Source organism: Ammospiza nelsoni, chromosome 4 (genome assembly GCF_027579445.1).
Source record: "Ammospiza nelsoni isolate bAmmNel1 chromosome 4, bAmmNel1.pri, whole genome shotgun sequence".
In the NCBI taxonomy this organism is placed as follows: Eukaryota; Metazoa; Chordata; class Aves; order Passeriformes; family Passerellidae; genus Ammospiza; species Ammospiza nelsoni.
In genome coordinates this window covers 25,281,847-25,353,935 of record NC_080636.1, presented here as the reverse complement: position 1 = coordinate 25,353,935, position 72,089 = coordinate 25,281,847, and positions in this window count along the sequence as shown.

Genomic DNA, 72,089 nt, shown 5'->3' with positions numbered 1-72,089 from the left:
AGACTCTGAGTTTCCCTTATTTTCAAACATGCCTAGCATTTTTATGCTTAACATGTTGCATTCAAGGCATTTATGTGAAACTAACTGTTATTGAAATATCTGAACACTGTGACACATCTTACTGATGTCTTTAAATATAAATGGATCAGGAAGTACTTTGCTTTTATGTTGCATCATTAGCCGAAGATAGAAAGCTTCATTTAATTTGCATGGTACTTAACATTTCTTACCAAATGCAATGTCATCATCACAGAAGCATTAAATATTTCACAGCAAATTTTAGTGAAGCAGCTTGGATTACACTAAAAAGTAAAAGTCACTTCAATATAAACAAACCCACACAATATAAATTACCTATAATTCCATTATTTGGAATACCTTGTTTGTTGAGTTTTGCAGAAAGCAGCATCACAGGAAATAATTAAAATGCTTAAATACATTAAAAAGTCCATTGCAAAGGATTGATCTCCTGGTGCTTGGCCTTGTGCAATTGATTATTCCCCTGGGAAATCTGTGGAAGGCATCATGTTTGAGGAGTTAGTAGTCTTGAGCAAGCCACCCTTGTACTGAGGGTGTGAGGAGTCCATAGATAAGGGCACTGAAAGGGAACCTGGTGCCATTTCCCATGCCAGCCCCTAGCACCACTGGTGTTCTCTCAGAGAGCATCCAGCCCATCAGGAGACAATACATGGGTTGGATTTTTACACAAGATAAAAGGCACCACAGCATGGGAGGTGGGAGGACCCCTTCTATGGCTGGCACCTGTGCAGAATAGCATGGGAAAATCTATCCAGGACCTGTTTGGTGCTGCATGAAAACCAGGTTTCTAGCATCCAAAAGGATAGAAGACTTACTCTCTATCAGTATTCCTCCTTTTTTTCTCTTTTATTAAGATGTTGCCAAACTTTTCTCATAGAGATCCTGAAAGAATCTTCTCACCACTATCAATACCTGTGCAGAACAGTTTTCTTTCTATTTGAGACATATCACAATTATGCAATAATGTAATGGCTTATGATATATCACCCTAAGCTAAAAACTTACAAAAAAACATATCTCATCACAGCAGGTTGAGAGGCATAAGGTAACTATGTGGAGTTATTGTGGCAGAGAATGCTTACAGAAAGTCCACATGGATATCTAAAATGCAGTACAAGCACATCTTGCCTCTATAAAAGCCTTTGCAAGTGAGGGCGCAAAGTGTTGTAAGAGCCAGTACATCCTAGGAATAGTCTGGCTTTACCAGAACCCCACCTCTAAATTTTCCTCAAATACCTTGCTTTTGTTGATGGCTTTCTCTCCAGAGAGGTGTCCACCTTAGGCCTGCTGCATTGCTTGATCCTATGTCTCCTGGCCTAAAGTCATCATCCTCCTGCAGCTTTCCTTCTGCCCTCTAACCTAGCCACAGTGGCCATTTCCAAGTCAAACACCCTTCTTTTAGGGTTATTGATCCTGAAGAGCTTCTGATTTCATTGCAAACAACACGGGTATTACTCTTACACCTTTTTAGCAGACTTTAGTACCTTGGTTTCTTAGGTGGTTGCACGCAGTAATGGTTCTTTAACACAAAAAAGCCTACAGTAAGTATCCCAAAAGGAAACATTTTTCAGGTTTAGCTCAGCACTATTACATTAGTGTCCAATGAACACAAATGCAGGCTTCCTCAAGTACGAATTAACACTCTAATATTTTATTTAAACACATACTAGTATATTTAAATCTTCAAATAAATTAAAGAAATGCATACCTACTCTAGCAAATGAAGGTTACTTCATATTTGAAAAGCCTTGGCAAATTAATCATAGCAAGAGCATAAAAGATGAGGAAATACTTATATTCAGATGTAAATTTCAAAAGTCGTTTAAGTCATTGACCAGAAATGGTCAAATAACAGCAGTCACATCTGATATTAGTCAGAATAAAAGTGTTAATGAGAAAGATACAAGCTTGGAATGACATTTTACTGCACTTATATACCCATAAAACATAATTGTATTTGACTGATTTGAAAATATTCCTTCATAGCAAGAGAGCCATAACTGATAGATGTCATGACCATCTCCAGTACTTGATTATCTTGTGGCTAGGTCAAGGCTCATTGAAAGTCTGATATAATTTTCCACTCTTTTGCACTAATCATGCAGATTTTTTTTTTCTTGGCATTCACATAGTTATGTTCTGTCACATTTGCACCAGATGCGTCATCATTTGATGAGAAGCTCCAATGAAAATAGGTTACTACCCAATAGAATACTACTCAAAAGGAAACAGGATTTCCTGTTTCCACAGCTTAGTCCATGGAAAAAAATTTCTTTCGACTATGGTTATTATGAAACATTTTATTAAATTAATTGTTTACCAAGAATCCACCAAGGAATAAACTATTTTGTAAATCACAGCCCCATTCACAGAAATAGAAAGTAAAGTATTTACAAAGTATCTATAAAGCCAAAGTATTTTGGCTTTATAATGCATGCCAGGCCTACAGGATTTCCAAAGTACAAATATCCTTCCTCATATCTGTTGTATTGTTGTCAAACCTGAATTTTAATCTTAGAATCCAGGACATATGAGTTCTTAAACAGATTTTCTACTTTACTTGCTCGCTGCATATTGCTTTGAAATAGTGAGGCATCACATATCCATGCCACAATAGGACCACACATTTCAATAAATGACTATGATGTGACTGATGTCAGCTGCTACCAAAATTATTGATACTGATGAATGTATCTATGTCAGTATTCATGCTTATTTTGTGCTCCACTAGACTTTATTTGCACTTCTTTCCACTCTGTCCCTCATGTTATGAGGAATAAGGAGTTTCAGTCCTTGTCTCCTTGTCTTGCCTCACATCTCCTTATCCAGGAGTTTAGTCCTGACCCTAGATATCAGATCAGATATCTCTAGGAGATATCAGAAGAGTGCAGATGGATGATGAGGATGGAAAGGAGGAGAGACCCAAACATTCCTGTGTGCATTCACAGTCTATCAGCATCACATAACGTTTTGCCTGAATGTATTATTGTATCTTAATACTTCATTATAAAATTATAGTTTATGATAATTTGAAATATCTCATTTGATGATTTTAAAGGGACCATTCTCCTTTGCACTTAAAAAAAATTCCAGAATTTGGCATAAGCCTTCATAGGGAAGAATGAGTGATGAGCAATGGACAAGAATAAGCTGTGGATGGGCTTGAAATCAGGTACTAGTAGATTCCAGAGGGAATTTACATGTCTACAGATAATTGATATATAATGAAAACCACTTTGGCAAATCTATCATGGAGTACATAATATTTCTTAACAAGTGTTAATTGATTATTAGAAATGTGCTCAGCCTGACATATTTTTTATCTGCCTCATGATGAACACTGCACAGCTGGCTTTATTTGGCTGTGTGTTTTTCTTCCTTGTAAGAAAAAGTAGTTTTCTCTTACAGCATGTATTCACAGGGAAATTCACAGAGCAAAAAGGAAGAACACAGAACTTTCTTCATTACTCAATATCCAAGTCAAATAGACATTAATTAAAATTCTCCATATTTGTGTCCTTTCTGTAGAGTCCACACAATGAGAAGAGAAATGGAAAGTACATAAGAGGCCTGTTGAGGTCTCTGCCAGCTCTCATTTCCCATGATTTCTGTGGGCTGTTTTTGAGATGTGATAGATGAAAGAAGAATAAGATCAAGAAGCAGCAGCAATGGCATAAACTGAAATAGAAAAGGGGCATTCAAGAGGGATAGAACAGTTTCAGTACCAAACTGTCATTTCAGGCTGAACCACAACAGATTTATATAGCAAAAGCAGTTCTTATAATGGCTATTGGGAAAACAGTTAGTGTTTTAATTACTGCAGGATTAAACCATTAAAAAATAAAGATCCCCACAGACAACAAATATGCATCAGCAGTAAGTTTATTTTATTTGCTTAACAGTTTTAAGTTCTATGGTTACAGATATTTAAAATTTATTTTTCCTTAAAACTTTTAGGAAAAGGAATCAGTTCAATATTGGCCTGACTTAGCGATAGAAATTCACACACAAAAAAAGATTAAAATAATTCGATGATATTCCAATAAAATAGAACAGTGGAAAAATCACTGTGCACTTCAAGTAAACACACATTACATGCTTGGTGAGATATTCAAAATAATGAGTACATGCTGACTTGTACAAGAGGCCCACATACTTCAACTTGAATATACTTCACCATAGCTAATGCAAATGAAGAAAAACTATCATATTTAGGCATAAAGGAAAAAAAAACTCAAACCAACAATTCAATTATGTAAACAAGATGCATGATTTTCCCTCACAGCAGCGTGGCCATAAATTCCAGATAAGAAAAATTGTGAATTCCACTGGTCTGAGATGAGAATCAGCCCCAGATGACCTTAGCAGGAGGTAATACAATCTTGTTTGTTATATAAACACAATTTGAAATATGGATTCTGCGCCTTCCAAGACAACTGCCCAGGAACAGCACTTAGGAGTAATGCTATGTGAAATTCTGTAGTGAACCCCAGTTCTGGGACAGTTTTTCTCAGCTGATCCCTTTAAAAATGGTTGCATAAAAAGGTTGAAGAAGTTTTTGTATGCTAAGTATTTCTTGACATGGTAATGTTGATAGCTATATGATTTCTGTTAAAAGCTGCTCTTTACTTGTATATTTAACAAGTTTTCCTGGTAAGTTGTAGCTTTTAATTTCTATTTAATGCTTGCTACTCCTTTCTACTGAAGATATCTTGTTTCCTGGCCTCCTCATGCTCTGTATATTTCAGATTTTAAGGACACCAGATTTCACAAATATTTCTGTAATGATATTTCAAGATTTAGCTGTATAAAAGGAAGATATGTTGGTGTTCCTCATTGTCATATCCTGTTTTGACAGACTTCCATTACTTACACAAAGCAGATTAAACTACACAGAAGAGTGAAGAGAAGGCAGGTAAAAGCTAAACCAGACAGATGAAAAAGGATGAATTTGAGGGACTTTCAGTGTCTCTAGTGCTTTGTCTCTTCCTGAGTAGAGTCACTCTGAGATTAATGGACCTATGAAACATCACCAAAAAATGCAAAATCCAAACTACTTTACTATAAAATACTTTGATGGAGATATCCATACAACAGTAACATGAAATTTTCTGTACCATTTATTCATTTCTACAGCATTCAAGTTTAGGTGACTGACAAGATTTTAAAAATTGTATTGGTTTCTTTCTTTAACAGCATTTCTTTAAAATGTAGGCCTTCAAAATAATTTGACTTGCTTCTGTTGATTATGACAAAGAGTGCCAAACAGGAATCTCAAATTACCTTGAAAATATCACAAAAGTAAAAGGGAAATAAGACAATTCTAAAACCTGTATGCTGAAGACAGTACCAACAAATCAATGACAGCTAAATCAAGCAAATAAAATCTTTGTATTTCCATTTCCTCAATGGTTTTTAGTCTGATGTCTGACAATGCTCTAAGATGCATAACAGTGAAGGAGGAAAGGCAGAGCTTTTTAAGAGAAAAGCTTCTCTAGGTGTTTGAAACAAATGAGGAAAAAAACCCTTGAAAGTTTGAATTTACAGTCTAGGTATGCACACTACTACTTTGAGCCAATTCTAGAATCTTGAATGTACTCATTTGCTGTAATGAATCTAGTTAACAATACAGGAATTCAAGGTTATTAATCCTATTTTAATTTGCAAGGTTCCTTTTCAATCAGTCAATTATATAAATTGAATTTGGAATATTAATCTGTTTTCTACCCAGCAGCTTCTCTTGCCAGAAATATCTGCCTAATATCAGTGAAGATATTCCTTTTAGAAAACCATCTGAATAGGATCCTTAACATTACCTGGCACTGCTGTCCTCAGCCAACAATGCTGTGTTGCTATCCAGGCCTGGTGGTGTTATAACTCTCTAAGCACCTCAAATTCAACTGCTTTCCTGCTAGGAAGGCCTTGGGCTGTCATGCATCTTGCAAAGGGTTTAGATCCTGTAGGAAGCTCTAGATGCCCCAGGTGATTAGATTCTTAATGCAGACCTCTTCCTCACTGCCCTGTCTCGGGTTAAAAATGTTTTGTAAGCAGATTTTTCTCCAAATAGAGAATGCCTAATGCAAATAGGCATGAGTTGGCTGCAGCCAGGCCAGCAATTAGAGGTTCAACCAGGATATAAGAGCTGCAAGTTCACATCACTCTTTCAATGGTTGGTTAATTATTCATACATAGTGGAAGAGCTCCAACAAGAGAGAAAAAAGGTGCTCAAGCTAGAACACTCAATTGTTTAATGATGGGCATTCCTAGAGGATATAGATTGCCATTCCTGAATTGAATTCAGCAGAATGGGAATTTGATTTCAGGCCAATGTTATAATTGCTAAGATAATGCATTTCTGGGATAAGTGAAGTTTTGGGGGTTTTAAAATTTTATGTCACATACAGAAATTAAACACATAATTGTGTGAGAAGTTTGTTTTCATGGGAACCACAAGATAAAAAAGATCCTTAAACAATCCTAGAACTATTTAGGTTGGAAAAAACCTCCAAAATTGTTGAGTCCAACCTTCAAATGAACACCACTTTCTTAACTAGACCACAGCACTAAATGCCACACCTGGTCATTTCTGGAACACCTCTGGGAACCTGGGCAGCCCATTCCAATGCTCAACCACCCCTTCCAGGAAGAAATTCTTCCTATTGTCCAACCCAAACCTGTGGTGCAACTTGAGGTCATATCCTCTTGTCCTGTCACTTGTTGCCTGGGAGAAGACGCCAATCCCCTCCTGGTTGCAAGCTCCTTTCAGGCAATTGTAGAGAGTAATAATGTCTCACCTGAGTCTCCTCTTCTCCAGGTTAAAAAACACCAGCTCTTTCAGCCCTTCCTCATATAAATTACTTTCCAGACTCTTCAGCTTTGCTGCCTTCAAAATCTAGTACCTCAATGTCTTTCTTGAACTGAAGAGCCCAGAACTGATCACAGGACTCATCAGTGCTGAGAATGAGGGAGTAATTACTTCTCTGGTCCTGCTGGCCACATAATTTTTGATGCGAGCCAGGATGCCATTGACCTTCCTGGCCACCTGGGCACACATTGGGTCATGTTCAGCTAACTGCCAAACAGCACATCTAGTTCATTTTCCACTGGGTCATTCTTTTTACCACTATATAAACCTCCCCTGGTGCAGCTTTCTACTGTTCCCACATGTTGTCTCACTGGATCCCATGAAGAAATCAGTAATTATGTTCAGACCAAGGTGGCCCCTGAAGTCTCTCAATTTAATAGTATGATAAAGACAGGTCCTGGCCTCCACTGGGGTATTTGCACAATTCCATGGGGATGATCTTGCTTTTCTCCTTTGCAAATAGCTGGGACATTGACCTTTAGACAAGGTTTCCATTATTTATTATGGTCTCATATACATAGAGGAAAATGCAACACAGTCCAGTGAATTTCAGAACATTTCTTATCCCAGCTAATGTCATACCCAAACTTTGAAGAAACACCGAGTACCTTGATTCCTCTGCTTGCAAACAGCATTTCTTTGACAACAGACTGTGATGTAATGTTTGCTTCATAATAGTTATATCCTAAATGAATGATCACATTATTTTAATGAGTATTATTTAGGGATTTCTAGATTTATGCAATATGGCTGTAGAATGTAATTTTGAAATTCAGAAAAAAATTAGTGAATGCCATATTTGTTCTTGAAGTCATAATTGGCAATGCCAGCATCAACATGTAAAAATTTCTGTCATGGAAAACTAAATCTAGCTAGCTAGTTTTGGATTTGTGAAAAGAAAAACAACATCCGTGACACCAATATGTTTTGACAAGTATTTAGACATCTATATGAACATCTCAGAAGAAATGTCAATCATTTCAGGAAAACATCAAGAAATTAAAACTACTATGGCTGGCTTTGTTAATTTTTAAATAATTGCTAACACTTAATAAATGGACTTTAAAAGTCATTAATTATTCTTTCCCCTCACCCCAGTTAAAATAAATACTTTAGATTCACTAGATTCGGAAAAAAAAACCCTATTCTTTTTACATGGATCCAAAAAAGCATCTTAGACAACAGCTCTGTCAGAGGTGCAAGTCCTATACACTTTCATTACAGCATCTCTTAAGGGAGTTTGAGTATTTTTGTCTTGATATTAATAGTTATAGAATTAAATCTATTATTTGAATGCAGGATCATGTACAAAAAGAGAATAACAATACATGTATTTCTTAATTTTCAGTTTCAGAGTATCATGATGGATAAGGATAAGATTCTGAAGAGCCAGGATACCATTAAATATTTGATGACTGTGAGGTGCCAAGTTATTTCTTGCAATTTATTATACTTTTTCTCATATAAGAATAAGTAAAAGAACCATCACTTTCTAACCCTCTTTTTAAAATACTTGTGTTGAAAATTTATATGAAACAGTAAAATAGTTTAGAGGCACCACATTCAGGCAGTGATCCAGGCACACCTGATTCCAGTGGTGAACAATTCCACTTTTTTCTTCCATTCAGTGAAGTAACAAGCACTACCACTTGTTTTACAATGTTGTCAAAATATTTTTATGTATTGCTCAATTCTGAGAGAAATGTTTAGAAGACATATGTAGACTCCATGAGGATGCATTCACTGACATGTACTTAGCAGAATTTATTTCAAAAGCAGAACCCTTCTAAGATAAAAAGTTTAAAGTGAGTAGAGTTTAGACTGATCTGGCAATTCTCTGCTAAAGAGGAAAGTTAGATACAATTAATTTAAAAATTAAATTTTACTTGCAATACTGTATGGCATGCGCAGGCTTCAATGTCCGTGAGACAGAAATACAGAGGAAAAATGCAATATCATTTAAATAAATGAGATTCACATTGGGGAAGGATTTTAGGTACTTATGACCTGAGGAGAAGATACTAAATGATCCTAATCTGCTTGGCATACTGCTAACATACAGACCTCATACTGTATGTCCTTCCAGTTTCAAAATATTTCCACTTTGGAAAGACCTGGGCTTAGTTCCATGTGACTTGATTCCAATGATTATCTCTTGGATCAAGGTGGTCGTTATTATCCATGTGAACTGACAAATAAATATTCCTCATAGTATAATAAGAAAACAAGGAAGGAAATCCCCTGGGCTGGTATCCTTTTATAGTTGTTGAAGACATTTACTCCATCAAGTTCACATCTGAAAAAATTTAGAAAAGTGAAATTTTCCTGAGCTGGCTACAGTGTTTCTTCCCACAGTACTATGGCAAATTAATAATATACTCTCTCCCTCTCCTTCTTCCTCTCTCTCTCAGTTCTTTTCAGAAAACATGCAAAGAAAAAATGCATTAAGGTAACAAAAGATCATCAGAGTGAAACAAGTATTTTAATGTATCAAAATAATATAGGCTCTGGGAAACAAATTTTCCTACATGTTTTTACATGGATCTTCTAATAGAAACATTACAGAAACAGGCTTTTCATTTCCCTCCCACAAAAAAATCACTCTGAACACAAAACTTTCTAAGGTTTTGACACATTTAAAAAGATATTATATTTTAGATTTAAAAGTTTTATGAATCTTGTTAATTCCATTTCAGAACCTAGTGTTTACTAAGATAGAGGTTAACCTTGGTTGCCTATAAATTAAAATTAAAATCTCAACTTTACAATTCAATCTCGTTTTAAATCTCATGTTCTTTAAATATTCTCTAATGATTTTAAAGTATAGGATACATGGTCTTGGTAAAATGTGAGAAAAGATCAGGTCTAATTTATATTTTCTGTTAAAGTAAACTTTAACAGTTATCAAAATTTGTTTCACTGCCTTTTGTAGCCATTACTTCATAATAAGTCGAGTAATAATGTTTTATTGTATTACTTTTGTGAATAAGATAAGTAATTTCTGTATGTATGCAATATTTTGTACAGTTATGTATTATCTAGCTCATTATATTATTACATAATGTAATTATTATGTAAATATTATTATTACAGCTGTAACAGAATTTTACAAATATATGTACTTGTATAATATTTTCCTAGCTCCTTTCAGACACCACTCCATAAAGGCAGCAGGAACTTGGAGGTGGTTTAAAGGGTTTACTACTTTCTGGTCTTAATCATGATCAATGTGAACAATTCAAATCTATTTTCTATAAAGACATAAAGGTTATCCATTGCTCTAAATATGATACACTGAATACAATCCTCCAGCAATAAAATATCATCCAATAAATCCTGACTAATATTTATTACCACTATTATTCACTACAATTGAGTGATACTAAGAATATTTTTAGACTCATTATATTAAAATGTTTTCAAACATAGGTTACTTGTCAAAAACCAAAACTGATATAAATGATATCTTGAACTGAGTAAAATTATACTATTTGCATCATCTTTTAGCAGGATGCTTGCATTACCATATCATAAAGTAACCTTACTCCAGTTTTCTGGGTTGCTTTTTTTCTGTTACTGCCAGTAATATATGTGCCTCAGAGCATAAGAAAACTGCTTTGTCTGCATATCCTCCTGAGCCGTAGCAGCTTTGTTTTATCCTACAGGACAAAGTCTCGACTACACCTTCCTTAGCTGACCCATTCCCCTCATGGATTCAAGGTGTACCTGGGGAGCAAAAAAAAACAAACAAAAAACCCCAACCATTGAAAATAAAAAAAGTTTTGGTGTATTTCTCTCTTGCTGGAAACCCCACAGATTTAGAGAGAAGCTGGTAAGCTATCCTCTTGCCCTTGGGTCATCAACAAAACCACATGTGGGCCACAACATCAGGAGCTACCTAGAAAATGGGCTAAAAGCAGGTGCTAACCTGAGGATACTTCTGCATTTAGTAGAAACTTACCTTGATTCCTTAAAAGACATGCATTTATCCCACTGCAGATTTTTATGAGAGCTGTTGAGAAGCAAGCAAGAAAGTGTCCTGCAAAACATTTGCAGTATGCACCAGATTCCCATTGCCTGGGTACAAGGACAGTTTTGTGGCTTTCTGAGGGTGCAGCATGCATTTCAACTCATAGTTTGTGTCATCAATATACATTGTAAGTCAATATTAAAGATAAACCAACATCAAAAGCAAAATTAAGTTTGAATTAAAATTGTGTTTTGCATTGCTCCTGCTCCTTGTTTGTACAAAATCTGTAAAAAATTCTAGGTACACAAGTGACTCTATTAATTACAGGTGTTCTGGAAAATATATCAAGTTTTCTGACTAGCAAGGACATTTTTAAATGAAAGAGGGCTAAGGGTGAAGGTCAGCCATCCTTCTTGCCATAAGACAATAGCACAGGAAGCATGTCTGTGTCTATGCTATTGGCAGTGGTACACATGTGTTCCAACATTCACGGTCAATGCTCACAGTCAGACATTTGGGACTTAACATACTTGTAACAAAATTACAGCATATACCATCTGCTGCAGGTGTATGCTTCAAAACATTGCTCTAGTACACATACATTTTGCAAATACTCATGTCTCAAGGTGAGTCCCATTTTCATTTCTACTTTGCATACCAAACCACATATTTCACTTAGGTTAGCCATTTTTTGTTATTTGAAAGACTCAACAAAAGGCTTTTATCTCTTACTTAACAGAGTGAAACTCTGTTTTTTCTGTAGAAACAGCATGTAAAGTGACCTAGGTTATTCTGGTAACTCAGTGAGTTCCACCATTGCCATTTTCTCAGAGAAGCTGTGGATACCCCATCCCTGGAAATATTGAAGGCCAGTTTGCATTGGGCTCTAAGCAATCTTGTCTAGTGAATGGCATCTCTACTCATGGCTGAGGGGTTGGAATTAGATGCTATTTAGGCCTCTTCCAACCCAAACCATTCTACGATTCTCTGATCTAAATGCACTGGATGAGATAACTGAACAGAAGATTACAATATAGATTCAGTCTTAAATGTGTAATTATTTTTTTTGCATGGTCTTCAGCATTTCCTTAGAAATTCTAACAGTTCAGAAGTATTGGGGATGACTGGTAGGTGAGAGCACCTGCAAAAATTCATATCAAAGATTACAGGAACTCCCTTCAGGGCCAGGACAGCCATGTGTAATGATACAAGATTTACTACTACAAATAGTCATAGGTGTTTTAAGTATTACTTCTAGTATTACATTCTCTTTTTCAAGTGTTCGGGTCTTCTTCTTTTGTTAAAGCTACTTCAAATACATATGCATGACTTTTTTACTAACTGGAAGAAACATCCTGGAAGTTGAAGTTGATATTGAGTTTGTTTCCTGAAGCATTGATTTTTCTGTTATGCTAAAATGCAAGATATTGATCTCTAGAGTTCCTTCTCAATATCCAAGTACATCTATATATTCTGATGGCATTTTTGGTCTGTGTTTCACATGGGTCTGTGTGCTGTCCCATGCTTTCATGTCAATCATCCTGTAATTGATTTCTTCTGGATATTTGTGACTAATGTAGTTGCTGTTGGAGGGAATAATTTTTTATTGTATTTGTGATAAATGTTATCTTGTTTTGTGTAAAGGCATTTTGCATTTTCATTTTCTGAGCAGTGATTTTGCTTTCATTTTGTCTGAACACCTCCATGACATATTTGGATAAATAACTGTACTAAGAGCAGAAGTGTGGTGCTCACAATCTTTTATTTCTTTATTAGGAGAGCTGCAAAAAAATTATGTAATAGATTTTTGTTCGCACAGAGTTGTTAGAGCTGCAAAAGACCTCTAAGATCATTGAACCCAGCTGCTAAAGGAGCACTGTGTTCAGTACTAAACCACTAAACTAGCACCCAAATGCCACAACTACACAGTTTTGAACACTTCTAGGGATGGTGACTCTCATTTTCTAGGCAGCCTGTTCCAATGCCTCACTACTCTTTCACTAAAGGACTTTCACCTAATATCAAATCTGAGCCTCCCTTGGTACTCCTTGAGACCATTTCCTCTTGTCCTATATCTCATTACTTAGGAGAAGAGACAGACAGAACCCATCTTGTTCCTCCCTCCTTTCAGGCAGTTGTAGAGAGTGGTAAGGTCTCCCCTGAGCCTCCTTTCTTCCAGGCTAAACATCCCCATCTCTCTCAGTTTCTCCTCAAAAGCTTTGTGCTGCAGACCCTCCACCAGCTCCATTGCTTTCCTATGGACTGACTCCAGCCCCTCAATGTTTTTCTGTAATTGAGAGGCACAAAACTGAAGGCAAGACAAGAGATGCAGCCTCACCAATGCTGAGTACAGGGGAAAAACATTGTTTTAATTGTAAAATATCAATTATCAGACCAAGGTATCTCCAGTTTCATGTTGCTATTCTAGTGTCAATTTGATTGGCTGCGTGCCCTGTATTCTAATATAGACACTTGATTTTCCTACTGTGAGCACAATGAATTTCTCAAACTGTTTAAATGTAGTGTAACATACATTATAGTCCTTATTTTGATTAAGTCTTCCAGAATTCACATAATAGTCAGTATCACATTGTACATTCTCTCAGCTCCCCCGCGAATCAATTCAATTACTGCCTTTACAAAGGAATTGTTTAATTGGTGAGCAAGTAAGAGAGTTTAATAACCCACAGACATTTGGAAGGCTTACAGAAACACTAAACTTTAAAAAGAGCTAAAATACAAATGCTTTCTAATAGAAAAGAGTATAGTGCAGTTTTTGAAGTAAAATTAGTCAACTAAACTGTAGAAAATATCAGTATTTTCAGAGGAAAACATTGAGGTTCATCAAGATTTAGATTCTTCTTCCTAATGCTATTTGAAAATCCAGAGGAAATGTTTTACTGGTAATATATAGGAGCTTAATATTTGGTCAGCTCCTTTAAAATTATATTATACAGAAAAAAACTTCAAAACATTAAAATAACACTGAGAAATGAATGTTAAAATCCCAGCTTTTAGACTGAGCTGAACTTTTTGAAGAATGATCCTTCCTTGATACCAACACACAATTTTTTTTTTTGTGTACCAGCTGGATTTCATTGCCATAGGAAAACTGTCTACCTCAAAGGCAAATTCAAGGATGAGTCATTCAGATCTGTAACAAGAAACACAGATGGAAAAATGCCACAGCTGCACAGAGCTGGGAGCAGAAAAGTGCACGACCTTAATGAATATGCTTTTACATTTGACAGATTCCATCAGAGAACTTGCAGTAGCTGCAGAATCCCATGGCACCATAAAAACATTTTGGCATTGTTTAATCCCATTGTTGCAAGGAAAAGTATGAGATCAGAAATATAACATGGAAACTGCTTTCTACTCTTGTTGCCCAGATCTGATATGTTCCTGGAATAAAAATTCAAACTTGAAGAGCAACAGCCATAAAAATGCATGTTTGATTTCCTTCATTTCCTTTTTATCCATTTTTTATTATCTTCCATGACTTTTGCCTTCCAAAACATTTTCTTTTATCTCATCTTTGTTTTCATTCCTTAGCTCCAATTTTTGCAAATTTTTCCCCATCTTCCAAGGAATCTCCTCACTTTCTGACACATCTGTTGCAGTTCAACAAGGAAAAATACTCGTGTGAGATTTAATAACCCTGTGCAGCAATCCATGCCAGAGGGTTATTCAAGAGAAAGTGGCCTTGCAGAAAAGAATTTGATGTGTGCAGTATCCATGGCCAGGCCAAAATCGCTAGGTCTCATGGATCCCAGGGCAGGAACAAAGTCTGAGTGCCTCATCCTCACCTCAGAGAGGGCAGCTCACCCCAGCATTCTGCATGTGCGTCTGAGGAGGTGGGCTGGCAATGAGCAGGGAGGAGATGTTATTTCAGCAAAGGCCATGACAAATTCACTTCAGATTCTGACTTATTAGTTGCATTCACAAATGTTCACAGCCTATTACTAAAGAAAGCATTTAATGCTCTGAATCACTCCCACTGTTAAACCAAAAAGAGTAACACTCCCTTCCCTCCACGCATAATGTATTACAATGAGCAGAAAGAATTTCCTGTGCATAGACTGTAGTGGAGAGCAAAGAAATATTTGATTGGACGCTTAAGAATAATCTAAAAATGAAATAGGAAGGGCAAAAAGAGATATTGTACATCCTCTGAGTAGTCTTCTTAGAGTTCAGGGATTGAAATCTCAAATGTGTCTACATAGATAAGACCCTGATCTTCAAGAATAACCTTTTCTTTCCAACATCAGTTATTCAGTAGTCAATTAGGCAATGATGTTCTAAGAATAATTTGTCTTGTTCAGTAATGCAGCTTTCTTATATACAGAAGAAATGTTAGCCACAAGTATCAATATATTTCTTTTCTTCAGAGGAACACAGCTATTTATCACCTACTGGAACATCAGAGCTGATGATACTGATAAGACAAGCCAAATGCTGAAAGCTCTGCTGTTTGAATAGAGAAATAAGATTGATATATACTGAAGGTCAGTTTTGGCAAAGAAAAGATCCTGTAATTTCCATGCCCTCTATTTCCCTTATCAAAATACTTTTATTTTATTCTCATCAGCTAGGCTATTTTCAATTACTGACTTGTATCTCTGGTTTAGGCTGTTTAAACAACTTTGATTTTGCATAGCTTCTCATGGTAAATCATTGTTTAAAACTGTTTGATCCCTAACTCTGATCATACCCCCACAAGGAACATCCAGAAGCTATTTCTTCCACAATATAACTAACACAGAGATCCTATTGGAGCTATTACTTCAAGCAGCTATCCATTTATGACCTGATCTAAGCAAAGTTTCTCTAATGAAGAGCCCTCCTCTCACTGTGAATATTTCCTTCTGGGGCATTCTTCTTCTAAGAAAATTGCTAAGATAGGAGAACATTGTGGAAGAATGTGGAAAATATATAGAGCCATAGTCTCCAAAAATATTTATATAAGATCAAATGTACCTGTAATGCAGCAACACTGAAATCAGTAGATTACACCACATGATGAGTTCAGTCCTGACATATTCTATTAATAAGTTTTATGGCCATATAACTACAAGATATAATTCTATAGTCTTCTTACAATTTACTTCTATTCACTAGAAAGACTGGTAGGGGTAGGTCTCTTGCAAGGGAAGATAAAATGTGGATTTCCAAGTCACAGCCAGGGTTCTAGGTATTTTTAAAAATTAAATAATAGCATAAGAGATTTTCCAGTCTTCAAATCTATGGTTGGTCCCAGTTTTTGCCTGGCATGCATGGATGTTGACACAGTGAAAGTCCTTCTGAGAGCAGACCTGGATCCAGCAATTCCAGAGGGCCTCCAGCATGCTGCACATCCAGCAGCCCTCCCTTGGGGCTGGCTTTGTCACCTCTGTGATGCACAGTATCTAACATTTTCTGGTCTGAACCATGAGACTTAAAATCAACTGCTGAATCTGCTGCAGGTCTCCATGGTTACACTACAGTCAGTTGCTGTTTTGTACACAGGAATAGATGGGATTTTTAAAAACTGAGGCTGCTTTTGCAGAATGACAATCTAAGTGGTGACTTTCCCCCCAATACACTGAGAACATATAAACCAATTTTCATAAGAGAGGGTAAAGGTAATGCCCATTATTCCAACACAGACTGACAAACTGCTCAGATAAAAATGTTCAGAGGGCAGAAGTTATGGTAGGAGAGACCAGCTTAAAGGTTTTGAGAATGAAACCTCATATGGGCCTAATAACAGCCATTTGTGCAGACTGCTTTTCTTTCCTAAGTTCTTTTTTGCAGTCTAGACATTTGTTTACTTAAATCCTGATAAAATTCCTGATTCACTATAATTGTTCTCCATTAGTCTAAAGATATAAATTCAATATTAATGTTAATTAAGTGCAGCTCCTGCACTAGAGGTGCATACATCACTGAAAAGAGTGAAGAGTAAAGGTATTTAGGAGCGTGTGTTCACCTCATTTTACATTAACTGAAGATGAAGAAAATCACAAGTAGATTTCCCTATTATTATTCACCTCTGTAAAAATATCACTGGCTTTTATCTCAACAGCTACAAGAGACCAGGATGTCAGCTTTACATTTTGAAACACCATCACCAAAATGCCCTCTAGCAACACTGACTTAGTGGAGACAATGCCACCTACTGAAATATTCACATCCCTTGCTTCAGGACACTTTCCTTCATCACTAGTTGTCAAAGCAGAATTGACAGTGTTACCTAGAGAGCTGCTAAGTTTAAACTGCATCACTACTGTTCTCAAAAGAGATGAGGGACCTCTTCTTCTCATCTCTGCTTATGATGGTAGCAGGAGAAGAACACAAGCTATTTCCAGGCACACATATTATGTGTGTGCCAGCCAGCATAATGTAAGCCCTCGCCTTCATTTTATTTTCTCTTGAGATTTTTTTTCTCCATCACAACTGGAGCAAAAGATGCTTTCATTTCTCTTCTGCAGCTTTTTTTCCTACCTTAGAAAAGACCAGATGGACACACAATCTGCAAATAAACAAAATCATTATTATTTGCTCCAGAATATGAATAAATAAGATTTCCTCTCTAGTACTAACATTGGTAAAAGGTAGTGGGTCTTATAGGAAAAAAGACCACTGAACTAACATATCCTGAACACACATAGCAGAATCTTCCTCCTAAGATCTGATTCTCTGATTTTTTAAAATGTATCCTACACTGTCAAAAGAGTTTGTTTCAAAAGTCTTAACCATTAAAATAGGATGAAAACTATCTTATATAATAGTATTTAAAAGACACTGACTGCACAAAAGCAGCTCAGGGAACTGTGTAAAGTTTTAGCTATGTCAGGATTTTTGCTCTATTTAAAATAAGCTATTCTACAAAACACAGCATAAATAATCAGCAGAATAATCCTCCAGTTCTTCATCATGGGAGGAGTTCCCAGAAAGTTCTCCCAACAATTCATATGCTTTTCTCTCTAACTGATCAAAACTTTCCACCAAAACAGAAAATGAATGTTGTTTAGCCAGAAAAAAACAGACATATAAAAAACCCTAAAATAATGGTAGACATTTCAGAACATTCATAAATGGCAATAAAATGAGATTTTGCTTTTCTTTTCTTTTGGAAGTCGGTCCTTCTGGAGCAAAAACAATAGCATAGGAATGTTGCATTCCTGTATGATCTGACAGTTTGATGTAAAATGTTAGCTCATATCTACCTTAGAAAGAATAATGTTCAGACAAGAACTAATGTCAGGATGAGGTCTGGGGCTATTCAGAATATTATTTCTTCTCAGTGCTCCATCTTATAAATTATGCATGATAGATGGTGATGTGTTCTCTGCCTGCCTGTGACTCATGTGGTCAGTACTGCAAAGGTACAGAGGAATCAGAAGTGAATCCTTTCTCTGCTAAGTAAGAACATCAAAGGCCATCCACAACAGTTATTCTGTGGTTTGAAGTTAATTTCAGCCACATTTTTATTTTGCTTTTTAAATAGTTAAATTAAATATAAAAGCAACACACAAAAATTCTTCCCATTTTCCTTAATTTTGTGTGCTCTTTGGTCAAATGAATAAACTGAAATGCAAATGTTGTGTATGAAATTTCTAGTATTCACAAACTTGCCAACACTGAGTATTTTCTGAATGAGCATTTTTCCTTCTCCTCGTGCTTTTAAATGAGCTCTTTATTGCCAGCCATTGGGATTGGATATGTGCAAATGCAGATGGCCACTATGATCTGACAGAAATTCTAAATATTCTTTTTTTTTCTACATAAAGGGTTTATAGTGAAACAATTTATCCAAACAGAAGTCACTTATTTGACACAAACAGTGAGAAGAATCAAACCAAGAGTACCATACCCAGATTTGTATCTAATGGGTAACAGCATGATATAAGTGACATGCGCTTACTTATAAATATATAATGTACAGGTTCAGCTCAAAGATTAGAATTGTTTTCTCAGCTGCATTTGTCCACTTTATGCTTCAAATCCCATTTTAACAGTCAGGGTTATTTCTCTGTTCATTTACTTTTGCTTGCTTCCCTTATGCAGTGCTACATAAATGGAGCTTCTGTAAAATGAAGCAGTGTTTTGTTGCTGGTGGCATTGATAAATAAAGAACAAGATACTATAAATATTTTATGGAGTTCCTAAAGGCTACATTCACTTTCAGATCCTTCTGCATCAGAAGCAGATTCACTGGGAGCACGTTAGTTCATTTGAGGCTTGGCCTGTTCACTTTGTTTCATTATATTCACATAAAATGGCAGTAGTTGATAATTTTTTTCATAGTGCTGTTACAAAAAACCCTACACAACTGCAGTCCTGATTATAGCAGAGCAAGGTGATGTCATCACACTCACAAACAACAGCAAAGAATGTTCTCAGTGACAGCTGGAGTGCTTGTTCAAGGCTAGGTTGCTATGTTATATTATGTTGTGTTTGTTATTTCATGTTATGTTGCTGAATAAAGTACAGCCATGCAAACAGCAGGTGGTTCTGTGTAGGGATTTCAGTGCCTAAAGCTTCCTGTGACAGAGATCCCCAGCTAGATGGATATGCCACTGGCTTGTGCATGCTCACATTGGCCCCAGCAGAATGAACTTTGTGAGCTTTACCCAGCCTGACACTGTCTGTAGAGCTCAGCATTCACATGAGTCACATGGCCTGCCACCAAATGGTGGTTTTATTTGGTATGTTGCTTTGCTACTCAGGTTGTTTTAAGTATCATTTGACTAAATTATGATTACAGTTATTGAAATGAAAACCATTAGGAAGATAATGAAGGACCTATCCAAATATCCACTGCTTGGCATTCCCATGGTTTTACTGGGAATGGTTTGATGTGCCTCTAAGGAACATAGAACTAGTTAGATTTTTTTTATTTAGCAAGAAATATAATACAACCCACTCATTTGTCCATATCTACAAAGGAATGATTGATCTAACTGTTACCAGTTAAAAGTGTTTTCATGAAGGAGGACCAAGTTATTTTGGGGGTTTTGTTGTTGTTGGGGGTTTTTGTGTGGTTTTATAACTAAGTCAACATTATTTGCTTTCAGATTGTATAGTGTCACTTCTGGCCAGAAAGAACTTACTCTACTAAAAGCACAAATTTTAGTAACATTTTGGTTTAATTAGTATAATTCTCAGCCCTTCAGGTACTTTTGAAGATTTTCAGAGAAGAACTTTGCAGAGAGTGCAGACAGAAAACTAGATTTATACTATTTTCAAACTTCAGTGATTTATTTTGTAACACTGGTTTTCTAAGGAGATTTCACTCCCTCTTTTAAAGTGTCTGTAAACCAAAACAGGTAACTGATTGTCTCCAGTTTCTAAACAAAACTTCTGCTTTGGAAATGTTAGTACATATTGACACTTTTCTTATACAGTCCTGCTGAACATGATGCAAAATTTCTAAGAGGCTTTCATTAAATGAATCAGCTGAATGCTTTCATACTTGAAGGTGTAATTAGACATAACTTTCCTTTCTGACATTACAAAAAAAAAAAAAAAAGCAAGCAGATGAAATGTGTCCTAGTTGACTGCTTATTGTCAGGTTTTTCAGCTCTACATTTTTAAAAGTAACAGGATTCAAAGTCCAAATGCTACCTTAAAAAAAAAAGTTATCTGTGACAGTCATTCATTCCATTTGGTGAGTTTTACTTCTAGGTTCTGAAGCTTTGTGAAAGGACTAGGATAAAGAGCATGAGTAACATAAGCAAGAACATGCAGTAAGGAGAACAAAACAGAAGAAGGTCCAGAGGCAGAGCCCATGGTGTGATCCTAGGAGGGGTGAAAACATCAAACAGCAGCTCTCTGTGCCCCCTACTATTGCACTGTGTATCCCACTTCTTCGTAATTAGTCACAGCTCCTTCACACACCCAACCACTATCAAAGCAATCAAGGTTTGAATTTCTTTTCTGCATCACCAAGGAACAAAATATATAGCAATTTAATCTCATTATTGCTGAGAGAAAAAATGTGAATCTGGCTGCCTTCAAACAGCACATCCAAGAACTGCTGTTGCACCAAGGGTAAACGCATCACTCATCCAAAACACCCATCCCAATTACAAACCTCTTGAACCTATATCTGCTGCTCTCTCCAGCCTATTGTGCTTGCATTGGTCCCAGTCCTGCATGTACCATATAGTAAATAAGTTCTATAAAACATGAAAATTTAATCTGTTTATTTATTTAGAAAATAAAACCCCAGTTATCCCGCAACCTCTCTTGCAACCCTCCAAGTTACAAGAAGGTGCTGTGCAATATGCTGCAGAGGCTATATTTGGAACAAGAATTAAAATACATAAAGATCAAAAGGTTAACAATGTTGGTCATCAGCAATCGACTTCCATTATATACAGATTCACTAATATTAAAATATTAGTGAATACCCAGATTCACTAAAATTAAAAAGAAATAAAGATAAGAACACCTGTTGTCTGAAAAGCATCTTTGATAAACTGCCAACAATATTTTAAAGGGTCATAGGTTTTTAAGTTTGGGGTTTTTTCACCTGTTTCATGCAGCAGTTCAGGCTCACCATCTGTTGTGAGCTGAGATTTCAGAAAACAGCCAAACTGGTCAAAACCACGGTGGTTTGCCAAGACACTAAGTAGAAAATGCTTTGGGAATACTAAAATAACTCTGGACATCATATATCACAACTATGAAAAGAAAGCATGGAGTTGAAAACAGAAAAAGGAATTAACACATACAAATTCAAAGGAAATAACACATACAAATTTTTGATTGCATTGTCATTATTTCTTAAAGAGAACTGCTGAGTAATTAAATACTGTTGTTTATCTTCCATACCAACTAAATTTTCCATGTAATACTTCCTGTTCTGTCGGGCCAGCTTAGAGAATGACTAAATATTTGTTTCCTCAGTTTCAACAGTTGCAGCACAAGCCTCTCTAAGCCTTTATCTGTGTTAATTATCTTTTTTTTTTTCTCAAAAAGACATTTCAAGCTAACCCTATTACAAAACAGTGCTTCAGAAAGCTATCAAAAGCAAAGTTTAAAGAATCATCTGATGCCTCTTTTCTTTAACAGGGATATTTCTTTCTGATCACAGAAATGTCCCAATTCACAGTCATCTGGAGATCCTACTTGACTGATTTTTTGATACTCTCAAGTGTTCAATATCTCCTTGACTTCAGTGCAAAATCTCTGGCTTTTTTCTGATTCCTGCTGAGATGCAAGTGATTACATATTCAATTAAATCTCAGTGTCTGAAGAGACATTTTATTAAATGGAAAAGTATAGTTACATAAACCATACATACACAGATATACACATGACAAATATGCCACACTTGGCTTTTTCATAAGAAAGCAAGCAGAACATTTAACAGACAAATATTTTTAGTCTCCCAAATGTACATTTTTGTCATGTTGTGATGTGCTTACATGTGTCAACATGCTTAAACTATTATTAATGTACATTGTCTGCTTAGCTTACTCTTTTTTTAAAAGAAACCTAAATGGTCTTTTTAAGTTTAATTCTAACAAGCCTATCACAAGACCCTCAGGAAAGGACAGGTTTACTACTCAAAATACCCAGATACAACGAAACATAAACAATTTTCTAACTGCAAACATGACCTGTATGCTAACAATAGAAACAGTTCTTTTGCACATGGGACTTTGAACTGCCCTTCAGATATGTAATATTTTGATCCATCAAGGTTTCTATTTTAAAATCTGAAATATACTCTGAGTGAAGTATGTTGAAAATTGCACATAATTTAAATATTTGTCACTTACAGTAGCTATCAATACATGATTCCTTGTGGATATTTTGCACTCGAATGCATCATTGAGTTGCCTCCCTACTAAAGCAGGTTTTATTTCAGAAAAACAATACTTGAAGAAAGTATTTACAAAGTTATACACTCAGATTCTACAACAGAGAAGACTAAACCCCTACATGAGTACAGAAGGTATGCATGAGTCCCACAATGTAAAAGAGAAAAAATAATCTCCTTTTGAAAAATAGCAGATGTTAAATTAGATGTTAAATACAGAAAGCATTTTTGTTGTTCAGAATTATGGGCTTTGTCTTGGGGTTGGTGCTCTTCAATATCTTCATTGATGACATAGATCAGGGCACTCTCAGTGAGTTTGCAGATGACACAAAGCTGAGAAGTGCAGGTGACACAACAGGATGTTTTTAGGGTGTTTTACAGAGGAGGTTGGACAACCTTGAGAAGAGGCTCACAAGAACCTCACAAAGTTTAACAAGTGAAACATCCTGCTCCTGGGTCAGGCAATCCCAGACCCGAGCCCAGACTAGAACAAGACACCCTTGAGAGCAGCCCTGCAGAGAAGGGCTCGAGGATTCTCCTGGGTGAAGCATGGCCATGACCCATCAGTGTGCACTCCCAGCTCAGAGGCCAGTGGCATCCTGGGCTGCTCCAGGAGTGGGCTGACCAGCAGGGTGAGGGGGATGATTCTCCCTCCTTGCTCTGCTTTGGGGGGACCCCACCCAGAGTGCTTCATCCAGCTCAGCACGAGAAAGATGCCGACCCATTAGAGCAGATATGGAGTAAGCCACAATGATGATAAGAGGGCTGGAGCACCTCTCCTACAAAGAGAGGCTGAGAGAGCTGGAGTTGTTCAGCCTGAAGAAGAGAAGGCTTTGAGGAGTCCTTAAAGCCTTTCGGTACTTTAAGACGACTTATAAAGAAAGATCAGACAAATTTCATTCTCATCAACTTCAACCCCCCCCCCCCCCCCCGCCCCCTACCACAAGGGGCTTTATAAAAATGAGGGAGAGGGACATTTTATATGAGCAGACAGTGTCAGCACAAGAGGTAATGGTTTCAGACTGAAACGGGACAGGTTTAGCTTAGATCTTGGGAAGAAATTCTTTACTGTGAAGGGGGTGAGGCACTGGAACAGGTTAACCGGAGTTGAGGTTGCCCCATCCCTGAAAGTATTCAAGGTCAGGCTGTAGGGAGTTTTGTCAACCTGGTCTGGTAAAAGGTGCTTCTGTCCAGGGCCAGGGTTCTGGAACTAGATGTTCTTTAAGGTTCATTTCAACCCTAAGCATTCTATGGAATCATTCTATGAATTAGGACAAAATTGTTTTGAGAAAAATACTCCTAGTAAAAGAGAAACATTTATTTTTATAAGACATGAATCAGGTATGAAGAGAGATCTGGTTTGTTCCTACAAGGCAAGTATCACATACTGTGACAGATTCATTATTCTCCAGGGAAGAAGAGTTTGCAATCCATCCAGCACAAACCACTACCCAGTGGAGAGCAGTTTTGACAGTGGGAAGGTCTATTTATGTCCACACACACACAAACACCTCTCCTGCTGCCCTTTTAACCACATATGGTTTTGACGCATGGGGGAATATTTTAGCTGTACTCTACCAGATTGATATCTTTCTGAGAGCCTAATAAACAAAGACAGATCACTCCATGACTTCCATAGTGTCCAACATGACATTTTAATGGTTCTGATCCTAAATCTTTTTGGTTTATCAATATTATTTCTCTAGTGCATTACATATTGTCATTCTGAATAATTATTTTTGTGTTCTTACTCAGCAGTATATGACTTGGTCCAATCTGCAGATTTCTTGAACTTTAGCAAGGACTGTGAAACTGATGTTTGAAGATGAATTTATGTTCAGGACCATGGAAATTAAAAAACAAAAAACACTTCTTTCCCTTTTTAGTTTTGTTTTTAAGAAACTAAACTGTATAGCTGAATATTATTGCTCTTTTTTATACCTGGATAAAATAATGTAAATTGGACTGTAATTTAATATTTTTTATTCAATTGTCGCAGACATCTTTTATGAAAAATCCTTTCCTTAGCATTTTTCCTCCTGAGAAGCTGAGAGGCCTCAGGAACAAAATGTAAACATTGATTATCTGCTGCTGTGGAATGCAACAGGTGGATCTGTGATTAGCCCATGTTGGTTGTTTCTAATTAATGGCCAATCACAGCCCAGCTGGTTCAGAGAGCCGAGCCACAAACCTTTGTTATCATTCCTTCTTATTCTATTCTTAGCTAGCCTTCTGAGGAAATCCTTTCCTCTATTCTTTTATTATAGTTTTAATGTAATATATATAATAAAATAATAAATCAAGCCTTCTGAAACATGGAGTCAGATCCTTGTCCCTTCCCTCAACACTGTCACATTCAATATTTATTGCATAAATATATTTCAACGTTTATGTAGCCACTTTCTATATAGTTCTTATTTAATTAAAAACATTTTCTTATAGTTTCTGCTTAATTTCCAGCATTTTATGAGTCTTTTGAACATAAGAAACTCTCTGATCAGGTCGTCACATGGCTACAGGTGTGACATGGTAAACCCTGAACTGCCATTCTGGAAGGAGGAACAGCGTGGTATATTTAATGTTTGTTTCAAATTAAACACTTTTCCAGCTACAAGCTAATAAAATGCTGCTTTGGGTCAGTATTAATTCCTGTATTTATTCATTGTAGATACAGTGATCTCCAGGCATTTGATAGCCACAACAACACATAATATTTGTCAGTATTTTCAGTAACAAAGAGAAAAAGAATTATTGACGACAGAGCTTATATGACTCTTGGGGAATTAAATCCTCAAGTCCTGTTGGCAGAAGAAGGTAGTGAGAACTGTTTATCTTCCTTTCAGATGCATGACAGACCTTTGTGACACCAGCAGCAAGGTCTCCCCCTGACAAGGCAGACAGGTGAGGGGGTGAGCAGGAGGGGACTGCAGGAACCTCTTCAGTAACCCGAGCAGCAAAACAAGCACAGGCACAGAGTCACCACTGAATGAGTCCTGGCCTGAACCTGTGCTCCTTGGCCTGCTCTAAAACTGTACTGACTTCTGCATTCTCTAGTATTTATCCTCTGCTCTGAGAATAATGAATATGAAGCTGCTTTAATAATATGCTCTTGTTGCCCTTCTTCTAAGCCAAGGAGAAAATATACCTGCACTGCAGTTTTTCCCTCTGTTTGCTAGACATAGTTTTCTCATGTGTGCAGGTACTATTAAAGTTAAGTACACCTATTACTGTGTTTCATGGGAGTATTATTTAAACAAAGGAATTTAACTTGTCACATACAGAAAGAACAATAAATATCTGGGATACAGTCTAGCACCTTGTTTTCACAATCCCTTCCCTAACCCATGAGCAACAAAAGTAAAGCACAAGAAGTAAATGACTGTATCAGTCCAATTGTCTGTTTTTCTGCTGTTAGTTGTTATTACTAGGCTCTGCTGTTTCAGCTTCCTCACAAAAGTATGAGGGCAGAAGATAATCTCCTGAGCCCTTTGTGCACAGGCTAAATGTCCTCAGCACAAACTCTCAATTCCAAAGGAATGACACTTGAATGTCTGAAAATTTAGGTCTTTTCCTTATGATCCTGTCATAAAAAACCGACAAAAGACATCACTAGAAATCAATGAAGCTGGAGAAGACACAACAAATACACTGTCACATCTGAAAGGTAGCATAACAGATCTGGAGAAAGTATTTTTATTGACAGATAGTGTCTGAGAAGGGACACAGATAAGTCAGTGCCTCAAGCAAGATTGAATTGATTAAAGTGACTCATGCTTGAGAAAAGATGGTGAAAATATGAAATGCTTTAGAACTTTGCTTTGCCTCCAGAAATTATGTCAATATGGAATACACCTGTATTTCCAATATTGCTTGAAAATAGTTTCTGGTTTTAAGTTTTATATTTTGTGTTGTCTTAGACTGGGAAACTACTTCCCAGCTGCAGATGAAGTTCTTAAAATTTAGCAGGCTAACAAAAAGGAAAGGATCAGTTCTAGCTATGCATATGTACCTCTTGACATCTCCATAAAATTTGTTTGTTTTAGGCATTGCCTGCAGAGCTTACAGAAAAATTCTCCTGGAGTCTGCTCTCTAAAGCTGTGATGTCTGGCTGGGTAGCAGCTAATAGAGCTTTTGTTCTATTCTGGGAACTGCAGAGCTCTCTCTGAAGGAGTAATTTTGCTTCCTTATTACATTCCCATTAGATGCCATATCAGGTTCCCACCATTCATTCATAGGTCTGACAATCCACTGGTTCTTGGGCAATTGTTTCATTTGCAAAACATATTTGATGGCTCTGGCAGACAGACATGAGAAAAGTATTCATATCAGTGGGGAAGCAACACTACACAAGAGATCAGAGCAAAAGGTTCATACAATCTGCACTCAAAATAACCCCTAAAGAATTAAACAAGTCAGAAGCTATTTTGAATGAAGGGGTTGGAAATTACAATTAGCTCTTTTTTAGATGCATATACTGTACAAAGACAGGTGAGTTTAGTCCCAGCCTATATTCATATTAAAGCTAAAATTCTCCTCAGTGGGTTTAAAAGAACACTTCCAGTTATTGTATCTGACATTTAATGGGTAACTGCCTTGATTGTGCTGCTGAAAGACACTGAAAGGCAAAAGCACAAGTCAGAAGTAAACAAAAACTCCCTTTCAATTGGAGAGTTTTACTTACTCCTATGCAGAATGAACTACCCCTAAATAACACCACGTTGAACACCCACACATGTGACAGAACAGCTCCAACACATTCATTTCAGTTCGCATATTTGAAGTATGTGTAGAGATGCATAACTATTAGTAATGCATAATTATGGAATAATGAAGGGATGAAGTAATAAACCAGTGTCTCTTAGTCTCACACACACCCATGCCAGGTTATGGCTCTCCCTGTGTACCAAAAAATTGAATAGTGTTTTGAATTGAAACCCTCACATTTGGGTTTGATTTCCAAATACCGCCTTATTTTAAAGTCCTACAGCTCTTCAATTCTCCTAACTGAAAACAGCCATTTTGATGCAAAACTGGAATTGAGTCCCTGTTTGCAACTGATAACAACTGCCCAGGTGACAATATCTGCCTGAACTCCTGTGCATCCTGCTGTAGCCTTCCACAGTTCTGAATAGCCATGGTGCATTCAAAGCCCAAAAGTGAGCAAGACAGGTTCCTTTCACATCCTTAGGCTTTCTAACAAACCCACAAGGGAACAGGGTTTCACAAGCTCCTTTTCTACACCCACATGGGACATAGCCTTCCACAAATGTCATCCAACTTCTAACTACTGCCCAAGGTGCCTGTTCAGTTTAGGGCTCCCAAAAATGATGTTTCCATCTTAGCAGAAACACTGCAAATTGCCAACATAGAAAGTGCACAAACGTTTCAGACATGAGCCTTTGGGATACTGAGCAACTACAGAAAAATACTTGAGGCCCACAGGAAAGAGGAATATAAATCTGCCCATGAAATAACATGAAATATGTCTTGAAACAGCTAATCTATAGGAAAAGCACAATGCTGCTGGGTCATTGCACTTGGCAGTTCCCAGGTGTCATGGTTTGGGCCTGGCACAGAGCCAGCACCCCCATGAGTATACCCTCTCCCTGGTGTCTGCTGTGAGATGTGACCAGGAATAAGCAAAGCAGGCTCCAGCTTAGAAATAAAGAGAACTTTATTACCTAAACTACAAGAAAAGAAGGAAAAAAATCTATAAGGGAAAAAATTGAAAACCTTACAAAAAGCACTTTCCTCCTCCCCACCACCAATATTTCCCAATCCGATACATTCCCCCAAATCACCAACTGCCCAGTCTGGCACCACCCTTTAGAATACTCAAACTTCAGTCCATGAAGAGGAGAGGAGTCCTTCTCGCACCATAGGCTTCCCCTGGAAACACACTGAAACCTCATGTGCTTCCCTGTCACTCACCGCCCGGAAAGTCCTTTTGCCATTTGTGACATCTTCCTTCCATGCCCAGTGCTCTCATCACTGTGCATGGACCAGAGCTGCTTTTAGGGTTGTCTTTTAAGGATGCCTTATCTCACTCCAAAAATGCACAGTCTCTGCTTTGGGACATCTGTCCCCCCCATTTTTTTCCCACCCCCTGGGTCCAAGGGGTACCCACACTGAATCCTCCTGGTTCTGACGCACTGCCTCCCCCTAAATGCAGTCTCTGTGTCACAGGAATAAAACTGGTTCAGTCTATGGCCAACAAGAAAAGTTCAGCCAAAAGGCCACTCCAATCATCTCTCTCCCCACTCAGCCAGTGTTCTCCACTTCCCTCGGGCCAGGTCCTTTTTATCTCATCTCTTATCTCTCTTCTTATTCAGCTCCGAGGAGGATCAGCATTTTTGCGAGGTCCAAATCATGAAAGAAAGGGGTTAAAAATTTCAGTCTCTGCCTGTCCCAGAGCTCCAGCACTCCCACACTTGCTGCTGCTCTGGCCGGGCACCTTCTCGCTGCAGTCCCCACCTTCTCCTCCTGGGCCAGCTGCTATCACATTCCGTCGTTGCCGGCTCTCTCTCTCCCTCTCTCCTGGGAGGGCTGGGGGCGGGGGATGGCTGCCCGATGTCTCTTGGGGCTCCTCCTCCCTTCCATCCTCAAGGGCCTCCTCACCCCCCATCTCTGTCCAGCCCCAGGCCTACCACATGGCTGCCCGTCCCCCGCCCAGCAGCAGCGGCTGGACAGGGGAAGGGAGATCCGACCTCGGTCCCTCGAAGTCCGAAGACAGCCTCCCAGGCCCGAAGCTCTGCTTTTAACCCCTGTGTGTTCTCAGAGGTTTGTCCAAACCCCACTGGCCACACCAGGTGCCAATCTCAAAATCCGAGCACCCATTGGTTTGACCACAGCATCCCAGAATTCCCACTTCTTCCTGGTCAAACCGCCGCGCCAGTTTCACTTTTTCTGTGTTGATTATGAGAGATCTGTCATTTCATCATTAATTTTTTAATAAATATCAGAAACAGTTATGATAATTCTAAAGAAAAACAAAGAAACCAAAAAACCAAAATTCAATAATGGTCCTCTTTGTTTTAAAGAATAAATTAGCTATGATTTTTCTTTCATATGTACCTCTTAATTGTAACTAACTCTTAACTCTTTCTCAGCAAATGGGTGAAAGATTGAGCGTAAAAAGAGAGAGTTCTCCCAGACCTATTCCATACAAATAGCAAATAACTAGATGTCTGCTCCTTATCTGAATTGTATGTGAATCTCTCCACAAAAGATGTTTGCAGATGGACAACTTAGTTTGACTTGGAGATACTAATTCTAGTAAACATATACATACTTGGATTAATTTAAAAAATAATGAATAAGATTTTTGATCATTTTTTAATAACTTTTGTTTATATTTTTAGAAAGAAACTACATAACAGTAAATCTTATTGCCAATGACATAATTATACTTAGCTAAATTATTGAATAATGTTATATCTTGATTTAAGAAACTATTTTTTCAGGTTTTCTAAGATGTTATGACCAAAAAACGGGTCTTTTAGGTCAGGCCAAAGGTCTGTCATCACATGTATGCTTCCAAGGCATGTCAAATGCCATTTCCCTAGGGACTAAGACAAGAAGGACATGATGAAAATTTCTGATAGCTTCCACAGGTGAGACATTAAGGGACTTTTAAAGATTGTACAAGTAGATACATTTTTAATATATTTTCTTCTATGAACTTCAATAGCCACTTTTAATTTCTACATCCTGCTGCAAGAAGCTCCTCAACTTATTTATATGCTGTACCAAAAGTAACCTCCTTTTGTTTGTCTTGATCTATTTTCCTCTTAATTTAATTAAATGACACTTCAAAAGAAAAACCCACCTGCACACTTTATTATGTGTTTAATCAATGACCTTCTCTTCTAAAGGTCCCAGGATATCATTTTATTGACTCAAACATGAGTGTGGTGCTGAAAACACTTCCTTTTTTTTAAGATTACCCTGCCTTTCAGGATCCTACTGATTAAGTGGGGAAGAGTTCAGACCTTCTCTTCCTCACAAAGCCAAGACTGGTTATAATGGTGCTGCTTATTTTGTGAAATTGAATCTTGTCGGCACAGAATTGAACTAAAATCACTTCTTCAAATGGCCTTTAACAACTGATCTGACAAAGAGAGCAGTATGGAACATGCTGTTGACAAATATCTTTCCAAAACATAATAGGATTGTTACAAACGTTTGCAGTTACTGTGCCCTTGATGTGACTGTGCAAACATATAAATAGGGAAAGCTGCATGACAGGACATTGCTTTTCAAGAGGCATTTCTAGAGTCCAGTCAAAGCTGCACTATGGCAATCGCAGAGAAAAACAGGAAACTAACTACTGCTATATTTTGCTGTCAAAAACCACCAAAAAATCCCAGAAAAACTGAGATAAATTTTAAAGAATCTCCATGAAATAAATGAAAATCATTAACTCACAGATAACATGAGTTTATGGAGTTACAGAGAAAAAAGGGGTATGTTTTCGTAATAATTTCAGTAAGAACATAATCTTGGGGTAACCTCTAGTAACTAGCCCATGACTACTAGAAAAAAAAAAAGTAGGCCTAGTGCAACTTACCTTTTATTTTCAGAATAATTTTCTTTCATGGTTTGGTTCCGAGAATTACTAAGTCAGCCACTTAGAACAAGCTAGCTCTGCCTATTCTGACAATTCTCCCTTTATTTTCCAATAAACTCTTTTGTCCTTTGGCCATTTTGTGAACAGAATAGTAGGAATTCACACAGCAGTCTCTGTCAGGAAGACTAATGGGTGGTAGCTAATTATGCAGCTAGTGGCTTCAGCTGGAAGTGCTCAATATTAGGCAAGGCATCCTGACTGTGGTGGAGTCTTATTTAAATCTCAGACTCTGGGAGGTTGTTTCATTCTTGTACTGCATAGAGGGAGAGGGGAAATCAAACATGGTAACACACTTCAGAAGATTAATGAATGCATCTGTTAGAATTCCAGCTCCAACACTGAGGTTAGCACTTTGTGCTCAGCAATATGTTTCATGATCCTGTCCTTGTACAAGCTGCATTTACATTTGCAAGAGAAGGACCAAAAAGCCTGTGTAATTTTTAATGGACTAATTAAGTAGGTTTGTTGGTAAGTAGCTGTGATTTGCTGTGGGGCAGTGTGTTGTTTCTGTGCTCATCAGTTGGAAGGCATATACTGCAACTTATGTGGACAAGTCAAAGGAAAATTTACAAAACAATTTAAAAAATTAAAGGGGGGGAGGAGGAAATCATTGCAACAGCCCTACTTGCAAATATTAAATATTTTCATTAAAATTTTTCATAGAGATTCCACATTCTTTCACCTATAATTGTCAGCAAGTGTGCTTTACTGTTTAACAAAAATATACATGCAAAATTATTACAGTAGAAGGTCTGGAACGTTGAGAAACAGAGTGAAAAAATCTTTACATTATAACACTACACTTACAACACTATAAACAAGAAAAGATGACTAATATAGAATCAGTACAAGAGGGGAATCAAACTTATTACATTATCATCCACTTTTAAAGGTATTTGAAAATGTCTTCTATTCTGATCACTGTAGGTGTGTTTGTCAGGACAAAACAAGGTTAACATCTGGCAGGAGACAACAAAGGTGATTAAGGAACTGGAGCATCTCTCTTATGAGGAAAGGCTGAGGGAGCTGGGCCTGTTCAGTCTGGAGAAGAGAAAACTGAGATTGGACCTCATCAATGTCTGTGAGTATCTGCAGCGTGTCAGAGGCTCAGCCAGGCTCTTGTCAGGGGTGACAAGCTACAGGCCTGGGCAGAAACTGATGCACAGGAAGTTCCACCTGACTACGAGGAAGAATTTCTCTACTGTGAGGGTGACCAAGCACTGGAACATGGACACAATCCTGTGCCATGTGCTCTGGGATGACCCTGCTTGAGCAGGGAGCTTGGACCAGATGGCTGGGTTGGACTGTAGTCCCTTCCAACCTGACCCAATCTGGGATTCTGAGAACTTGAAGAAACCAAAGTAGCTCACTGCACTCTGTTCTAGGCTCTGCAAAATTACTGATAGCAAGTTGGAGAGCTCAGATTTGCAGCACCTGCCTGAGTTTATATGATCCTGTAAAGGATCCATTTGGGAGACAATTAAGTAGCAAAAGAAGGCCTGAAATACAATTGCCAGTCCATTTTGGAGCTGGTATACAAGAAGAAAAGACAGAGACCCACATGCAGATAAACTAAAGAAGATGGCAGACGTGTCAGTAAAATGTGAAGTTAATCAGAACACTAGAATGTGACTACTAAAGCTATGGACTCCCAAGTATATAACCTTTTTTCTTTTTTAAGATATAGCATTTGGTAAATGGGTTGGCTTGAAATAGAATATTTTTTAAAAGCCATTATTTTCATGCAAACAGTCACATTTTCTTTCCCTAATTCCCAATATACTGTAAAATACTGAGGTTCAGCACTCTTTCATTTTTTTTCCATCATAAGGACTACTAATTCTTACTTCCATTTAAAATAGTCTAGCCCACTCCTTTTCACTCTTTTGACTGAAAAGAGTCCATCAGCACAAAATTCAGTATTTTAAGAAACTAATGTGATTTTAACTGTCAGAGTAAAACTGACAAGAGGTCACTGTAGACAGCCAGACATTTTCAGTTGGTCCAAAATAATAATCTACATTGTATTGTTTCTCCATGGGAGTTCCCCTTTATTTTAAAATCAATTTTCATTATTTTTCCTTCACTTTATAGATATTTTAACCCACCTTAAAGCCAGTATTACAGATCATAGGTTATGATTTTGCAAAGATTTCTTCCTATATCTGTCTATAGAGCAAATCTGAAACAGAACAAGCCCAATGATAGGCAAAAATAATGAATGCACAGTGAATCTATACAGAAATTGTGGGTTTATTTTTTTATTGCATTACATTTAAAGGCTGAAAATAAATGCTATTTGCCATTAATTTTGTCTTCCTACAGTTTAAATTTTGTTTGCTACTTTAACACCAAAGTTACTGTTCTCTTAAATATGCACAGCTCTTGTATGAGTCCAGAGTCATTAATGGATGCCTGTCCATCAAGCAGCAATTTGTACAGAACATAGACAGTGGCCCAGGTAAACTAACCATTCATGGGCCAGAAATAAATATGTTCCCTAACCTAAGAAATTATTCTCCCCAGCATTTGTGCAACTAACCTATTTACTCAATTTACTTAAATGATGAGTATTATTCTGCCATGAGTAACAAACACACTCTGTTCTACTGCAGTTTTGTCTTCTTATTGCAAGTAGCTGATGATTAGGGAAAAAAAATAATGACCACAAAATTACTAAGTAACTCAAGGACATTTTTAATTTTATGAATAATAACTTATGTAAATTGATTAAATGAGAGACTATGCTGTCAAGGTTTTTCCACTTCTCTGTTTATGTGGCAGATGGTTCAAATTTACTATTAGCATATTAGTGGGAAGCTAGAAAGAAAGTAAATTTAAATAGCTGTTAATCCTCAGAAGGAAGTAATAACAGCTTTCAGGAGGGAGATTGTTGAAAACATATACTGAACTAAAAATTTAAAATGCAAAGATTGATGGTATTTTCATCTATATTGAGGATGATTTTTATCCACTTCCAAACACATCTGAGGGATCTTTAAAGCACCAGGTAAAGTAGCATTTCTGTAGGTGAAACCAGACTTATCTTTCTCCTGAAAGCTACCTATCTTTAGTCTAACACAAGCATTTTTGTTTTTAGTTCACTGATTAAATTGAAAAAAACCAAGAAAAACAGCTACTGAAAATAATTTATTTGAAAATACTTTAAATTTTTAAAAAACCAACACTGATATCTACCTGTGCTTCATATATATTTATTCTGTGAGCTTGTCTATTTTTGGTAGTACAAGGGCACTGACACATATGCACACCACTTAGAAACTCACAGCCGGTCTTTAAGCAAAAACCCAATTGTTGGCATTTTATTACATCAAAAGTTGTTGTGATTTGAGTATATGGGCAGCTTTATATTCCCCAAATTCCCTCCTGTTCTGTTCATTACCAGTCTTTCCTTGGGAATTTTCCATAGTTCATAAACTTGATCTGATATCAGGCTATTGATTCTTAAATTTTGTCCCAGAACTCTTCACCTGCGACTAATTTTACAAACACTGAAGTCCTTTGGGCATTTTAAAGCAAAAACAATGATTTTCTAGACAGTAACCAGAATTTGCTAATAACTACTTCAGTTCTAACTAAAAATAAACAATTTGTCGTTTTTTATTAAAGAATGTGCCACTGAAGGAAATGGGCTAAGATTCAAAACATGTGGCATAACTACTTGGTATGCTAAAAATCAGTTAGATTCCCCCACACACACACACTGATTTTTTTTCCATCTGTGGAATTCAGTACTTTGTTGGGAAAGCATTAATCTGCCATGGTTAGGCTACTCTAAGAGATTTTGGGCAGGATATTATTATTACAGTATATTCATCCATACTATCACTGCCAGAAATGCATATTTACTGTTCACATAAATAATCTCTTCAACATATTACCAATTCCCTTTGAGAAATATGTTGAGACAGTGAAAATTATAATGCAGATTCCACGGAATCATGTTCACCAGTAAATAGAACATGAACAGCACCAGCTTTGTAGAGACACCAGAAAATGTTCTCTGAGGCTGCCAGGTACCAAGAGACTTTTAGAATATAAAGTAAGGATTTTATCCTTACAGTTCATGCAAGGAAATGCTAAGCTAGCAAGACTGAGTAGTACCAGTATGCAAAAATAACAATGTAATACTGCCAGTCGTTAATACAAAGGCAATGTAAGATCCAGTAGTAACACTATTTTCCTTTCAGCCTTTGAAATATTTCAAGTAATCCAGTCTAGTTTTTAAACTTTGGGTTTAAAAACTGGCAGTTCTGCTACAGTTGATGAGAATAATAGAGGCCATAAGACTAAAATTCACCTAACTAATCACTTGGCATTAGTCAGTCATGCTGATACCTGAAGTTACTTGAAAAAAATAATATTTTTAAAAAGTTCAATAAAACTTTGCAGTCCAAAAGAACAAGAAACTTTAGGAAGTCTATGTCCATCTGAAAAAAAAGAAATTTTAATGAAAAGAATCTTAAAAGTCAAAATATGCATCTATGCAACAGCTTCATTTTCTATGTCATAACTTATCTTTAAGCAGGTTTCCATCAAATCTCTAATGTGATCTTAAAATGCCATAGATGGCTTCTTGGTGTTTTCATTACTTTACAGAAATATTAAACGAAATGAACTAATGAAGTTAGAACAGTAAATTCTAACCTGATTTTATTGTATCTTAAGACAAAAAAGTATAGTGAAGAGTATTGTCAAATGCTAACTGATTACTTTCAAAAAGTAGAGTCAAATTCTTCCATGCAGGCTTTCAGCATGAAAAGATATAAGGAGTGACAAAACACAGAATATCCACCACTATTATGGATCCCAACAATGGAGAGATTAATATATGCATGAATCATTCTTAGAGAAGTGTTAGTCATGTTTAGGAAATTTAATTGATTTTTATCCCTGCCTTGCCTGACAGTAGGTAAGAGCTTCTGACAGCCAGTGCAGGATTCCATATTTTTGTAGGACATACAATTGAAGTAGTAAATGGCCACAGCAAAAGCAATTTCATCTTGCCCTTGAGTATTAATAGCTCTTGCTAATTTCCAAAGTAATTTTTCACAGCTTATTTCTGGGCTAAAAAAAGGGGGGGGGAGTTCTCTGAGTAAGGAGTGTTCCATTAGTGAAAAGTATCCTTTATGAGCCTAAAAAGAGCATCAAAAACTGAAATATTTTCCTGAGCATTCAGGAGTCACAGGAATTCTGTTTCAAGCGCTGCCTAGTTTACTAGAACTATTAAACAAGTTCTCCTTTATGCTTCAATTATCCTTGAGAAGAAAATGAAACCTGCATAAAATAACTTACAATATAATGAAGATCTTTATAAAATGTTGGTGTATTTGTTACGTTTCTACTATACATGTCCAGTTAGTAGAAGCAGAGATTATGGTGAAAGTTAATATTTGTCCTCATTTTTAGCTTGTTTAATTTAGTTTGTAATATTTTTGCTCTTTGCGTGGCTTCTACATGACTGATCAGAAAGTTTATGTTCCAAGTAAGGTGGTTTAACCTTTTGAAGGCTCAAGTTTGTTCTACTCCTTCAGCCCCTCTTTGTCCTTCAGAGCCTTCTCCAATTATCAAAGTTTTGATGATATTGATTAAAAAGTGCATGTGTTCTCTGTGCTTCAAGTGGGCAGTGAGTTACCTGAGACCACTATACAACTACCACCATATAAACAAACCAACAGGAGGAGCCTTGCTCAAACCTGGGAAATGTCTGCTGAGGAAAATCTTTAAAGTGGGAATAATTGAAAATGTTGGATAAAACCAATGAGCTGGAACTTAAGGTTAGGGATGAGTTTAAGGTTTGGCCAAGCTTTAGGAGAAAGGTTAGACTTGCAGTTGAAGTGGGGCTAGAAAGTGGAGGCCAAAGGGCTGTCAGCTGTGCCATCTTTTCTCAGGAGAGTGCTTAGTTTTAGGGCTGTTTCAGAAACACACAAGAGCCAGGGCCTCACTGGACAGGGGCTTCCAAATTAAGAGGTGGCCTGGATAGAGTTGTCCTCCCTGACAACCTTGTCACCTGGACCAGAGCTGAGACCATTGACTAACACTTACCCAAGGCTCTAGCTTTAGAATTAGGGATAAATTTAGAATAGAGCCAAAGCCTAGATCTGGTGCAGAAATGGAATTGGATAGAAATGGCCAAGGGAAGAAATGCAAAATATTGTCTGCCTTGAGAACTTTTTCATGTGGATGGGCAACTCTCAGGTTATAGCTCTGCTGAAGGGTCAGGATTTGGGTGAGGATCAGGGCTGAGAGAAGCAAAGCCTGGAATTTAAACTCTTTTAGCAGAGTTTGAAGGGTGTTGCCAAAAGGAAGAGCTGTTTTTAAAAAAGATTTCTCCCCGAGAAGAATTTCCTGCTTGTTGGTGGGCCACATATAGTACTCACTTGACACTCATAGTTAGCTTCAGTGTTAGGAGGTTAGAGACAGACAAAGCCTTGGAAAGATGCTGGAAAGAAAATTAAAACCACAAAAAATGAAGTGATGGAGTGGTGGACTGGAAGTTGTACTCTGAAAGACATTTTCTAGTAATACTAAACATTTAAAGGAAAAATAATTTCAGCTACTTTTTCTCATTGTGCTTCCTCTCTATGCTTGTTCTAGGAAATGAGCTTGTTGTCAGGAATGCTTCCAGATCAATTGAGCTGAAACATATTTGCATGCAAAACTTCATTCTGCTGGTTGTGTTCATCTGGCTTAGCATAAAATATACTAAAAGCAAAACTGCATGCATTTGGAACACACACAAAATAAAGCATAAGTAACAAAGACATATTGAACTAGGCATCATTTGTAGGAGTTATGGGCAAATAGTTTCACAAAGCTCAGAAAAATTGCCAGCTTAGAAAAATTGACAAATGGGAAAATAGAAAAAAGACACCTCACCAAATGCATGACACAATGAATTATTCTCACAGCTATTTCAGTGGCTGGTGCAAGTGGGAAATAAAAAATGCAGTGCTCACAAAACAACGCAGAACTAAATCAACAGCTAACCACAAATGCTCTATGGCACCTGAGCAGCTACAAGAACTTATGCACATTCAACAGTTTTGCAATGCAAATTGCTGCTGAAGGAATTAATGCATTTATAGTGAGCTGCATTTTGATGAAAATACTCTCCTTGCTTTCAGAAGGAGACAACACTGAATGGGTGATCTGTTATAGGCAAGTTAGTCATTACAACCATTAGAGCAAAGAAGTTGAAGGCAGTTTGCACAATATGAACCAGCTGCTAACCCAGTCTCCCAGGTTCTGGCTCCTTATATAGAGAGTGTTTGGAAAGACAAACACTTATGGTAGGTGTAATTTACAGTTTATGGTAGGCACTTGCCAGTGGACACATTGCAAATGTATGGACTGGCAGTTCTCTCCACATGCAAATGGTCATGCTGGGAAGCTGGGAAATGGCTGCTCTGACCTGCCTTTAATAGTTTTCCCAGGTGGTATATTATGATTTTCAGAGCAGTGTTCATCCTACACTCGGTATTTGTATCCAGGGATTTGGTCAAGACCTGAAGAACATCAGAATATGAATAAAGGCAATCCAACAGTCATTCTGTGACACAAAGATTGGGTTCTTCTGCAGCAAGAAATAATTTTCCTAATATGAACCAAGTGACTTTTTGAACAACAAAACAGGTAAAATATTTCTACTGAAAAAACCCACAGTATATTTGCCATTCCTGCTTCTCCATCAGTCTTAGCTTTGCTGTTTTCATTCCATCAGACAAGATATCCATTCATATAAATTTCCCACTAGTAAAAGACTACAACAAACCTTCAATCTTGTTCCTGAATTTTCAGTAACAGTTGTTTCTAAAAAATGCCATTTAGTTTGTGACAAGGTTCTGGCATTTTGTCTTTAAAAACTTACAACAAAAAAACATGTTCTCCCCCAAAGAGAAGAACTTAAATCAGGCTAGTTCTAATTTAATACAGACAGTCATCCAAAAACCTAGAAACAAAAAAAGTCTCAAGTCTGTGGGTTGGGAAGTTTCAGATAGCTGTTTCTGCTTTGTGAGCTGCAAACACTTCTGAGTCTTGCTGCAGACCAAGCATACGAATAATTTAAGATTAAAACACAACAGGCTCCCTGAACTACACCCAGACATCAACAGTTACTCTGAGCCATGCTGACAACACCCACAGCTTGATGCTCTATTTAGTCAGCATGACTACCAGGTCACCTGTGTAGGTGGTGGCTGAGTGATTCAGACAAGGCATCATCTAGGACTGCCAAAAACTGACGGTTCATTGTTGATACCCAGACATGAACTCAGAACCAAGAGATTTCAAGGACAGCTCCCTAAAAAACAGGCTTTATAGTAGCAGAAGAAAAAAACTGTAAATGTGTAACACAAATAATGAAGACTAATGTGTCACAAATAAAGCATGAAAATGTATATATGAAACAAATACATCGTTTGTTTGGACCTGATCACAAGTGATCACAAGATAATTTTTCATTAGAAATCACTAACACATGGACAGCTCACTAGAGAGGAAGTCCAAACTCTTATTTTTTCCAGAAGAAAATAGTCAAGATTTCAAAATATCTGCAGATAGGAACCTCCAAATGCAGACCAGTTCAGAAAAGGAAAGGAGCCCCACCTCAGAGTATAGCTACTTTATCACTTTTTTGGTTGTTATAAACCAAAATAAATTCAGAATGGGAAAACAGGTAGGCTTTGTGTTACTTGCAGTCAAGCTCACTTTCCCAGACACACCCCTTGGAAGTCCCCCTTATGTTCCCCTTCTTGTGTTTCTCACTTTTTTGTCATTTAGTTTTTCTGTTTACAAGTTGTTTCTATTTCCTTAGCCTAAATAAATTGAAGATAGAATCCAGGGAGTTATGGTTTTCTTATATTCTTAGAAGTCTGTATCGCTTTCAGACCATTCTACTGAGTTTTACAATGTCTTAAACATGGATGTCAAAGCCAAGGTTACAAACCAATCCCTGCTGCACAGCCAGTGAAGGAGCACCTACTGCTGCTGTGGGTATTTAACATCAGCACCTTAGGCACACTCTCCTTTAGACAGTGAACACTATTTTACTGCACAGTGCAGGAGCTTTGTGCTTGGCTCCTATAATAAATCACAACTAATTATGCTAATACATAGGGCATGAAATTAGCTGCTCATCTCATGCCTGTGACATCTATTAATCTGTATGTTAGCTTATTATTTGCATTCTGATGTTTATAAAGACAAGACAGCTTTTCACTACAGTAGTACTGAACAGCTGTTCCTTAATTCCCAAAGTCAAATCTTCCAAATTCCTTTATGAAAAGAGATTTTGGTGCCCCTCTGCAGCTCCTGTGGGATGTCTCAGCAGATATCCCAGCCCAGGCAAGAAGTTTAGTGGGTCATTGTTTAAACAGATCAAAATCTGACAGGATAAGTCTGTATGGACTGAGTAACTCTGCCTCAAGACTTAGTGAAAAACTCACTATCAGCTTAGAGCAAGCAACTCACTATTGCACGTCAACAAACCTACATTTCTCAATGTTGCTCTTTCCATGAGTATATATTATACTTGTAGGACTCACTTTCATAAGTGACAAAAATTATGTAGCATGCACAGTCATCAAAAGCACTTGCACAATGCCACCACCTCTCCCAGGTATCTTATTCACCACTTTTATCAGATTACATTCCCAGAATTCATACTATAAAACAATTAGACCAAACTAATAAGCAATTTTAGAGCTGGTAGCATACCAGTTATTAATGTATCTAAAGTCTGCAGTAGTTATTGATGCTTTGAATGTCAAAAGTTCCCATTTATATATTGTCCTGGAAAATATTCAAGCCCTCTGAAAGGACTGTAACAGTGATGGCTGTAAATCAGCCCTTCCCACACCTCCTGCAGCTGTGCCCCTGATTCCTCACTGCTTCATGACAGCTGAAGTCTAAGAGAAGACAAGGGGCACAGGCAGGGGAGTATCACCAGTCAGACACACTGCAGGATGAAGACAGGGGAAAAAGAGGACAAAAAAGCCTCCTGATATGAGCCACTGTTAAAAAGAATAAAAACATGAAAACGTTATCCAAACACTGTGTATAATCTACAGCACAACAAATGCCAAATGTGTTTTGAGATGGAGATACCATGATTAATCCCACATACTTTGAGTCAGGAAATGAATCAAGGATTTACTTTTGCAAAGCATTTTAGACTTTTTGCAGAGTGAAACCTGCTGAGATCCTGGCTGCTCTGTTCGTATCTGCAATGTCTTTCAGGACAGCAGCAGCAGAATGTGGGCTGCAGGTGAGGCTGGGGAGAGGCCAGGGGCTGCCCTGTGCTGGACACAGCTGGTTCCAGACAGCTCCAGCTGGCTCCAAAGGAGCCATTGTTGTGCCCAGCTCAACCAAGCTGCTGGCATCTCTGGGAGGAGGTCCATGGCACAGTGGATAATCTCTGCAGCCCATGGAGACACCACACTGGAGAAGAGGAAAAGCATGAGGAAGGAGGGGCAGAAAGGAACCTTTGTCCTTTTGGCAACCCTGACAGCCCTACCTGCCACCACATTGCTCTTCACAGAGAAAAGCGAGGCACAATTCTTCCTAAGAATATTTCTGGGTTTCACATTCTCTGAACCTCAGAGAAAGAGAAAACAATTCTTATCTCATTTACTTCTCCTGTGTTGTTCACAAGTGGAATGCATCGTGAAAGGTTGTTAACCTGAAGGGAATTGATAACTGGATTCTGGTGGGTTTTGATTCACTGACCAATTGAATCTGTGTGTGTGTGTCAGGACTATCAGAGGACAGTCATGAAATGCTGTGCAGTTGAGTGCTTAGCAGATACAGTTTAGATGTAATGTAATATAATATAGAATAATATAGGATAATAAAGTAATTAATTAGCCCTCTGATATCAATGTAGTCCTCTTCATCATTCCTCTCCTTCATCAGGGGCAAAAATACCTACAATACCTACCTGGTGAGGTTGCTGCCTCACTGAAAGGAGTGTGACATATAGTGACAGCAATTGGCAAGGACAGGAGTCTGGAGCAAAGGAATGGGGTCTCACATGAGTTTTCTTGCTCCTGATCTTTCTTCACTTCCTGTCCCACTCCCCAAGGAGGAGGGGAGTAAGCAGACAGGAGTAAGCTTGGTGGCCAGATCAGGCCACCTCAGCATCTCTGCTGACACTGCTGCTTCCAAAGCAGCCTCATCTGACCTAAGGGCAAGCTGATATCAGATTCACTGCTCTGTTGTGTATTCCTGCCCCTTCCCTTGGGCTGGGGCTCTGTGTCACTGGGGACAGAGAGGTTCCAGCTGGCATCAGCCCTAGAAAACATCAGATGAGGGGAGCAGGAAGGAAGCAGTTTGACAAGTTCATGAAAATGAAGATTCATGTTGAAGGGTCCCATCCTCTCTCCTCCTGATTCATCTCCCTTTTTCTAACCAAAATTTCAATTTACTTATTAAATATATAACCAATATTTAAAATGAAACATTCATCAAATTTTATGAATATAATCAAGGAATGTGTCTATTTTTAAAGGCCTCAAATACATGGAAAATGTCCTTTCTAGTATTTGTATTGCAAAGCTCCCATACCTTCTCAGTGATTTCCCATGGGCACCTCCTCGCAGCACTGACTCCTTCTTCATCACAGTATGGCCAACAAACTCCAGCTCTCTTCTCAGCACAGCCAACAAACACCACCTCTCTCTCCTCACCACCAGCTACCCCACTCTTTTGTAGCACTCATCTTCTTATTGGACACAGCTGTGGCCTGTTAAGGGCAGGCCTGTTCCTAATCTTTGGTGATTGGTACAGCTGCAACTCCTCAGGTGTGAGACTGCCTTCTGCACTATTCTCTTACATTCTATCCCTCCACATATTTGTAGTAACATACAAAGGCTTAATTAAGAAGTGTGGTTGAAATTGTAACATTTTCAAAGAATAAATGACATTTAAAATCTGAGGAGATATTGTGTCGCACAAACCTTTTTCCTGAAATTCCCGTGAATAACAAAAACACATGTAAAATGAAAATTCAAATAAACATAGCTGAGAAAAACATTAGTGATAAATATGTAATACACATAATCTACAGTTGTCCTCCCACTACTTCAAATAAATGTTACAGCTCTCATTCTGGTTTCCCCTATTATTCCCTGATCAAAGTAATAGAAATTCTGCTCATTTTGTAATTTCTTTGATGATTTTCTGTAGCCTTAAGCTGTTCACCAGAGGAGATCATAACACGCAGGCCCAAGTCACTAGAGAATTTAAGAACATGTCTAATTTTATGAATTATCATATCACAACAGAGGAAGCTGCACACATGCTTAAGATTTCAAAAGCACTTTGCTTTTTAGTCTGACCCAAAATATATCCAGAGAGGGTCACTAAAATGAATGTAGCTTGTTCATTATCTGCAAATTTCAGAAGCTTCTTATTTCTTGAGTAATTAAAACAAAAATAAAATTGCGGTGTTTATTAACAACTGGTGCTCCTCAAGACATCTGTGCCACTTGCTAGCAGGAAAAAAAGCAGTGACTATAGTCCATATCTTGTCATATGGTTATCTATTCCTTTTCATATTAGCCACCAGAAAATAGTCTAACATACTGCAGTAAAATCAATTTAAATTAACTGTGTAAAATAAATTTTGCCGTTGATCCTGTGAACATTTTATATTTTCCCTAGCCTTTCAGTTCCAGTGAAGCATGAATGTTATTTTGCCTGTGTAATTGAGAACTCTTATTCTAAAACAAATTTCACTGAATTGGTACCCAAGTGTAATGTAATTAGTAACAAAACTATTAAAACTGCAAGAACATCTGTGCATAGTGCAAAATGTCTATTGATGACATTTATTGCGCATTTCTATGTAATATATACATAACTGAAGATAAAGAACTTGGGAAGGTTTTTCCATGTGCTATTTTTAGCATTTGAAATTATGTAAACTCAAGATATTTCATTGTTCTATCCAATCAATGCTAATTACAATACACAGGAAATACACAAAATTATGTTTGCAAGCGCACCTCCAAGTATTCTATTTTTTTATTTGATAATTTAGCAAGGAGGATTTTCTAATTTTAATTGTATTTTTTAAAATTAAGTAGGAAGTTCTGATGAGTTTTTTTCGTCTGTTTGAGGTTTCCTCAAAAGGTACTCTTTGCTTTTTTAAGGCAGAACCCAGAAAGATATGGCTGAGAACTTATTTCACATCTGTTTACCATGCAGAGCAGCAAAACATTAGACGATTTCTGCTGAAGAATAGCCACAACAGCCTCTTGTAAATCATTCAGATTAAAAGAGTAAAATGTCCTTATAGAAGGCTAATAGCACAAGTTTTAATATTATACAAGTCTTCATTTCCTAATGATTAATAATTGAGTGTTTCTTGATAAACACTGAGATTTCTTTATTTACTTCATTACAAAATGAGAAAATATGTACGCCATCTCAATACATTTTCTAAGGATAATTAAGTGCATAAAAGTTCTGAAATCATTGTATATCTTCAAAATCATTCATAACATTCTATGTAATTTCATAATAGGTTACAGCTCATAACTTATTATGAAAATGTACTGTTAGTATTATTTATTCATTATATAGCTCAATTAAAAAAAAAAAAACACAAAGAAACTAACTGATTCGCTCATGGTCAAAAACTAGTCAGAGGCAGTGATCATAATTTCCAATTTTCTGTTTTCAGTTCATGTTTAAAAGTTGCTCACAGATTTAAATCTGGTACAAAAATATCTCCAAAACATGAAATGGAGCATAATTGTTTCAGCAGTGCTGTGCATTTGGCCAATTTGTATTAAAAACACCCCCAGTTCAGTCTTTTACCTTCAAATGCAGAATCTGAAAGTCATTTTACTGATACTCTGAGGAGAACAAATAGCAAGAAACATTTTTCCTGTCTTACAGTCTGACACAGAAGAGGCCAGCTCATGTTGTATATGAGTTCAGAAGACATTTGAAATTCTTCATGAGAGGCCGCCAAAAATATAAAAGATTGGAAATTCCAGCACTGATTCTAAAATAAAATTATTCCAAATCTTGACACAGAGAGTGTTTTCTACGCATGCTGAAGACACTCACCTGGCTGCACTAGACACAGCATTCTTGTCCAAATACCAATTAAATCCGTTATTATAATATTAGATGCATAGAAAATATGGTACATTTTTTTCTCTGAAATTTATAAGTGATTCATATCTAGAAAATGGTTGGGCAGTTGTGACATAGTGTATGATTTTTATCATAAATTTTCTTTATTTAAAAGTATATTTTAACCTGAAGGTATCAGTTCAATTTGACTACAAACTTTTAGACATTAATAAAAATTTGTAACAATGAACTCCTTTTTTGTCTGAAATGAGTTGTTCTGTTGAGCAATTCTAGAAAATACTTATCATCTGGCAAATATAAGCCTTTTGTATTCTCCAGGACAAAATACCTGATTCTTATTATTAGAAGATCTGATGCCTGAGGCTAATGAATTTTACATTTAATTTACCTATATGAATCTGATCATACCTACACCACAAAAATTCAAGCCAAACTCATGTAATCTTTTACTGAAATCAAAATGTACAGGCAAAGGACATGCTATGCCCCTCTTACCAAGTTCACCCACTGTTTAATTCCTTCCTCTGGTGGATTTGCACACAGAATTAATTGAAAGATACCTACAGATGATGTTCAGTTTCTATGTTAAGGAATTAATCCCATCCTATCTGAAACAAAGTCCTATTTTACAGTAACTTTTGCAGAATATTGTAAAACAGAGCTTGTTTACAGAATGTGAGAAAGAACATTCTGTGATTAGGGCGAAGGGGACATCTACTCAGCTGCTCTAATTTAGATTATTCATATGTAAGAGAACAATTTCAATATGAAATAAACAACATTTTAGAGATGAGAAAAACCAAACTGAAACTAAAAGTGAATATGGGTGGAATTTAACTTAATTTTTTTCCATGGTATAAGAAAAAATACCAGTTATACCTTATCCATAATTACATTCTTTACAAAGATGTTCTATCTCCCTTACTGCTAAAGAATTACTGAGTTTAATGCCTCTAATGCTTCCTATTGCCAGTCTTTCTCTGAATTTTAATTCCTGAGAACTAATAAAAGGAAAAAACATATTAATTTAAAATAAATTCATGTCTGTCCATAAGCTGCTTTATGAATAATTGAAGATTTACAAGTCCATAATCATTAGAATTCTCCTTTGGTTATTCTCAGCATGCTCCTGATAAAAATGATATAACTGCTATACTTCACTGATCATAACAAAATAAGATATATAGCTCAGCACTGAAATGCTATCTGTGATTCTGTCACTTGTGCAAAGGATTGTAATTATATGCTGCAAAAAATGAATTAATGGAATAAATGAAGTATGCAGATATCTGTCAGCCCTGACAAACAACTTTGCTGTTCAATTAGCATAACTCCATCCTTTATTAAAGAACTGAGATTACTCATCACAGTTAAATGCTTTATTTATTTAAGATGCTCATTTATAAAACAGGTCTAGAGAAGTATAAATTTATTTTCCTGAAGCCTCTTAGTGACAGAAGATGGTGTGGTTACGTACAGAAGACAGTTTGTACATGTTTTTAATGCTGTGGGCCACGTCTCTAATCTATACTGTTTTGTGAGCTGCCTCTTCACCCATTTACATGATTTGACATTCCCATGGCAACTACTGTAACTGCCAACATGGAAAAATACTAGTGGCATATTTAATGCATTTTAACTTAGCAGTAAGCACATCATCCCTTTTGGGGGCGAAATGCAGACAAAGCAGCTGGAGCTGGCAGTGAGGAGTCAGAACATAGCAGAGTCTGCCTGGAGGGAGCAGACAGAAGCACCTTGTGCCTCCTCAAAGTCTCCAAACACACAAGCTGTTTTTCCAAGTATCTGGGCAGCAAAGCTTTGTAAAATGCCACTGGCAGATGGTTCCTAAAAAGAAGGACTTGAGGATAATTACAAGCTTGGTGTTGGTATTCACACAAGTTTTGGCCAGGGAGCGCTGCTGCCTGAGAGTGTGCAGAGAGCAGCTCGCAGGAGAGGGCTCCACACACAGAAATTCTCCCCTGCCTGGAAGCCTCCTGTCTCTACTGCTCTCCAAGGAAGCCACTTCACACAAAATGAGTTTGAAGCACCAGTCCTTAAATAAAGGGCACACCAAATGCACATCTTACATTGAAGACTTGAGTAAGAGGGGGGGGGGGGTGGGGGAAAGTGAAGGGAAGAGATGAGATAAACACAACCTTCTATAATTTAAGAATCAGAAGATTTAAAGACTTCAGTGAAATCATGAAAACCTTGTCTCATTCCTGGTGTCCCCTGGCATATCTTCGGGTCTGTGTTTTGTGTCTCTCCCTGGCAGTAGTAACCACAGTGGGGGAGAAAAAAAACACCAAACCAAAACAAAATGGCCTAAGGTGATTAAAATAAGGACATAAATCTACATTGATGTTTCAAGATAGATAGCAGGGAAAAATTATTTCTACCCCATTAGAAAAAAAATTGTTAGAATAAGTTTGCAATAACTTGTAATTATAAATCAAGAACACAAGACTATTATGAAAAAAACAGAAAATGGAGCTAACGCTTTAATACCAGAATAGTACTCAAAGACCATCACTCGCAAAATGGACTGGACTATTTCTACTATTTATCCTCTGCCGCCATCTCGTGGCCTTTTGATTCAAAAGTCTCATAATGAACATCTTTAAATGATTCATCTACACAGAAACGGAAAAGTCGGGACCCTTAGGAAAAGGTTGACAAAACAGCCAATCTCTGGGTGAAGCAGCATGTTTTCAGGCCAGTGATACTGAAAATAAGTTAACACTCTGCAGTTTTTGTAAGTAAAGATTGCTTGCTTTCTTTGCATATGTGTGTAAATATATGTTTCAAAGACACTAATGCTCAACAGAGAAACAGGTAAAATTCTTCCTGAAGGACAGAAAAATACTTCCACACATGGATTGAAGAGCCTTAGTTAGAACAAAATTGTTCTGATAGAGAAAAGCAGCTGGTGCTTCTGTAAATAATGAGTTGAAAGTTCATTCAAGGGCAGCTTCTATCTTCCAGCATGAAAAAATTAAGCAAAAAAAGAGAAAAAGGAGAGAAAGTGGTAGAGAAGCAGGTAAGTATTTTATGGCTATAAGAGAAGGAGAAAAATGGATGATTCCTGCATAGCTAAAGACAGAAGCATAGAGACCTGTGACACCTTTGAGTTGGGAAACTGGGCCAAAGCCCAAGTGGCTTAATCACACCATTATCCACCATTTATTATGGTGGCAGCAGAGGATGAAAAACACAACCTACACCGTACTGAGTGTATGTAGTTTTGCACTATTCCCATCTCCATGCCTTAAATAGATCTGAGTAGGTTTCATTGTGATTCACTGATGAGAAGACAGTCCATGAGTGACAGAAAACAAAGCTGGTCTGGAGCACTGCAAAAGACACAAGTCACTACGAGCTTGGATGAGATGCAAAGGTTGATAGGAGATGATCTCCTAGCTGAGCGTGACTAATCTGAATTCAGATTACTAATAGAACACAGCAGGAAAATTGCTTTCATGATTTCCTAGCATTTTAACAGAATCCTGCTCTGGTAGGAAATAGGAAACATGCCCACACAGTCTTGGGTAGAAATTTGGGTTATTTTCTTTACCCTGTAATTTTGCTGCTAGATGTATATAGGTCCTCCCTTTTCTTCTTCCCTGTGCTAAGTGCTAATCTACTCTCTTCTTTCTACTTTTGCCAATTCCTTCCTTGCCAGTTATTTTTCATGTTCAGTTTGCTGAGGCACCATTTGTCTATCAAGGAACTTCCCCTCTCGTAGTGTGTAAGAGCAACTATCCTAAAATCATTTAGGGAAACAAAGATTTAGCTTGAAGTTCCTCCCAAGTTTTCTCAGTAAAGGTCTGAGAAAAATAACATTCAGTCTTGATGACCTCCTGTTCATCATGCTACTCCTAGTCACAGCTCTTCAAGTGAACCTTAATAAAGAACAATCTGCTTGCATGACTGATACATATTTGGATTAGGCTGAATTGCCATGATCAGACACATCATCTGAAAAACTGAAGTACTTGGAGCAGCTGTGAAGGCTGATGTGGAAAAAAATTGTCAGACTAAGCAGTAAAAAACTTTTTTTTTTTGCACACCACTAGGTAAGGTGAATTTCTGCAACATATAAAAATATGACAGTTCTTATGGATCACACAGGATAAAAAATACTTTTGTAATCTTATTGGATTCAGAAACACAAATTTTAAATCTAGAAGGAATATGTTTTCTTCTTCTGGCAAGTTATTTGTTATTTTAAACATTTCAGTTACTAGAATTTGATTCTATTTTTAACACTCTTAAATTACATAATAATTTACCATACAATGTTGTGAATCCTGATTTAGGATCCTGCTGGCTATGCCAATTGTCACAAACGAGTGATTTAGATTGCTCAAAGAATCATTGTCAAAGGTAATAGCTAAAGTGGAGTTTTCTGGTGTCTTATGAGAATAAAATGTCTCAGCAGGTTAGCTGAATTTATATAACAGTGCCATAGAAAATTTCTTCCTAGGAGCTTGTCACTTTTACACAAAGTAAGCACTCTTAAGACAAAAAAATGAATATGTGAAGGATTTTCTTAAAGTAATATAATTGTTCATTAAAATGCATATGCATATATACATACATACATAGTATATATATATATATATACATATATATCAAAAGCAATCAGCAGTGTGAAAAAAATTAAAGAAAAAACTCCCTGTAAACTTGGTTCAACCTCTCCCAACAATTTGCATTGTTGCCTTCAAAAATTGTTTACATTACAAATGTATTGTTTAACATGCAGGTAATCAATGTATGCAATAATTTTCTGCAATAAGTTATTTGGTTTTGTGACATCTCGCATTTTGTTTGTACAGTTTTCTTTACTGATAATCACCATAACATCTGAGCATGTGCTAATCTTTACATTGTTTGGATGCACAACTGAAAAGTAGGGAAATACTGTTTTTCAGGTTTTGTAGATGATGACAGAAGCAAAGTTACCCTGTTATCAGTCTTTCCTTTTTCTGTCACTACTCATCCTGTTGAATGTGCTCATTTTTCTGCTAAAATATATTCCAAAGGGTATAATAATCAGAAACCCTACTTAGAATGAAAAATACAACTTAAGTAACAAAGAAGTCATTCAAATATACACATACAAAAAATCATTCCCATTAGACAGTGAAGAGAGACAGGGAGATGGAGTTAAGATTCAAATTACTGATGCATTTACATACTAATATAATTTTTTGCTCATATGTATTCAGTTTAGGTGAAAGTATATTATTAAAGCTGCAGGGCACTGTACAGTTAGTAAAAAGAGACTAAGTAGGCCAAAGGAGAATTCATAAATATTTTTGAGCTAATACATAAAAGTTTTAATACAAATCTAGAATAAAAGCACAGGGATCTATCTCAGTACAGATGTCACTGATGTCAACACTTTACAAAAATGTTAAAAAGTCCAAATAATTCTGAAAACCATAAAAGGTTACAGCCTAGAGTGAAATCCAGCTTTTTTAACTTCTACTGATTTGATCTACATCCTTTTAAAGGCAAGAAAAAATGAGACTCTAAGGACCAGACACAAAATGGAACTGCAGCTGGGAATTTAAAATTAGTCTTGCATGGACTTTGCAACCTTCCACTCAGCTGCTGTCTGGCCCTAAGGGACTTTTTCTTCTCTGAGCATTTCAGTCCATTTATCTTCTAGTTCTTCAGAATTCTTCCAGTTGCACTTCAGTCTTCATAATGCTGAGCAGTTTCATGATTGCCTTATGCCTATACTGAGACAAGCTGTTCCTCTTCCTTTTATCAGCAGAAGGACTTCCTCTGACTGGCCATCTGAGCAAAACCTCACCCTTACAAATGTCTTCATGAAGGACAGCAGCCAGGAGGGCTGGCAGCTTTTTCATTGTGAGGCACTGGAACAGGCTGCCTGAAAAAGTGTTGGATACCCAGTCCCAGAATCATCCAAAACCAGGATGGATGGAGCTCTGAGCAATCTGGTCCCTGCCCATGGCAGGGTGGGGTCAGAACAAGGTGATCTTTAAGGTCCCTGCCAACCCTCACCATTATATAATTCTATAATCTTCTTAATTGTGGAGAGAATTGAGAACTGTACACCTCAGTTCTTTAGAGTATGACATCAGAAAAAATTCTCTCCATCACCTGGAAGCAGCAACAGAAAGGCAGCTTTGTGAATAGCCATGTGACAATTTGAAATTCCACTTTAAGGCACAATGGTCTACAACAATCCTCAGCTCTGCTGGGGATAAGTCTGCACTTGAAGACTAGATCTCAAATACTGCTTCATCAAATAATTCAAAATTACTCTTAATACAGACGTTGGAAAGCACTTTCAAGCAAGATAAGCCTTGAAAATGTTCTCTCCCACAATACATTTTATAAAGGCTATAGGAGCACTTGCAAAAAAAGACTCCCTATTAGCACCCTTACTGGGAAGGAAGAAACAGGCCTGACAGATATGTCTGCTCCTATATCTCTTATTGGGCATGAAATATAATCTTTGTTGTTAGTCAGCTGCTGTGGAAGAGAAGTCCTTTTTTTTTACTTTATTTTAAGGAAGGAGATGCACTCTTCTCTCCATAATTAATAGCAAGAGACTAAAAATATCATATATTTATATCTCTTAATAGCAAGAGACTAAAAGTGTCATATATTCACTAGCAAATAATTCACTTCTTCAGGAACATCAGTCACTGGCTGAGCAATCTGCAATTTCTCTGGAACCTCACACAAAAAGGGTCTGCTCAGCTGGAATAAGTGCAGCAGGCAGCTGTCTCGTATTGATCTCCATTGTCTCAATAGCTAACTAAGCACCTCACAGTGCTATTTTTTATTCCTTGTACTTTGGGGCTATTGCAGTAAAACCACTACTTAAACATACTTAGTGACAAAGATGCATTCAGCTGGAAGACAGGAAACCCAGAGAGGTTTGTGGTCTCCCTTGTAAGATGTGTTTAGTAAATGGAAATGAGGTATCTGAAGATAATTTTGCTCTAACTGCATTACATTCAGTCACAGGACAGATAGGGTGATACAGAGGACGCTTCATCCTCCAAAATAGGATCAGAATGGGATAAACAGGACCTGAATATGTAGATGCATGACAAAATTGAAGACATGCACTGCAAAAAATGCTGTGAGAATAAGGAACTCTCAAAGCACGGTGATAGCTCCACTACAGGTCTGCAGTCTAAATAGGATAGACACTTTTTCCTGCAGTAAAACTCCAATTCTTCTGCTTTCAAAACCCCGATATAAAAACTAAGTAGGCTGCATACAACAGTTTGGCTTTAAAATAAGGTTTTTAAGTTTCTCCACTGTTTGTTAGCTCTCCCAATAATTCTCGGTTAAACAGGAATGGGTAAAAAAAAAGCAGAAAACAACCACTTCATTTAAAAGGATATATACTTTATCAGAATGTGATGTGACACAATGCCAAGTTCCATTGGATGGACTGGCTGGAACATACTTTGCCTTGGGAGTTTCTAAAGTGAACAGAGACCAGGTGTTTTCATCTGAAAAGAATTCATCCAGAATTCATCATGTTTAGTAATTCCTTCAGAAGTAAGGTTGACAGCTCTCCAGAGAGGCAAACATCTGTAGAGGGATGTGAGTCCCCACGCTGTTTTGCTGGGTTTCCTTTTAACTGGATAATATATACTTTATTGTTCAGTTTATTTAAATGAAGGTGTTAAGTTCCTGCAGAGGTCCATGCAAGGACAGTCAATTAGCTATGTTAAATACAAATTATAGGCCTTATGTGCTTCCAAACCTGATGGCTCTGGGACCATGCAAGCAGTGTTGTCAGTTTTGGCCTGTTAATACATTCTCCCCTGCAACATACACAGCCTCTTTTCACAGCCCAGTCTTGTGGCTCAGCTGGTACTGGTAATCCCAAGCTGTTCTGAGAATCTACCTTTCTGAGCACTTCATATTAATTTCTATAGCTCGGGGATGATGTGGCAGTAAACACAAGAAATTCAGGGTCTGCACAGAACAACCTGGAGGGAGAAATACACAAAATGCTGTCCTAGCAGGCAAACAAGAAGAAATTGAAAAGCTGCAGAAACAGTATTTTGCATGCAGTTTCATCGTTGGTCAGGGAGAATTGCTGGAGTACTCGTGTATCTTTGTTTCCTTGTAGTCAATATGCTAAATAGTCACTTATGCCTCACCTCACAGTGCTATTTCCTTTAACAAAAGAGGATTGTCACTTCCTCTCACTTTTGCTCTTCCTCTATGATATTTTTCAGAGGTAAGCAGAAGACTAGACTAGAGACCTAAATGTTCTGTTGATCAGGAACATGTTTGCCCTGCCCCTTTCCTGTGCTTTCAGTGTCCTGCTTCTCACCCTCCTTTGGAATTGGGACAATGATCATCAGCTTCCATTCAGCTGGGACCTCTCTGGATTCCCAAAATCACTCAAAACTTACCAAAAGAGGTTTTGTGATCCCATCAGGCCTCATAGATTGGTAGGAATCCAGTTGGGTAGCAGATCCCACACAGTTCAGAGTTGGTGCTCCAGCTCAGGGCACTGAGACCCCCTTGGTCTGTCATCTGTGTTGAAGACAGGCAAAGAATGTGCTAAACACCTCTGCCTTCTCCCTGTTTGTGAGGTGACCATCCTCATGCTTTAATGTGCCCATGTTATTTTTACACTGCCTTTTGCCATTAATAGATTTCAAAACAATCTTTCTATGGTCCTACATATTTCGGATCAGCTTCAACTCCAGCTGAGCTTTGGCCACACAAATTTTCTCCCTACAGTGGCAAGCAGATTCTCTGTATTCTTCCTATGTTACCTGTCCTTGCTTCCACTGGGCATAGACCTCCCTCTTTAGCATTATTTTTAAGAGAAGATCCCTGTTCCTCCAAGCCAGCATTCTGCCTTGTCTACTTGACTTCCAACATTTAGGAACTGGCTGCTCCTGTGCCTTTAGGAGGAGACGTTTATAAAGAGACCAGCATTAATGGACCCCAGTACCTGCAAAAATTCTTTCCACAGGGACCTTACTCCCTAATTGTCTGAGCACCCTGAAGTCTGCTCTCCTTATTTCCAGAGTTGAGATTTTCCTTCTGCTCCTGTCAACAGAGATTTAAACTGAATCACTTCATGATCACTGTGCCCTGGATGGCCGCCAGTCATTACTTGGCTCACAACATCCTCTCTTGACAAGCAGCAGATCAAGGAGGGCATCTTTCCGAATCATCTCCCTTGATGTGAAGTTCTCATCCAAGGTTTTTAAGAATCTTCTTGCCTGGGCTCTACCAGCAGTGTGATGGTCCTAGGTAATTTCTGGCAAGCTGAGGTCCCCCATGAGACAAGGACAGGTGACTTGGAAGCCTCCCTTAGTTCCTCAAAGAATAATTCCTCAGTGTCATCATCCTGGCTAGGAGGTCTACAGAAGACTCCCACAATGACATCCACATTATCTGTTTGTCTCTTGATTCTTACCCAGAGGCTCTCAACTGTGCCATTGCCAACTGTAAGCTCCATATATTTTTTCCTACTCTGACAACTCATCCTTTAAATCAACAAATGAAAAATGTCACTGGCTGATATTTTGAAAGTAAAAAGAAAGAGACACATGCAAAAAAAAAAAAAAAAATGTCGTCAAAGCCCTTCTGCTTCAATGTCTTGCCCAGTTTCAAATGACACGCAGTTACCAGACAGTAACAGCAATGGTGGAGGTTGTGGGAACATAAATAGCAGAATAAATATCATACATATCTATGCATACATGTAGCACAAAATATGGAGGTGTAAGAAGATAGCAAGAAATAAAAATAAATACTTTCTTTAAAAGAGATATACCAAACTAATCGAAGAGGAAATTTAATTTTTGGAAGTATTCATTATGGTATGGTAGCTAGTTGCTTCATTTGGGGTTTTTTTGAGAAGGAATTATGCCCTAAAACATTAAGACTGAATTTATTTTCATCAATTCTACAGATGTTAACAACTTGAAAGGAAATTTGCTTTTCCTCAATGTAACAAATACATTGCAGATCAATTGCATTGTAGAAATTGTTTTTCATTATAATAGGCTTACTATTTTAAAAAATTCTGTAATCATTTTTTTTGCCTTAGACTAAGATCAAGTTGTTGAAACATTTCCATACTGCTGCTTTTAATAGTGAAATCTGTCATGCCTGCCCACCACAAACACAAGACAGGACTGCTTATAAACAGGTTATCTATAATCTATCCATACATATACCCATGCTAATTATTCTTTGAGGTATATCATGTCTATATGATGCATGGTGCATGCTTGGTTCATTACAGCTAAATATCTCTGTCCCTTTCCAAGAATACACAAAGTCTGCCTAAGTGACTTACCTACAAACAAAGTAATACACATGTACACCTGCTCACATCTCCCTATTCTCATGTGTCAGTTTTATTTATTCTGTTAAATGTTAAAAAAAACCCCAAAACAATCAAACCCCCTCAACTGGTACTTTAAGGAAAATATGTCTTCAGAGACGGTTTTGAATTTGCCCTGTTTTCCTACACAGATGTGGAAAACTATTTTTCATTAAACCATATCTCAAAATATTCATTTGTACAGTGAGTTATTTTCCCCTTATTTTGTTGATAAATACATGTTATATGGACCTGTATAATGAACAAATAAGACTCAGACTGTTGGTTCTGCTTCTGCTGTGAGCTTGCCACTGTGACAAACAGTGAGACTACCTTGCTGCCTTTTTAGCTCTGCAACCAAAGTTAAAGGAACATTCCTTGAGGCAAGAGTTAGAACTGCTCTTTCAACTCAGTCCTGTATTCACTTGAGAGTTATCCTTTCCTGATCTTTCTTGAGCTTGGGTTATTTATGGTTTTGTTTTTCTTTTTTGCCTTATCCATTCCTTTTTCCTGTTTCCCTTACAATTTTCAAGAAGTGCTGTGATGATACATCAAGAATTTGAAGAGATTCCTTTCTCTTCTTTCAAAATACAGCCCAACCTCTCGGTCAAATGATCAGGTAAATCACACAACTCTCTTTCCTTCTGAGAACTCCTAGAAGCTCACTTTAGGTTACTAATTACCCACATTGGAACATCCACAAGACTGAGATCATAAAGAGAACCAGCTCTTTCCTTTCTAGTTGGATCAGAACATACAAAGCAGATTTTCTACCAAAAATTTAGATTTTTAGAGACGTTAATTTTCAGTCCAGTGTTATTTTCTGAAAGTTGAGTAACTGAGCAGGGCTTTTTATTCTCTGTTGGTTCTGAAGCAATGCACATTTTGGACACAGAGCTTTTAGTCTGTGCAGATGGATCATTGCTTCAGATGTTTGTGTTCATAAATAAAGCCAAAAAAGGAAACAATAATATCCTTTTGTAACAGAGCTTATTAGCATTTTGATGGCTTCTTTATCCTGGGAATAGCCTGTTGCTTTTGGCTTCTTCCTTCTCTTCTCCATCCTGAATCTGTCATCTTTCTCCAGTAATTAGAATTGATACTAAGCAATCAAGTTGAGGTTGTCAAGGCAAAAAAAGAGTAGTAATGAATTATACCATGTTCTCCCTGTGGATAAGAATAGCATAGATCTGCTTTATAAATAATGTTTTTAATATTTAAATTACCAGGAACATCAGATTGTGAAGAGTGCATTAAAAGCACTAAAATTTTTGTTTTTCTAAAGCCATAAATAATTTTCTATAGGAATAACACTATTGGCAGGAGGATAGCAAAATCCATTTGGCTATGTGAAATAAAAACTAATAGCAGTGATTTATGACAGCATTTAGACTTGCAAACTAGCGAGGCAGCATTCACCAAACCACAACCATGACCAGACTGCAACCAAATAAATAATAAATACTCTCAGATTTCTGAATCCAAGTATATTATATAAGCAATAGGGAATCTATGGCATTATTGGAGTTGATGCAATAATATTCCAACAATATTTCTGTTATGATTTAAATTAATCATGATAACGTGAAATTTTTCACTTTTATTCAGTATCCTTGGGAGTAGTGGCCAATGTCATGTACTATTGCCTCTCATTATTCTATTTTATTTAGTACAGTAAAAAAAATTTAAGGAATAACTTTAGACTTCCGTGTGCTTCTTTAACAAAGGAAATATACCTCTTTTAACAGTTCTACATAGATTAGTAGGTGTTAGAGGCAGAATGAGTGGGGTAAATTAAAGTATTTTCAAACAAAAGCCAGGAAATCTGAAATCACCTCACATTTAAAAAAGGTGCAATCCCAGAAGGAACAATATTAAAACTCAAACTTCAATTGTTGCAGTTTTTAAGGTTCCAAAGGCAGCTACTCTGACACAGTGGATGGAAAGCCTCTGAATTTTCCCTTATAGTAGGCTCCATATGATTTCAAGTAACAGATGGCACTTTGCTGAAAATTGAAATAGCTAAAGCAGTGAAAAAGCAACATAATTCACACCACTTTGAAGCCCTACTCTCACACCTTGTTTCTGAATTTACTAGTTCCTCAGATCCTCAGGTCTGGTGAACAGAGGAAAATAAATTTCCACAAAATACTAAGAAAACAAATAAATATGTTCTAGAAACAAATAAATGTATTCTAGAAGCAGATTAGAAATCTCAGTGCTCCTATCTACCTCTGCTACAACTCCAGGCAAGCAGGTTTGTCTTACAGGGCTTTGAGGAGCAGAGGAAGACAAGGAAGATGGTGAAATACTGATTTTTACTGGCTTACTTGTTCTTCCTAATGAAGATATTGATTGACTTGGTTCAGTGCTTCAAAGCTGTGCTGTATCACACAGCATGATTTTCTCTTAACAGAATACAGTGGTTATGCTTAACCTTTTCTTTTCCTTTCTTCTGTTAATTGATAGAGCATTATTTTTCTTCTTTGCATCTATCATAGCCACTGTCACTTTGCCAAGGTAAACACTGCTGAAACGGTTTAACAGTTGGGTCCCTAATAGATACATAAACATGACTAAAAAAAAAATAAAAACCTCCAGAAACACTTAGAAAGAATTAGTCATAGAGTACTTTCTAACATTTACAAACAATCTTGATGGCAAATTTGGTTATCTGATTTCAATATTTCCACGCCAAAAATATTAAAAATATTTTGTTGGGTTTTTTTTTTAAGTGCATTATTTTATGCCAGGGCCTAAAATTATTTTTTTCTAGAAATTATTGTAACTCTAAGCTGGTCCTTTTGACTTGGACAGCATGTACAGGGTCTGGACAGACACATCTCATGTGGAACATATATCTGTATCTCTGTCTTCTGTCCAGTTCTTGGGCTCTCAGTCACTATCTGCAGCAAACAGCCTGAAACAGAGAGCTTACACAACTTTAAAGTGCAGTCTTTATCTTCTGAGGAAAAGCATAAAGAACAGACACTATGAAAAACATATATGAGCTATGGAAATTAATTAAAAATTTCCAAAAACCAATGATGTTCAGAAAACAAGTGCCATACTTTGGAAAGGATGAGAGAAGACAGAAGGCAGTGAGCAGCTGAAATGAGCAACTGCTGGAAGAGTGGGGATTCTGGCAGCTGGAGTGGGAGCCCCAATGGGTAAGCAAAAAGCCAGAAGAGACAAAAGCCCTTCCTTGCTAGGCAGAATCACATCAAACTGCAGTGATAGCTTTCAAATGAGTAGTCCATGGTGGGAGAATGAAGATATATGGCTATCAATTAAATAATAATGCTCTGTAATTAGTGCAGCATGGAATATATGCAACTACACAGAGATAAATCATGGGCTTTTGTTCCTGGGATACGGTTCCAATACAAACCCAAGTATTTTCAGATGCACAGAACATCTGAGAGGATCAGTAAAGCTGACATATTGTACCATGCTTAAATTATTTATTAATGGCAAAATAAAAACCAAATAAGCAAGAAGCATTGGATATACTCTAAAAATTTAATTAGAGAATATAAAGAATAGATGCTAAGCCACCTGAGAAATGAATTCTTCTCCAGTTCCCAAACTTTATTTTCATTAATTAAAAGTCTTAACTGTTTATACACATTCTCTGATTGTTATTTGATTTCAATACATGCACCTAACCAAGAAGTTTTGTGCATACTGCAGTCTGATTCCTCGCACAAAAAGGGTAGGATGAAAAATGAGTTCTACCCTTTATCTCTGTCATCTTGTGGACTGCATTTTACTCTTGTGTATTTAGTATGCTAGCCAATAATATGAAATATTATGTTTGTGTGGGATATTTTGTGCTTGGGTGGTTGAGGTTTTTTCCCCCAAAAGAAAAGCAGCAATGCTCTGCATTTATTGCTGTTTTTAAAAATGATAAATGGAATACTTTAGTTTTTGCTTTTAAAAGGCAGGATTGTGAAGCAACATTTGTTTATATGAAGGCTGAATTGCAGACCAGGTGCAAGGGTTGCTGACTGCACAACTGTCCCCTGGGATGTGCTGGAATGCCTATGGGTGATTGAGCACAGAACTTGTTCCTACCTAGGCGGTTCACACCCAGGAACTGATGTTCCAGCCATGTCCTCCAGAGAGAAAGCTTGAAAGTCTATCTCTAAACTTGGATTTATTACAATTACTGGCATTAGATCCTAATTCTTCTACCTTTTGCCTGGTTCCATAATATTTCTTGATTCTAGGGGCGGTCTCTTCTAGCATTTTTCTCCAGTTAAACATTTTCTGAATTGCTGAAGGGGGCCATTGATGTCTTGTTCTGTCAAAAATCTTAAGGATGCTAAGAGGTGCAATTCATTTGCAAAATTATTTCCTAGTCAGTTGAGTCCAGAAAAATGGAAAACTAATGAGACATCTGCCCTGCTGGACCTCCTACACAAAGTTATCCCATTATCACTGAGAGAAGAAAAAAGCATGGAAAGACACCACTGAAATATCCACCACTAGGTCATTGTCCACAGGGCAGGACTTAGGAATGCAAATACTTTGCTGAATTTGGGACAGTTTTGAACATCAGAACTCTTAAAAGAATGGCAGAAAATTTAGGATTCATTATTTTTAAGACCACTCTGGCTTTGTCCAACATCACCCAACAAAATCTGTGAAAAATGTATGTGTTCTTTGTGCAGGATGTACAACTGAGTTCCACATCCAAACAGAGCTGATTTAGGTGGAAAGTTGTGAAATTTGTCATCCTGTTTTCACAAAGAACAATTTATGCATTTTCCACTTTTATCTTGGGGAATGGTAAAGCTCTTGAAAAAGCCATGGCTTTATTCACAGTCTTTTGAAGATGTAGGAAAGCTTAGTGTAAAAGTGTCTCAAAGGAATATGTTTTAAAGTAGCAGGTGTTCTGAGTACTAAACTTATTACATGATTTCTATTTTAATTAGACTGCAACATGGTGAAGAGCTTTGCTACAGGTGTTTCCTGTTAAACTGAAGTATGCTGAGAAATTTAAGGAATCAAGCCATGCTAAATTCAGACTGAAATCAGAATTAGACTGAATGCCTTTTTCAATTTTTAAAGCTTTACTGGGTGTTGGATGGTTACTTAAACACATTTCTTTCTGCATTCTTCAATTGCATTAGGTTGGTATCAGGCATTTGAAGATGTTTCAGGTTATATTTCAGTAACTACTTACACTAGAATCTTCTCACATTGAGAAACGAGTTTCATATTTTCCTATTTATTTCATCCCACCTTACAGAAGTTCTTGCTATTGTAACAAGGAAATAAGAAATATGATTAACGCAGGCATCCAGAAAGGAGTAGCAGATACTAATGGAAAAATTTTTCCAAGTACTGGGGAAGGCAAAAAGACATACTGCTGCTCAGCTTCTAAGCTGCTAACCCAGATCCTTGTGAACTGATGATATGGACTGGGGCAGTTGCTGAACAGCAAAAATGGTGTTTCATACAATTAATGCATTTTTGTACCTGTCAAATATTAAGTTTGGTGTTTCTTCTGTATATAATTTGTTTTTACTGAGAAATGAGGTCAGATTTTAAAAATTTTTTCCTATTATGCAATTACAACTCAATGTGAAATAAAACAAAAAAAGCCAGATGATTAAATAGAACCAAGCTGTTACATCTGATGCTCTGGAAATATGAATATCATCTGCCACAGTATAAAAAAACTGTTATGAAAATATGTGCTCCCCTCAGACTTTACGCTCTGAATAAACACAAAGAATTTGAAGTTTAAGAAAAAATACCTAGCATGATTAAAAATTATCTGTTATTGGTAGGAAGTTCATACTGAAGTAAAGTAGGAATGCATTAAATAATCTCTACCACTGAAGTCAAGCAGGATTTGAATCTGTGACTTTCACTGAAGAATAGATTTCAATCAATACAATGAAATTCCATCAATCTATTCCAAGAGATTACTACTTCTTGAAAAATAGTTATGCTTACAAAAGTACTTCATATTTTCTAATCACTTTGCAATTGTATTTTACCCAGGTATGATGCTACAGTCCTTTTATGTACCAAGTTCTGACTCCAGACAGTTTTTTAAATTAACATTTTATAGAATTGGACATACTTAGAATATTGATGGAAACTGGTAGTTTCCTATTAATCATGTTGTTTCTCTCTTAAATGGTTACATGATTTAGGTAGTTATTTTGATCATATTTAGATTATATAATAATGGTTATATACATATTAGAACATGCATTGGTAATTGGCATATTATTTATTTTGTTCAATTTCCTCAGTGCTTTCTTTTATTACCCCTTGGGTATTCTTTTCACAATAGCTGAGTAAAAAACTGAAATGGATGCAAGAAGAAAAGACATGATGAGAGAGATGCAGAAATGAAGAAACAATGAAGTGCGTGATGGAAGTGACGGACTAAAGCAGAATTTAAATCTGTGTAAAGGAGGTAGGCGAGACTGGCATTGATCCAGCCTATGGAAACAATGGGAAAAGCAACAAAACTCGGGAAAAATAATAAAATTTTAAGTGGATCATAGTCCTTTTCATTAAGTTATTGACTTAGGAGAGAAATGTACACAGATCACACATTGGATTTGCTAGAAAAATAAGATCTTTATTGTAAATAGATCTTGGCAAGTTTGGATGTAAAATTAAATGGTGGATAATGATCAACCTCTTCATAAGGACTGCAGCATGCTGTCACTATGCCATTAGCTGCATCCTCCTGGCTCTCTGAGGAGCCTGAAAGATAAATGCAGCCTCTTCATCTCCTAGTTCACTGAGAAACTGTCTTCTACAGTTTCCATGGGACAACAAGTCAGTGGTTTTTTTACTATGGTCTTTACTTTCATAAAGAAAACATTTACTGATTTGGGTAAGATTTGCCTTGAGTTAGTACAAAACCAAGGTTTTATTAATGTGTTTTGTTAACTAAATTCAACTGCAATTGTTGTAATTTCAAAGTAGATGTAGGAGTTTCACCAAAAATCATCATAAACACAAGGTTCAGCAGAACACCAACCTACCAACCCTAGCCAAGTGACTGACAATCTGCTGACAGTATGGGAAGCTCATGCTGATATTTGTTTGCTGCCTCAGTTGGAAAGAACAGAGGTTGGGATGCATTATGAATGCATTACTGCAAGGAATCAAAGGCAGGTGTCTCAATGCTTTGTTCACCAGGCTCAAGATGGAGCAAATGTTTCTGGAAGCTGATTTGAGGCTCAGGACCCAAGAAGCTGCAGTTTTATTTCCAAAGGACAGGTGTGTTGAGCTTGGTGATAGTTATTGTAAGCCTTTTGATCTGTCAGAAAACAAGTGTGAATTCTGAAACTTCATAAGTGGATCCTAACTGGAATTGCCATCATCTGGCCAGATCCAACTGCTCAGCAATTCTTCCTTGGTGGGCAGAGATTGAGGATGGGAAATTGAATACTATAATCCCCAACAAAATCACTCTCCTATAAAGCCCCATTGCTACCTAACATCTCATGAGAAACCTGCCTATAAACCAGAGGCATGGAATACATGAAAATGAAATGGCATGCTCCAAACCTGAGCCAAGAAAATAGCATCCAAGACTGAAAACAGTAGTTCTGAATGCAAAACCATCCTCAATAGCAAAAAAAACTTGTTTAAACAGTACTGCAGAGCTCAGTATCATGTAAGTGGATGATGTGGGACAATATATTTTTTAGACAAGAATTTCAAGAAATATGAGAAGGAGCAGAGATATTAAGAAGTACTCAGTGTAGGCTCAATCTTATTCCCATGAAGATTGGTGTAATTTTTTCAGTAATATTAAAACAATTTAAGTGAATACTTTGAATATCTACCCAAAGTCCCCGGTGAGATGGAAGCAAGGATGACTAGTATCTTATTTTCAATGTGTTTATACACTGAAGGGAATAACATTTTATTGATATAGGCTTCTAAATTCAACTTATTTTACAATTTTCTCAGGAGAGTAAATTTTAGTGGTACTGTGTATTTGCTTAGACTTTCTTTTGTTTCCTGAGCACACACTGCTGAAGTTGTCAACAGGAAAACATGAACAAATCCCATAAACCATTTCAAACCCAAAGAACAGATGGTATTGAGAAGCAGTATCACAGCCTGCTGTTCCTTGAGGTTTGATGGAGGTCCTGTAGCTCTCCATGAAAAGCAATTTTTTTTTTGTTCACTTTATCCATTAGGCCTATAATTCTATATTTTAAAAAACCTGCCCATGAGTTTGGTTAATTTCATGCAATCCTGAATATTTTTTCCCTGTTGCTTGACTACTGGTCTAAGCTGGAAACCAGAGGCAAAAATCTCTTACGTAATGGATGGTATTATTAACATTTTTTCTGGCATTAAAGGTTAATTATTCACATGTTGTCTGAATCCTATAATAATTAAAATCATGTTCTTTAGGATACCTACTGCTACAATGTATAGCAACAATAAAAAATTCAGTATGACTACCATTTTGAAACTGATTAACTAGCACTGGAGAAACCTTATTCCAAATTCTTGCTTTGCTTTACTGGGGAAAGTGTGAAATATAAGAAAAACTGAGAAGAGGAATCTTTTACTCTGATTATCTGAATTTTACATCTCTTCATAAGCAGTGTCATCTATTTTACTGAAATGGGGTTCTTATTTTCATCTTTAAAAAATATGAAACCTAGGTTTGTGGTTAACTTACACTTCAGAAGTCAGAGAGAATGAGAATGCATTTTTCAGATTAATTTCCTTTAATTTCTCACAGCTGGCATAGAGATTATCACCACACATCTTTCTATAGATTAGCTAACCCCTTATAATGTACCTTTCTATATGTATATGAAAGTAAAATTACCATCAACATCTTTATAAGAGTAATTGTACCTCTGGGCACAAGATCTGATACAAGAGCCTTAGAAAGTATTTAATCTATTTTTATGAGTTTGGGAAGTTTTAAGGTTTTGCTGGTTATATCAAAAACTTGAAAAAAAATTCTTTCCTAATCCCCTGCTTTCAATGTGATTATTTAGGCAATATCCCTAACATTTCAGTAATTAAGGAAGGAAGCATTTATAGTGATTTGCAGTACAGCTATTATAGATGAGGGAGCAGGAAAGCTATCTCTTTCTGTCACTTCTGTGCTGAGTCTTTAGTTTCATTCAATGGTTTCTGTGAAATAGGTTTTAGAAATCAGCGGTAATTTCCCTGATGCACTGTATCAGCTACCAGACAGAGCTGCAAGGAATTGATCGGATGAAAGCAAATGAAAATTAAGAGAGTATGAGGACCCAGCTGGGATATAGCTATTATTTCTCTTGCACAACAGAATCTGCTTCATATACTTTTTAATACATTTTTGGGACAGAATTTCTTTCTGTAATATCAGAGTGAATAGTGCAGACCTCCAAGAACTTCAAAAATAGAAAGAAAAGCCTTTTACATTCATCTTTTATGGAGCATGAACAGAATGTACAGATCACAATAGCCAAAAATAGCATCTACCCTTGAAGAAATATGTAATTTTCATCCTACACATATGTCACTTTCAAACCAGAGAGAAAACCTTCATGAAAGAACGCCAGATTGTTCCAACTGATTTCTTCTTAGAGAGCTGCACTTGAAGGGAAAACCTCAAACAACATTTACTTAACAACAACACCCTCGATAGCTAACAAATCTCGCCTGCACTAAGGAAGAGCAACAAGAAACAGAGTCTGATCACTATGAAATTACATGAATACAAAACAGTGGGAAAGTTATTTTAAAAGGAGCTTGTGCTTTTCATATATTGGCTCTTCAACTTTCACTGGGAAAACAGATGGCCTATGTAACTGGTAGGAGGCAAAAGAAATGAAAGGCATATTGGAAAGGCTTGGAGAAAAGCCAAAATAAAAATTGTAATTTTGATACCATGGAGTTGAAATGCAGTGCATATAGCAATCATCTAGCTGATGGCCTGCCTTAGCCTTAATTTCAAACCTGGAGGATTGTAAGCAATAGATCAAACCAGGTACATTCTTTTGATAGGAACAGTGGACGTGCACTTTTCAGGTGACATTTGCTTCTTGACCTCAGAATCCAACCCACTGACTTTCACACCAAGGTGAAACATCTTAGTGCAGAAGACACAACTTCTGAAATAGAGTATTCTTGTGAAGATGTTAAATGTTGGTAGTAGTGTTGTACAGACGGTCTTCGGAAAAGTAACAATGGATAATCATCTGAGGTATTTACAGTCTAAAGCAACCAATAAGATGACTCAGCAACCCAGCTCACTGTGGTTCATTTTTGTTTCTTTTGCTTTTCATATTCTATTTTAAAGTCTAATTAGTTTAAAAGACATGCATTCCAAACAAAATACCCTTATCTAATAGGTACCTCTTTCAAAGATGGCCAGTTCACTCTATGTCTTCTGTGAAGGTAACCATCTCTCTTGGTAGTGCTCAAGTTCTCCGTAGCTCTTCTGTTGATTGGGTAAAAAGGTCTGCAGGTATATGTGCACGGGTGGTGCCAATCTGTCACTAGTACTTTATGACTTATATAGGCTATAAAAAAATCAGTAAGCTCTGATCAAAAAATTATGAGGATTTATACAGCATGTTTTTCAATACTTTATTAATATCCCTCTGCAATGTTAAATCCAGTACTACTTATAAAATAAGAGGGTTATTTCTTCTTTTCTATTAGTCAATCTGTGGTTCTTCTCTAAATAATATTTTCTGGCTCTCAAAGAACAGTATTTGTTCAAATGCCCACTTGTCTTCTTTCTCTGGACCAGAAAGTCTCTAGAGTGAGCAGTAATCATGCATTTACTCCAGAGGTGGTAAAGACTCAAATCCAGTAAACTTGGTTCTTGCTGTTATCATCAGTCACATCTGTGAGGAAATAAATTTATTTCACAAATATGTGAATGCCCCATAAAACAAAATGCAACTGACTGATTTTTTTTTCCAGGTATCAAAAGATGAAGTTCAATGAAGACTTACAAAACACATCCCTAATTCTAATCTATGAGCAATATCTTTATCCCAGACACAGTTTAACTGTGCCTGAGGAAGACAGATAAACAGTACTCTGGGTTGGATACAATTATTAATTCTTTCAGATATTTATCTGAGTTATCATAAAGCAGCACAAACTCTTCAGCTTAATGCAGTTTTCTACTGGGAGACATCATTACGTTTTGACAAAAAGCACCTGGAATGAAAAAGGAATTTGACACAGAAGATAAATAATGCTGAGACATAAATAAATGGAGTAAATGAATGAGAAAGAAAATTGCAGAGGAGGAGGGTGATGAAGCTAAAAATATAAAACAAAGGTGAGAAAAAGAAAAGAGTTAATTTTTCATGGTGGCAATTAGAAAGAAGGAAAATGCTGTCTGTCAGTTTAGAATTAAGAGGAAATTTAATCTGACAGCTCAATTCTCAGATAAAATACAATAACCACTGTAAAGCACAATATTTGTTCAATGTACAAATTGTTAAGGAGCGAAATACAGATGCTAGTAAGCTTCTGAGGATTCTTTTTAACAAGCTTGAAGTTTTCAAGATAGGTCATCTGTTTTATTTGTTGCTAATGGTAACTGTGATTTTCATCTTGTGTTGAGTTTGATGTTTTTGAGGATATACTTTCAGAAGATTGCTAATACACAGAAATAAATATAAGAGGCTAAATTTTAAGATGGATTTTCCTTCCATCATTTTGCCAGGTGGTGGTGAATTTGATTACTCTAAAGTGCTTGCTAGTTTCTTCCACATCTTTCCCAATATGAATACAAGTAACTGACTGCTGGCAATATACAACTGCAGGCTGGAGCACATGCAACACAAAATTCAGACTGAACCCCAAGGTGCCCTCTGGGGCCTATTTGGGACATTGTTTTAAGCAAAATAAAATATAGAAAATGTGCCTTTCAGGAGCATGGCATATGGCAAAGGTCTTGGGTGCCTTGCCAGCATCCAGATTTCAGTTTGGCTACTATGTTCTAAGGTGAAAGGATTTTATATCTATGCTTCTAAAATAAATGGAGCAAGGATTGTATCCAAGGATGCTCGCTGACCTGCTGGGGGGCCAGCATCCCCTGAAAGGGAATTCTTACCCCTCAGACCTGTGTACCTTTCCTCTGCTCAAGATGATGCATCACAAGGCAGCAAGGTCACACCTCTGCTAGGCTTTTTACAACCGTCAGACAAGAAAAGGTACGTTTAGCACATACTTGTCTAAAATTAATTAGAAACAAAACAACCGAGAGGGCAAATATGGTATCACTCTGTAATAACGAGGGGCAAAGTCTAGAACATTATCAGTTCGTTTGACATCAGTACTGGCAAAAGGAAAAGAACCAGTGATAAGGGAATTAATCTCAAAACACAAGACAGACAAGTGCTAAATAAACAGCAACATGAGCCTGCAAAGAGCAGGCCATGAGCCTTTATTTTTCCTCATAAGCCTGAATGACTTTTTTTTCACATCCTGGGAAGTGGGACCAAGCAGAGAGGTGATACAAACCAGTCAGCAGAGATATGGAGTAAACTTCAGAGAGACCCAAAGACAACAATTAGATAATCTACCAGCATATTACCAGCAATATGTAAAAGTTCATGGAGGTGTGTGAAGAAATGCACAAATGGCTTTGGAGGTACAAATACTTTGTTGTGTCACTGTGAAGAACTCAATAGACCCTAAGTTAACTTAAAAAAAATCCACTCCCCAAACTAAGGATTATTGAACATATTCTGCTGCTATGCACAACAGCTATATTCAACCTTTCTTCTTATTGTTCATATATCTACACTCAACCTCAGGAGAAGTTTCATTTTGATATAACAAAGAGATTTTCACAGTTAGAACAACTATTCACAAGAACAACTTCCGCAGGGACATGGCAGAGTCTCCATCAACAGAGATTTTCAACTGGACTGGGTGCTAGGTAATAATCTAGATTCTCTTGCCCACAGAAGTTAGAATGGATGATTTTTTGAGGCTTCTTCTAATGTGGGTGTTTCATCATTCTATTATCTTCTTACTCACGTGCCTCTAATTAAATTTTACTTTAACTCAATTGCCTCTAGCATAGGAAATGGTATTTTCTGCTTAAAATTGTAATTATTCCCTAACTTTTTCTGACATTTCAAAGTTTATTAGAAGAGCTTTAGAATATGATCCTGTCAAAACAGACATCAACTAACTGTAACATATTTGACTTCCACACCTGCCTTGTTGATAATTTCTCTCTCATTCTGAGAGAGCTTGGAGGAAATAATCCAGATACTCTCTATTTAAATAACAATCACCTCATTCTCACCCCATTGAAAAGTCATTTCTTCAGAGTACTATCAATAATGACTTCTGCTGGCCGTCCACTCTGTTACCTGAGCACAGATTGGCCTCAAAAAATGAGCAAGACTTGCTTCTGGTAAGTGGGCAGCTGCTTCAGGCAACAGATCAGCAAGACCACCCTCCCACCCATTCCCTCTCCCCTTTCCCAGCATTAATTGTCCACTCCAGAGCTGGCACAGGTGGTACCTTTCAGCAAGGACAGAGGCAGAGTTGGGAAGCTGTGAATGGAGCAATCCCTGCCGTGGCTTTGGCGCTTGACCAGCTGCAGCAGTGCCCAGGGCAGGTGGGTGTTTCACAGATTCCCAACTTTGCCAAGCCCTGCTCCTGCCCGGGTCTGACGTCAGGGCTTTTCCCCAGTCCCAAAACGAGGAAAAGGCATCTATTTATTGTGTGCAGGCACAGCTGTGGAGAAGATGACACACTGTTTGAGAGTGATTCTGTGTTAGGCCTGCCTCTTGTCTGACTGAGGACAAAAGTTTCTAATAGTTACACAAGGTTTACTGAGCTTTTCCTGAGGTACCTTCTCTTGCTGTTTGCTTAAACGTAGTGCTCTCCAATGAATTCCCCTGCTAATATATGTATCTAAAGTCGCCTTCCAAGCAATGAGAGGGGGTTGGTATATTTTAGGAGGAGGTCAGGGAGCTCTAATAGCTATGTCTGCAAAATAAATGTTTGAACAGCATAACAGGCTGATCTGAGCCTTCCAGTTTCTAAGTGCAGATAAAAAAGATGTTATAATAGTTGTCTTGTGAAATATGACTTTTACCTTATGACTTTTATATGGGTGCAATAGAAACATCCAAACCTGGAGAGCATTGTAATTTACTGAAAATTTGGGTAAACAATAAAAGAAAATAAAATCGGTGGAAACATCACTTTTTTCTTTACAGCTAGATCTTCTTTTGCAACTTTCGTAGCTGCACAAGCAACACTGTGGCTGAGAAGGGTTTCTGCTCAGTTGCATTAGCAGTAACATCTTCTGGGTGCATGAGGAATGCCTGGGTAGCTCTGCACTGAGGACAGTAAAACATAAGTGTCACTTCAAGTGCAGCAAAGGGATTTATTTATAATGCCATGAAGTTAGAAATAAAATAAAATACGGATTTTATCTTAGATGTATTTTACTCTCTTTAGTCAAATCATTCTTTTGAAGCCTTATGAAATCACAGTATAGGAGGTCTTGTAAAATTTCTCTTCATGGGTTTTTAATGGAGCAGTGAAAAATACAGTGGCTACAATATTAAAGCAAGTGTGTAAAGGATATACTTGACCTCTTCTTTACTGGTAATGAATCAATATGAGTGTTTAGGGCACAACTACAGAATCAGACAGACCAAAATCTTTTGCCCAGTTTCTCACTAATGCCAGTCTCGAAGCTATGCTACATACCAGCCCCTTTTTGAATTTGCTAACATCATCCTCCCTGACAGATGGCTGTCTGGGCACATGATGGATAGCCTGTATTCCAAAAGGCAGTGATCAGTCTAGCAAAGAGCTCCATGCATTGTCCAGGTTTTGCAGAAATGGCATAAATCTTTTTGTCCTCATTGTAAGAAGACTGATCATGTGTCAGAGATCAATGAGGGTGTTCATCCAGGTGGTTTCATACTTCACAGTTTCCAGGAAAATTCTGTTAGTTATTTGGAAGTGATGCCTTATGAAGGAGGAAAGAAGGAGGTTGGCATTTGAGGTAGTTGTCTGATGATACATTTCCATATGCTGCAATCTCTTGCCATACAGTGAGGAAGAAACTGTCTGTCTAGATGATCTTCTCAGAAGCATCAGCATTTTCAGATGAGCATTTTCAGAAGATTTGTTTCTTCTCTTTATTGCTGGCAACACTAAGATGAAAGGTGCTCTACAGAATGATGATGACATTCCTTCCCAAAAAAAATTCACATTTTTTCAAGTGCCCATTCGGTTCCTCCACATTTTCCATTTCTCAGAACAAGTATGATTGTGCAGTTAATTCTCTAGTACTAAAAGAAATGTGTCAGCACTGTGAGCTGTCCTCGGTTGCAGAAAAGGTCTCAAGGAATTGAGGTATGTTATAAATTCTTAAACAAGCAAGGTCATTCTCTCTTCCAGACACTGACCTGTCTCTGTCATAGTCTGAACTATGCCTTTGTGTACAGCTTTATGTGCTGAGGTGGTTAAGCCATGATTGCTCCGTTTTTCTCTAACCTTTTCTGTAGAAATGAATTAGCAGTGTCATGACTGTATGCAGGTTTTTTTGGGGGGGTGTTTAACCTGTTTGCAAGAAGACAATTATGATGCAGAAAGCTAATACTAACTAGTCAGTAGCAGGGTTCTGAAAGTCCAAATCACCTTTGGGCAGCAGGCTGCAGGCTGGTTTTTCAAGGGCAGAGCTACATTATCCACATTACCCCCATTCAGTCAAATACTCAGGAGAGATAAGTTTCCCTGTTGGATGTGGCTGTGAGAGAGACTTGTGAATGCTCTGCCCTTGACAGCACAATAAAGGGCACACCCATGTGCAGTGAAATCAGGTTAGGATGACCCTGAGCTCACACATTTTCAGTTCTCCAGCAGTCATCCTTCAAGGCTGAGGCATTTAGACTCACCAGCTCAGGTGCAATGCTAGTTGAAAAATACTTGTGCAGCACAAAACCAAACTTACTGACAAAGGATTGCTGTTTTCTGTTGGTTTTTCAGTATACAAGATATTCTAATAAGACTGGAAAGGGCAATTTTCCCTCCCAACCTTGAGAGTGCTGGTCAGGACTGGAATCCCAGCAGGGGTCACAGTCTGCCTTACTAACTTCCCAGGGGCACACCCTGCTCATCCCCCCTTTTTCCTGATTGTTGGCTCTCCTATGCTGGCAGATGAGATAAAAAGCCCAGGATTGCCAGGCACACACATAAGCCCAGCAACAGGTGAAATAAAGACAGATAAATACATCTGTACATCACATCCATATGTGATCC